A 72,089-nucleotide genomic window follows, 5' to 3' on the forward strand; every position below is an offset into this window, starting at 1 on the left:
ATTGCATTACACAATATTTTAGTCCTTTCCTTTCCAATAGTTTGCAATCTGCTGTAGTTAGGGACTCGGGCAGCAGACATGCCCTGCCAAACCACAAACCACGCTTGCCAAAATACCAGAAAGACTGATACAGACCTTATCTTCTCCCTCTGTTCCCCAGACACAATCTCCCAGTCTCATCCCTAGAACTGCAACAAAACAGAAAAAGACCATTTGCCATATATGTCTATACAGACCAGCAGAAACAAACACTTGGGAAGATTTACCAAATTTTATCCTGTTTGAAATGTTTTTACCATTAGGCCAACTTACTCTATTGCTACTTACTATACTATTACTAACAAAATTTATTCTCTATCAAATTATGGAATATGAAGCAAAAATGAACAAAATACATATCAGCCAAGGATAAATAATATAAAACTATTAACTAAGCAGGTACTTTTAACTGTTAATTCTCTTTTTTGTAAATGGGAAATAGTCTATCTATTGCTGGAGGATGTTTGTACATGTTAGTCAAATGTCAAGTGTTCTTTAGTGGAACATTTTCCAATTCCTTTTCCTGAAGCATATACAGAGATAATTTTATAGAGTAGACAGCAAATCTGTGCACATGTATGTAGGGCATATAAGCCAGTAGAAGATGGCCCTGAGGGAAATCAATTGGGTTAGTTCTGAATTGTTTACAAAAAAGATGATTGGTTGCCTAGATCAAACCAGATGAAGTCACGGCATGAACAGCTGGTGTCCACTAGGTAAGCCATAGGGCGTCTCTAGGCCTGTGATAGGTTGACCTTTAATACCATTGGCTGACTGTTTTCCCACTGTGTGGTTATTTTGCTTTAAAAATGCTTCCTGTGGGGCAATAAATGAGTTCCTGCTTGACTAGACTCCTTGCTGCACCTGAGTGTCTCCAGGATTCTGGGAAGCTGGGAAACAGGCCAGCAGCAAACTTATCCTTCCTCAGACCCAGATGAGCCTTCTTTGGTTGTGCTAAGACCCTGCACATGTGTATGTGTCACTTTAGCATGAGCAACAGTAGAAAACAAGCACTCCAACAATTCTGAAAATCAATAAGCATTCTTTGAATGATGCCAATACTCAAGAATGGATGAGATGAAGCACTGAGGATCACGAAGGCCCACCATAAGACAAGACTATGATACCCATTACAGGTCTCTCTAAATGTCTACATTTATCATCCTTATGCTGAGAACCTACAACAACAATATTTATTGTACATTATTTGTTGAAAATAATTAATTCACAACTGTAAAATAATAAAACAAAAAGTAAAAAAGTAAGAAAGCCAAGTAAGTACAAATATATGGTCTTCTGAACCATGTTATAAACAACATACAAACTCACTTTTAAGGCTTGAAATTTAAAAATAAACTACATAATTTATAAATGATTAGTTGTCTGTAGATGGTAGAGTAATGCCTATTTTTATTTTATTCATGTATTCTAAAACATTTTACATATTTAATTAATAACTAACCTCAAGTTTCTAATTGTTCCACAATAAGGAAAAACATATAACACAAACCATATACCTCATTTTATATATTAAGTGACAGATATTTCCAAAACTGATCATTATTTTATCTCTTTGATTATTAAACATTGACATGTAACACAAAAATATTATGAAACAAACTCTTCCCCTAACCCAAATCTTTGTCTAAGGGCACAGAAAGACATGAGGGTGTAATTAGAAAATAACTCACAATCTTATTTTACATCAAAATTTCAGTCAGCAAAAATGATTTAAATGCAAATTAAAATATTGACATCATTCAAACTTGTGTATGACCTCCGTAAAGTAACACAAAGAAACTATTTCATCCATATCTAAATTTAAAAATTCAATGTTTTCAAAAGAAAAGAACTCACAGTACTTAAGAGAAGTACTGCAATAAAGGAGCTTGGTCCAAATACAATTTATCCACAATTACTGTAAATTTTATTATTTTTATTTGTGAAATATCTATTATATTTATTCTTTGTGTTGTTATGATAGATCATTATAAATGAAAAAAAGCCTTAATATGATAGCATCATGTCTCAGTATATGACTTACTCATTAGAAATACTCAGTAAATGCCAGTGCTTAAAACTTATGAAAACTGCATTAAACATTGGGAAAACAAAAGATGGGACCTAGCCACCAGTTCCCTGTGTCTGCTCTGCCTAAACTTTGCCAACAGGTAAAATGAGGCCAAAATCATGACAAGTGATTCACTGAATCAAGAAAATATCCACTGTCAGTATCCTTCTTAGAGATCTAGGCAGAAGAAGAGAAAGGCCCCGAGGGTACTTAGGTTGAAAAACTATGATCATAAAGGTTTGAAACAGGAACTGCTTGAACAGTCTTAGGTCAGGAAAGGTAAAGCCCACTGCAAGGCCCACAGTGAGTACAAACCTTTTAGGCTTCCTCCTTCCTCCTTTTAGAAGGAGAAGATCCAATCTCCAGGTCAAGTTCTTTCACACCCCACATTCTTCCTTGTTCTGCTCTCTTGTTTTCCTTTACAACTTCACAACTCTTTGTTCTCTTTCTTGGCACTGTGGATCAGCCATTTCAAACCTTTGCCGTGACCCCAACATTCTGAATCTAGGGCAAATTGAAGCCCTTTTTACTCATTTTCAAGGCGTCTATCACAATCTTTTCATGTTGAGAGTGACTCTTTCTTTTCCTGAACCCTGTAAATTCTTATATTCTGCAACAATTGACCTGTGTAAAGGGCTATGAGACCTGTTCCAATCCCTACTCAGGGTCCCAAAGGCGAAATGCTTCTTAGGAGCAAAGGAGGGGTAAAGGATTTCTATAGTAACTTCTCACTCAATCTAAGGGTCATGCTCTTTATTTCCTGTGCTTTTATTGTTCTGTTTCTACTCTAATAGTCCTGTCCTACATATAATATCTCTATGCTTCTTCTCTAGTCTAGTCATTCTTGTTCTCCTGTTGTTCTGCTGTGTTGTGAAAGTTTCCAACTAATGTACACTTACAACCAGCAACTCTCCAGCTCTAGCCAAGTGCAGTGCTGGAGTTCTTGGGGTTATAGAAACAGATGAAATTTTACACAAAGCAGTACCCATCAGTTTTTCTTTATGGCTCAAGTTTGGAGTGGTTAAGCCTCCAAAAACTTCTAAAGGAAAAAGAAAGCTTAATAAAGACAGAGATGAAGTCATTAAGGAAATCTAAGAGGAGAGTATGTATTCTTCTCTATTTTCTTAAATGTGACTAGGTTAATGAGCTAAAGGTTAATGTGAGATTTGTAGGGAAAAGGGACCAGTCAAAGAAACACACCCTGAGCAAAGCCAAAGAAACACACTTTGGCCCTGCAACCAGAACCAAAGAAATGTACCCTGACCCTGAAACCAGTGCCAAAGGAACACACTTTGTCCCTGGAATCTGAGTCAGTGCACGAAATGCACCCTGGCCCTAAAATTGGAGCCAAAAGGCTAAAAAGGAACAGAGAAAGAAACACACTTTGGCCCTGAAACCAGAGCCAAATCTGACCTTAATCCTGTGCAGAAAAGTAACCACTTCTCCAGCAGAGCTCTAGCCAATCTGAGCTCAGCACTGAAATAGGACCAATCTCTACCCTAGAAAAACTTCCCCGCTCCTAAGAATCCCTATATAAGCCCTGCATATGTTCCGCTTGCCTGGTCCAGCTGCCTTCCAATAAACCCCTTTGGATGAGCTTTGAGTGAAGATCTTTTGTGGCAGAGATGGAGCAGAGGCGACCCTGGGCAGAGCAGAGCAGAGCAGAGTGAGCAGGGCTGTAACACTTGCCCGGGAAACCTTCCCTTGGCACAGAGGAGTTGTTACACTGCGCTCCAGGCTCTCTGCTCTTTGCTCTCCAGGAGCAAAGCTGAACTATAGCTTCTTAGCCCTCCCAAGAAACCTCCTGCCGAGCAAAACTGCTACACTAGGCTAACATCCCCAGCTGGAAGACCCTGACACCAGAGAATCCTTTCTCTGAGGCTGGGCTGTAAGCTGCTAAGCTTACTGCAGCCTGTGGTGGTCCTTGGCTCCCGAGCTCCAGGATACCTTTCTATCTGAGCTGTGTAACACTCAGTATCCTTGGCTCCTGAGCTCCAGGATACCTTTCCGCCTGAGCTGTGTAACACTCAGTATTCTGTGACTCCCGAGTTTCAGAATACCTGATCCACTCCTGTTCCATCCTGTCCCGACCCATCCCGAAACGCTTACAAGACTCACTTGGGATAGCATTTTCTTATTTAGTGGCAGAGTGAATCCCTGAAATTCTTGGTCTCTACCTTTTTGAGAGCTAAGGCTCAACAACTTTAGACATGTCATAATTCTTGTCCTTGAGCATCTGTGAATGTTTCAATTGAGATATCTTTGCCTGGACACTTATACTGACCAACTGTCTGGCAAGGACAATAATTGCAAAAGGTCAGACTTCTAAGTTTATACAGAGATCTGGCTGAGAGAGCAAGGGTATTGACTTAGCTTGGGGGAGTCATCCAATATGCCAATACATGGGGGAAGTTGTGCACAGGGAATGATTAATACATTGTAATGCTGTGGGGAAAAATCTGTAAGCTATAATGTCAGAGAACAAGCTCTTCACACAAAAATCTACAATGAGGACAGCTGACACATTCAGAAGACAAATTACCTAATTGCCATGTTAAATAAGGTATTGCCATTATATGTACATCTCTTGTGGCAATATTCCTCATAGCCTTGCTAAATGAGACATGTCCTTCAAGAATAAAAACCTCCGATGGGTAGACCTCTAAAGTATACACTAAATTCATTGCATGTAATGTATTTCCCTCATTTCTAAACCTCTATTATATTTTCACTGTTTCCAAGATTTTCTAAAATGGAGGTAATTTCAAATCCCAGGCCTTCTCATTCAATATTGTGCTGTCCATATCCACTTGGAGATAAAACACTGAAATAACTTCTATTTGTTATCTTTTATTTGAATTTGTATATGACTTTAAAATTTTTGACAGTCCTAGATCTTTCATTCTGTAACTTTTAATCATAGCTGATGTTAAAATACTCTGCCTGCTACTTTCTTCCCCATTTTACTCCTGTGATGGTTTTCCTCTTGTGAAAATTCCACTTCCACAGTCAGTCTGAAACTCCCTTACCGAACCCATAAGAATTTTGAGAATTCTCATAACTTTTATTCCTCGCTTTTATGTCTAAGAAAGTAAATATGTACTTCAAATTTGAACTTTGTTAATGGATAGATATGAACAATTTAACAAATAAAAACACATACAAAATAATTGAGACAAATTTCAACCAAAGTCATACAGACTTACACAAATTGAACAAGGAGCAAGCAAACTATTTTGGTATATTATCATGAACAGTGTCAGCTCTAATGAAATTTCTGCAATACCAAATATAAACAAAGAAAAATTGATCCTTCCCTCTGGGAGTTATAAAGAGAGAAAGTGGAATTTGAGTTCATGAACTCTTAGAAGAGAAGATAAAGTAATTTTCTATGCCTGGTAGTAGTGGAGCATGCCTTTAATCCCAGCACTCAGAAAGCAGAGACAGGCAGATCTCTGTGAATGAGAGTCCAGCTTGGTCTACAGAACCAGTTCCAGGATAGCTATGGCTATTCTACAGAGAAACTCTGTCTCGAAAAACAAAACAAACTAAAAATTTGCTAAGCAGCTGATAGCCTTAATTCAGTGGTTTTCATCCTTCCTAACACTTCAACAATTAATACAGTTCTTCATGTCATGGTGAACCCCCAGTCATAAATTATCTTCATTGTTACTTCATAACTGTAATTTTGCTACTGTTATGAATTGTAAATATTTTTGGAGCTAGAGGTTTGCCAAAGGCTTTGTGAACCACAGATTGAGAATCATTGCCTGTGATTAACAGGGTAGGGTAACCAAAAAGTCTGGTCGTCCCTTTTCTTTGATGACTCATTACAACTGAGTTCATTTGAAAACCCTTCTCTAGAATGCTCTAGCCAATCTTAGCCACCACTGGAACTCAGAAGCCCTGGGCTAATTCCTACTTCTGGATTACTTATGCTCTATTAAGATTACTTGCTAATTTCCCACCTATTATAAGACAAGTGAATTTTAATCCAACTTTTATTCACAACAGTAACTTGTCCATTTCGGTTTCACCTCTATGAATAAACTCATGAACATAATAATGAAGCAAATGAGAACACAGAATTTCATATGGTGAAATTTGGAGTAGGAATAAAATAAATTAACCATCCCAGGTACTCACCTGGGAAAGAAAAAGAAGGGCACGACAGAATAGCAGATGACAGTAGTCCTGAAGCCCCTGCATGCATTATAATAAAAAGGGGACACTAGTGATTTGTTTGAATTGATGTTAAACAATCTAATAGGAAGACAGAGGAAGATGCCATCTTAAACATGCAACTTTTTATGCAAATCCACAACCTCTGCTTCTCCCCTGTGGAGACCCTAGAATGTCTTGGAACTCAGGAATAAGGCCTCTGTCATGTATCCATAAATAGGCTACGATTACTGTCTTAGATTTTATTGAAAACTTTCAAAGTCCTGCATTTAAAATTTTCTCCAGAGTTCAAAAAGAGGAACTACAAATAAGTGAGGGAACTAAAATCTGAGGGAAAAAAGAATTGACTCACACACAATTGCACCTCTGCATGCTTGCATGCTCTTTCATCTTCTTCTTCTTCTTCTTCTTCTTCTTCTTCTTCTTCTTCTTCTTCTTCTTCTTCTTCTTCTTCTTCTTCTTCTCCTCCTCCTCCTCCTCCTCCTCCTCCTCCTCCTCCTCCTCCTCCTCCTTCTCTTTCTGTCTCTTTCTCTCTGTCTCTCTGTCTCTGTCTCTGTCTGTCTGTCTGTCTGTCTGTCTGTCTGTCTCTCTCTCTCTCTCTCTCTCTCTCTCTCTCTCTCTCTCTCTTTCTCTCTTGTTTTACCTCAGTTCTTGGTGGTCCAGGTATACAGTTTGCAACAGTAATTCTTTTTACAATACAATATGAGGCTTGAGTTTCTCAAAGTCAGCAAGGCAGATAAGATTTACACACAGAGCAATAAACTAAAACTTCTAGGCAGAACTTTTAGCATCCATTACTTAGTGCCGTAGGTCAAAGAGAGGGACTAAGTTTAATTTGCACAAGAAACAAAACCTGGTGCCTTCCAGTGCTCTGGCCTCAGTGGTGGCACAGACCTTTAGGAAAGTTTACTTTTCCCTGAGGATGAGCAAATGAGCTGATTACTTTTGTCTTTCAGGGGAAACAGGAGGGAGCAGTAAATCTCTGAGCTAAAATCTTGAGTTAATAAAGGAGAATCTTTTAGTGCAGGGTTAGTTTAGGTTATTACTTCTCTATCTGCCAGTGAGGTAAAGTCAAGGGCATGCTTATATTTTCTATCCATCTAGGCAGCTATGAATCAACAACTTTGGACTTGTAGTAATTGTATGTCCTTGGATAATTAGGAATATCTTAGATGGGATGCTTTTGCCTAGGCTCTAAACACTGAACAAATAAATGCCTGCCAACAAAGGTAAATTGCAGGAAGGCAGACCTCTGCAATTACAATGGAGACCTGATAGTGGGAAACAGATCTCACACACAGCTGAGGTATATAATCAGTAAACTAGACCCTGTTAATTGAGAACAGGTATTTGCACATAGCTAGGGAGTGCAATCAGTAAAACCTCAAATGTATGAGAGAAATTTGTTTTAAGTAAATGATTAGATAGTACTAAACTGTGGGAAGTAAATCCCAACTTTGTTACAGAAAGGAATGGGCTAGAGGAAGAATCTACAGCAAGACACAGCCAATTCATTCACGATATTACAAGGCTAGGTACAGCTTTATGCTGGTTCATTCCTCAGAAGAATCGTTTATTCTTCTAAGTTATTAATGATGCAAAGTGTGTATAATTACTGCGTGGTTTTGTGGCTTGAAGCAAGTTTTAAATTTACTTAAAACATGTAACATGATTCTTCATAAAATAAAAAAATTAAATAAGATAAAATAAAAGGGACCATCACAATAATTATTTTAAATAGCCTAAATGTGACAATATTTTCTTCAGTATATAAAAATTCAAAATTGTGCAGTACTTAAAGTTAATTTTACAAATAGAATTGGAAATTGGAGAGAAAGGATTTTACCTTTCCTCTTCTTATATTGATTCTTACTTAAAATTAAATTAAGTCTAATCTTAATTCGAAAAGAAATGACAAATGTCTAAATAGATAAAAAGAAAGCGCAGAACAAAAATCTAGTAAGCAAAGCAATCACCAAAATTTATAGGACAGTTGTTTCTTCCTTAAAAAATATTCAGTACATACAGTATAAATGACATCATAAATTAAGTTACCAAAAAGGCAGCTGAAGACAAGTGACTTTTTAAAAGGTAGACTGAATGCTAGCATGTTAAAAATCATCAAATATTCTAAAGTTAAAAACATTTTGAGGACCTTATTTTCCCTCAAGTATTTCATTTAGACGAATGGGTTTCTCTAAAGATTTCCTGGGATTCCATATGCAGACAAGTCTTCTCAACTGTTCAATCAACACAAGGCCGTGTTCCAGTAGTAACGGTGAATCTATACCATTGATATTTTTAGTTTGAATAGCACCATCTTATTTCCTACATAATTTGCCATCATTACATGAATCACTTCTTTGTTGAAGACTTTTCTCAGAATTTCCCAACAGAGGAAGAGCTGAGAAGAAATTAATTTCCTATTTGAAAAAATTCTTAGAATTTATAAAAAAAACCTTTGTCTGAAACAAAACCACGAAATTAGCATTTCACTTATCAGTGAGTTTAAATAGCTCTGAAGCAAAGTCATCAGCCATCATCTTGACCATCTCCCAGCTTTCTTCTTCCCACTCTTGGGTTCAAGGTATTGTGTTCAATACAACGGCTGCTATGATTTCATAAAGTTAACTTTTAATACTCAATTAAATGCATTTGTAACATTTTCTATATGTTTATAAGATATTGATACTTTGTGACAGTGTTCTAAGAGCTTAAAACTGCATTTGTAAAGTTTCATGTCTTCTCAGAGATAAAGAAGAGATTATTATAGCTTTGTATAAATGAATTTACCTTTGATAACTGCAAATATTACATACTAAAATGATACATAGTTTTAATACTCTCTTAGGATAAGAAAATTCAAATCATTTTGTCCAATTGAATGTCAGTAGAAGTTGTCATGCAAGTATTTTCTGATTTCTATAAATATGATAGCAAAGGCCATTTTAACAGTGTTTCTCAGGACCATCTTTTATCAGTGTCATTTGGCTAATAAACATAAGAATATGCTAATGATACAGATTTATAAACAACTGCTTTGTGCAGATTTTTAAACTTATAACCTTGGAAAACCATCAGTAGATTCATACTAAATTGGACAGCATTTAAAAAGTGACTTCTTTACCAAAGCACTTTTAGATTCTTGATATATCAGTGATAGTTTTTTATCTAAGATGTAAAAGAATTACACGTACAATGCGATTTTACTTTGATTTGTTTTGTGTTTTACAAAACAGGGTTTCTCTGTGCAATCCTGGCTGTCCTGATACTCGCTCTGTAGACCAGGCTGGCCTCAAACTCAGAGATCCACCTGTTTATTCCTCTAAGTGCTAGGAATAAAGGCTATCACCACCACTCTCTGGTTATTATTTTCACCCTGTGTTCTTTTTCTTTCATCTATTTTTTCAATTTAAGTAAATGCTACTATCTGTAATTAAGAGCAATTTCCTGGAGCTCTAGAAGTGAAACACAAAAAGACATAGGAAACTAATAACATCCTTTTCAGTCATTGTCATCGAGCACTGTGGATAGCTTGATGAAGAAAGTTGTAATGTGAGAACCAATATTTACAAAATTAATTGCAGAAGGTTAGTAATATTAGCCAAGAGAATCTTCACAAAGAATTGAAGAATGGAATACTTTTAAGTTAATTTGCATAAAAGATACTTTTTCAAAGAATTTCAAGTGAAAATTCCCTTTGGGTTTTAGTTCTTTATGTTGCCCACTTCACACATGTGGTGATTCAAGAATTGCTCTTTGTAATTAATTCTAAGGACTGATGCTTCCACCCCTGCCCTTAAAGGTTATCATAATGAATATCAAATTATTCTTTAGACAGTAAATACAAATGCTAGGAAACTGGTATAAAAGAAGAACTAAGAAAGGGCAGGCAAGATGGCTCAGCATGTGTAGGCACTTGCCACAGAGCCAGCATTTGAGTTGCATCCCGAGGCTCCACATGGTAGCAGAAAAGAATGGACTTTGAATTTTGACCTCATGAGCTGTTCTATGACCTGCATGCATGCATGCAGTGTCAATACGTGGGTTCAGAGAGGAAGGATTGAAAGGAGAGAATATATAAATGAAAATTTAAAATTGGAAGAACTAAGATAACAAAAATGGTAAACATGTATCTTACTTGCATAACCAACCATCTTATGTTTTTAAAACTAATATGTCTAAAACCAATTTATTCTTATCATAATAAGTAGTTCTTTCTTGAAAGGTCAAGGAAAAAATATGAAGATAAGATCAACAAAGCTTTTCACTCTTTTCCTTAAATAGGCCTTGGCAACCATGAAACTTCTCATCCTCACCTGCCTCGTGGCAGCTGCTCTTGCCATGCCTGTGAGTACAGTGGATAGCAAATTCTATCATCTTGTTATAAATGATCCTCCAGTTGTTCACACCTGAGACTCCTACAGCAATAACCCTAAGCATTTGACAATTTCTAACAACTGTAATAAGAATTAGAAATGGGTTATGACTTCATATTCCTATCACATTATGTAATCCATCCAAATCCACAACTCCAGGTCACATGTCCTATTATAAAGTTAATAAACATACAATGAAAATCACATAAAAGTAAGAAAAATATTTCATGACCCTGAAATTGCATAACAGGATGTAATGTCTCATTTCCCCAGTACACCACAGAATAAGCATCCTTATAAGTATACCAAATATGCCAAAGAGCCTTCTATTCCAGAGGACTCTATGGAGTCAAATTCTCATTTTGGTTACCTTGTATCAGTATGACTTCTCAAGAAATAGAAAACTCATATACCAAAGAAAACAGTGTGGTGTCTGTATGTATATGTTACCATTCAAATAAATTAAATTGCTACCTTCACAGTCAAAATATGGATTTAAAATTATGTAATATAACTGGTGATAAAATGCAATCATGTCAAAATTTAGTGCATAGTCAGGATACTGCACACTTTGTTCCTTAATTAACATAATGTTTTAAAATTATTTTTAAAATTGTCATGGAATATAAATTGTCCAGAGAAATAAATTTTCATTTTGAACCAATTAAAAGTAACTGAGAGTTTTACTTTCCCAGCATTTTACATGGTTTTCTCAGTTCTCTGCCATAATGTAAAGAAAACAGATAAACTATTTTTTTCTTTGATAACTGTCAATAAAATATTTCTTTTTATTTTCAGAGCAACAGTTTCTAACAATTTTTATTACAATTGTTAAAGACTTTTCTTAAATGGCAGTTTTAAGTAAATGGTAATATATGTGCATTATTATAGTTATTTTGATTGATTTTAGCCTTTTTATGTCATTCAATTCCTCTGTTACTTTTCAGAGACTTCATTTAAAAAATGCAGTACACTTTCAAGTAAGTACTGTACTCTGCCCTTCTAGAACTTTCTCTAATCATGGGTCTTAATTGATGATGTACTGACAGCAAAAAGACCCAAACTAGGTCTGCCTGTCTTCCTTCCTTCCTCCCTTCCTTCCTTCCTCCCTTCCTTCCTTTCTTCCTTCTTTCCTTTCTTTTTCTTTGTGGAATAGCCCCTTTTACCTTTTCTGGGGGATATCTTTTCTGAAAAATTACCAACACATACAAGATTGGTTATTCTAACCAAACTTTTAAGTAAAAGAGCACATGGGGCATGCGAAATGGCTCAGCAGCTAAATGTTACTGCTGTGTAAGCCTGATGTCTTACATAAATTCCAGGATCTCAAACTGGAAGAAAAAAAAACAACTTTCAACCTTTAAGGTTGTCCTCTGGCCTCCATACATGTACCTTGGCATGAACATGCCCACTTAAACACACACAGACATACACACACACACACACGCACACACACATACACACACACACACATTACCATTTCATGTACTTATTCACAAGAAATAGCAAAACAATATGTTAATTCTGGTTTCTTTCTTTTCCATTAATCTTTGTGACTTTTAATTTGCTATAATTTTATATAATGAATCATGAATTATTTACCTCTGCCACACCACTATAATAGGCATTAATCCTCCAGTGTATGAACTAATGCCATACATCATTTATTCTTTGCAGAATCAACACCAGGACAGCAGTGAGGTAAGCTGAATGTGTAGAGAGCCAAGTCCACAGCCTCCTTGTGTCCTCCTCCATCCTTCAGTTAGTTACCATGAATGCCCAATACCTTCTACACACTGATTTATATCCATGTGTTAAAATACCTGGACTGCCCTCTCAATTCTGTTTTGATTTTATCTAAATGTAAAGTCTTTGTTGGGGATTTTGAAAATCTCTTAGATTTCTGATTTAGTACATAAATCTAAAGCTACAGATTTTTCTTCCACCTAAGAATCTGCTGATTTACTGAATTAAAAACACTTGCATTCCTGTGGGTAAAGAGTTCATTTTTGTGTGTTCACATTCATCTCAATATATGAATGAAATAATGTATTTCAACATACGTGTATACTCAGTATTATCATTTTATAATTTGAAATTTTAATTTCAACAGGAACAACAGAAATTTGTTGAGCTACCAACATATCTTGGGTTATATGAGGTAAGTGTTACCAACTTTAACATACAATTGCACTCATAGAGGAAAACTCATTATTTTTTTGCTAACATACAAGTAGTGGATTTCATTATGGAATTTCCATGCATGTGTCACTACTCTTTGTTCTCAGTAAATGGATTTAACAAAGCACAGTGTGCTTGTAAAAATGTTTGTACATTAGTTGACAGTCATTTTTATTCATTAAAAATTGGATTTTAATTTTAATTTATACTAAATTTTGCCTCTGACAAAAACACTTGTCCTTTCTTTCCATGACTTATTTAGCAGCTCAACATTCCATGCTCACAATGTATTCTGTGAGCATAGATGGTGCCTCAGATGTGCTACAGTTCCCTAAAATGTTGTTTGTTGAATATAAGAATATCAAATTCTAATGGAAGACTACTATTTATTTAAAAGACTTGATGGCTAACCCAACCCTATCTGAATGAATTTTATCATAAGCATTTTTAATTCTTTCCCTTATTTTTTATGATTATGTCATTTTCCCATTCTCTTTCCTTTCTCCAAACACGCCCAAGTAGCTGCCCCTGCTCTTCTTTCTTTCTTCATTAATTGGTACACATACACACACACACACACACACACACACACACACACACACACACACACGCATATATTTGGTTTTAGATAATCAATTGTTGTGCTCTTCCATGGGGAATACTATTTCTCATACTCTCAGCATTCGTTGATTACCCGTAGTTCTTTGTGTAGGGTTGAAGTCTCCTGGGCTTTCCATTGTCCATTTAGCATGTCCACTGTCAGAAGCTACCCCCATAAAGTCTCACTAGCATGACTGCCTAAACACGAGCTGACAAAGGGCAATATAACTTAAGACTAATTATCACACGTAAGCCAAGTCAAAATGAGTCTGTGGGATATAATGTAGAGTTAAAATATATACTCAAGTTAAAACCAATAGACTGCAGAACTGATTATTAACCAAAATGACTGGCAAAGACAACAAAATAAAGTAAAACAAATTTGAACATATTTTAAGAGCACATTTACTGATAGCATATACAAAGAAAGCACATCAAATAAACATTTAATTTTAGAATTGCTATGACAAGAAACACTCAGAAATTAATGGAAACTAGATTTATGTTTAAATGACATCAATTTAATTACAGACTTTCATTATTTATGTCCTTTTCACTAATATTGTTTTTCTTTCTTTGAAAACCATAAGAAACTCATCAGTGTCCTGAACAGAGTAAGAAACATTTTAAATTTAAACCACTATTAAAGTTAAATATTGTTAACTATTGAATACATGTGTAAATATTTGTTATACACATTACAATTTGCTTTTTCAACAGAGAGAGCTTCTGACAGGAGAACAGAGTGATGAAATTCAGGTATTAAAGTGTTCCCCAAAATACTGTGACAAATATATGCAGCTACATAGCACAAAATACTTTTATTTGTACTATCTATGTCATTTATTCTTTTCTTGAAACCCTAAATCACATATTCAAAATGACTAATGGATTCTATTGATAATTCAGAAGGTTTCTAACTTTATGGACTTACATGAATAATTATGATGGAGCAAGATATACTTATAACTCAATGACTAAACAAATAAATGTACTTATGATCTGGTCCATAGTTTGCATTTATGATGAAGACGAAAGGAATGCATTGTCAGAGATGATTAAAAATATTACAAGTGACCCAAGAACATTTTACAAAACACTTTTTAACTTGACTATTTGTTTAATTATTATTATATAAATTTAATACTGAAAGAGTATGTAGTTCTCAAAATTTGTAAGGCCAGTGACGTGTATCTTTTAAAATCTATTTGATGACTGGAATATTTTCCTACAGGCAACTATGGATGAATCAACTGAGGTAAATCTTATTGCTTAAAAATTTTCCACTGTGTATAGGTGGGTCATATTATAAGCACTCCATTTAGTTATCTTACCTAAATGATAGAATAATTCTTTTCATTCTATGATATATATACCTCTAATTCCTAGAAATAAAAGTTATTGCTTTCTGTTTGCTGGAATTAAGTAGATGTCACACAAACACTGATATTTTGAACTTTAGCCCTGGGGGTGATATCTTTCTACTGCTGTGATCCTAAAACTTGGGAACAGAATATTAAGTAGAAAAAAATTCATTTCCCAAATGAATTTATCCACCCTTGAATCACTCTACTCTGATACAATTTTATTTGTTGCATGCCTTTTACACAGTTGTTCTGCTCAATGTCCAGAAATGAACTTAAGAGAAAACAAAAAGTTACAGGGTCACAGATACATTAATAGGTTGACAGTCACTCGCAATGTGGAAGAACCCAAAAGATTTGAATTAATCTTGGAAATGCAAATTATGAAAATGAATACTTCAGTTTGACAAGTTTATTTTTTAATTTGCCTCAATTCTTAAATATTATACCAAATATCTATTTGTTTCTAGCAACTATTTGAGTTGGTAGTTACTAGTTTAATATTTGTCATGAAAAGATAAATTTTCTTTTCATTTCCTTTCCTTAGGAACAAGCAATGGGAATTGCTCAGGTGAGGTGCTGTTATTCTAAGGAACTATGAGATTATGCATCACATGAACTGCATGCAGTCTGCTCCATTTTAAGAACACTGCCTTAAGCTGAGCACACTGGGAAAATGAATTTAGAAGTATTTTCTTTCTTCGATTTCTCAGAGAATTGTGTCCCATTTTATGCATAAAGAATGCACAGGGTTTTCCAGTTAGAATTAGAATTAGAAGTAGAATTTAAGCCATTCAAATAATAGTCAGTAAAATAAAAAATATTTGCTTACTTCTTAGAATAGGACCCAAAAAGCAACAAAATATGCATCAATGTCAGACACTGCATCGAAACACATTTGGAACCAAGTACTTCCTTTGCTACTCCCAAGTGTGGTGTTGAAACAGAAGGTACTCACATCATACCAGCTTAGGATGGATGTACTGTGTTGCCAACTCTAAAGAATGTGAAGAAACTCCATGGACCTATTATGTATATAGTCATTCAAGTATCTCCAGAAACAAATAATCAGTGGAATATTAAAACCAATCTTGTAAAATGTATTACTGGAGATGAAACCGCATAGGCATATATTTGAATGAAGTAGAAGAAAGAGTAAATATTTCAAAGGGTATATGATTTTATGCCTAATCTAACTTTCTCCCCACATTAAGACTGTTATTTTTAAAATTTTCAGTTTATTCACATTAACAAGGCCCAAAACATGTGACACTACACATTGTCCCTAGGGTCTTTGATAACTTTGCTTAATAACTATTTCTTTAAATTTTCATTTTATCAAAAGAGGTGTCATAAATTTTGCATTAATACAATGATATAGTTAGTTGTCTTTGTTTTAGTAAATAAAAAGTATTATTTAAAGTTTTTCTTTTCACTTCCTTGCTAGTTAGTTATTAGGGTTCCTTCCACACAATTTTTCATGTAAAACCGGTAAGAAAATGCACCATAGTGGCCACAAGTCTTTTTACATAGTATGTTTGAACTCTAAAATGACCCTTTTGATGTCATGGGATTGTTTTCTTCAAATTCTAAACCTTTAAAGAGGTCATGAGACTCATTTTCTTCCTCTTAGCAGCAGGACGACTCCAGCAGCATCTCATCAAGCGAGGTAAAGGGTTTTCATTTTCACTCCTAGCTCCAGTTACCTGGTAGATATTTGTGAAAATCTGTAGTACAATAAAAGATCTCCTTGCTCTAGATTCTATATGTGTTGACATTATGTCAGTTTTAATATTTGTCATCCAAAAAGAAGAAGAAAGCAACTACTTATCAAACATGAATTTAAAGAGTCATTTTTGAGCAAATAACCTTATCTGGCCATGTATGGTTTCTTCCTGTCTGATTGTTCATCTTTACATTTAGTTTCCTTCTTCATCATCCTCAGATGTTTTTTTATAGAACTTGAGGTTATTAAATGATCTCTTCCAAGTGAATGACATGTGTGCTTTATGTTCTGTATAGAAGCCATTTGTATCTGGATCATTCTGGTTCTAGAATAATATTAGCAGGATTTGTTGCCTCTGGAAAAATCTAAAGAAAGAACAGTACATCAAAAAAGATGCTGAGGCCAAGGCATTGATTTTAACAGTGAAATTTCCAGTTATTAAAATAAAATGTAGGACAAGGAGAGTAGTTACGTAATTTTTACAGTAGTTTTTCTGCATCTACTGTAACATTCTAAGTTATGTCCTAGTAAAAACAGTAAGAAGAAAGGTGGTGTAAATATAATGTGCAACCCAAACATCAGCCCCATCTCATTGTCTGGGAGTTTGTGGCTTAAGATCAGTTTAGTGTAGTAATTTAGTAATGTGGCATGTTATTGTTTAGAATACATCAAATTAGAATATGTTATAACTATAAATCTGTGTTTTCCTCATTTTGTTAGGAATCCGAGAATGCTATTCCCAGTAACAGTGAGGTAAGGTATATTTGCTAAATTTAACATAAGCTAACAATATGCTATTATTAAGTTATGCAAACAAAGTATACCCACACAATCTTCATATCTGTAATATCTTTCTTTCATTCTTTCTTTCCTTCCATCCTTCTTTCCTTCTTTATTTTCTTTCTTTTTTTTTAGACTAAGCACATTTCAAGTGAAGACATACTCAACCAGTGCACCCTGGTAAGACTTCATTGAGTCTTTCCAAAGCAGAAATTCAGTGAGTCTCGTGAAGTCAGTGCAAACCTTATAATGATGCTGTATCTCCATCTTGAATGGGGAATTAATTGCAATATGTATTCTCATGAAATCTACATAACTAATTACCAACTTCTAAACTTAGTAACAGCGTTTATCCTGTGTTTATGATGCTTTCATTTCAACTAGGTATTTTATTTTATGTTTTCAATTTGCAAATCTGAATAACACACTACCTAAATGTTGGCACATTAATTTGTCAAATTTAAGCTTCAGTTGAAGCTGTGTTTTCAATCAATCTGATATATTCATTGTGTCTTGTGATAAAATAAATATTAAATTATTAATGTGCTAAAGATAGCACATCATAGTCTCTCAATAAACTTTAATTAGCATTGGAAACATTTTAACTTGGCTCATGAAGCATTATGAATTAGTTTGTAAAACCTAATTCATCTTCTGGCTTCCCAGCCTGAGGATACTGCAAATATGACTGCCTAATAGCCACACTTAAAGATAACTACAATATGATTTAAATTAAAAGTTTTTATAAAAAATTATTAATGATTATAACAGAGATAAATTCATTTGAAATAGAAAAGGTTCTGAAATAAGAGCAATAATTCCTCATCTTTTAGTCCTGAAAAAAGACATTGCAGTTTTACTATCTAAAACCACTGAATTGTGCACATGAAATTCAAAATATTTCTTCATTTTAAACAGGAACAGCTTAAGAGACAGATCAAATGCAGCCAACTATGTCAGGTAACCTTTTATTCATTATAATACTAATTCATATTCAATTATAGCGATAATATAACGAGTTTTATTCACATATATCTTCTTTTCTTTCTTTAAGTAAGCTATTTATTCTAACTTTGACATTAATAATAATTAACCCATTATTAATATGAATATCAACCTGCAATGTTTAGCACTTCTACTTTTCTGAAGCAGAACTCAAGTTTATTAACTCTTTCATGTAAACATGACATTAAGAGACAGGGGAGAGAAACAGGGAATATCATTATATACTGTACAGAGAATGTGGGCTTCTTAAGACTGAGCTAGTTAGACATCATGTACTTAATTGCTAACTAGGGAAAATTTACATTAGTGCAGTCAAATTGTACATTACTCTAGTACAAATTCTATGTTAATATACTAAAGGAAAAATTTTTTTCTTCCCTAGCAAGCTACCCTGGCCCAGGTGAGTTTTATTTCTAGCTAACTCTAAATTATTTTAATATTTTTAAAATACTATAACTATACAAATTCCATGTCAATCAATATACTGAAGACTTATTTTTTTTGTCTTTAGCAAGCTTGCCTGGCAGAGGTAAGAGTTTTAAATTATATCTAAATTATTTTAGTATTTCTCAGTAATTATACCAATACAAATTCCGTGTCAATCACTATGCTAATAGGAGAATTATTTTTCTTCTGTAGCAAGTTTCCCTGGCTAAGGTAAGATTTTTTTCTTTTATTGAATCTAAATTATTTTAATATTTCTCAATAATTACGCCTATAAAAATACTATGTCAATCAATATACTAATAAAAGAATTACTTTTCTTCTATAGCAAGCTTGCCTGGCCCAGGTAAGACTTTTAAATTAAATCTAAATTATTTTAATTTCTCAAATATGTCAATCAACATGCTAATTGGAGAATTATTTTTCTTCTGTAGCAAGCTTCCCTGGCTCAGGTGAGAGTTTTAAATTAAATCTAAATATTTTAATTTCTCAAATATGTCAATACAAATTCCATGTCAATCAATATACTAATAGGAGAAATATTTTTCTTATGTAGCAAGCTTCCCTGGCTGAGGTAAGAATTTTTCTTTTATTGAATCTAAATTATTTTAATATTTCTCAATAATTATGCCAATACAAATACTATGCCAATCAATATACTAATAGAAGAATTACTTTTCTTCTATAGCAAGCTTGCCTGGCCCAGGTAAGACTTTTAAATTAAATCTACATTATTTTAATTTCTCAAATATGTCGATCAACATGCTAATTGGGGAATTATTTTTCTTCTGTAGCAAGCTTCCCTGGCTGAGGTAATATTTTTTTCTTTAACTGAATCTAAATTATTTTAATATTTCTCAATAATTATGCCAATACAAATTCTATGTCAATCAATATACTAATAGAAGAATTATTTTTCTTCTATAGCAAGCTACCCTAGCTCAGGTGAGAGTTTTGAGTTTAATCTAAATATTTTAATTTCTCAAATATGCCAATACAAATTCCATGTCAATCAATATACTAATAGGAGAATTATTTTCCTTATGTAGCAAGCTTCCCTGGCTGAGGTAAGATTTTTTCTTTTATTGAATCTAAATTATTTTAATATTTCTCAATAATTACGCTTATACAAATACTATGTCAATCAATATACTAATAGGAGAATTACTTTTCTTCTATAGCAAGCTTGCCTGGCCCAGGTAAGACTTTTAAATTAAATCTAAATTATTTTAATTTCTCAAATATGTCAATCAACATGCTAATTGGAGAATTATTTTTCTTCTGTAGCAAGCTTCCCTGGCTCAGGTGAGAGTTTTAAATTAAATCTAAATTATTTTAATATCTCTTAAATATTATGCCAATAAATTCTATGCCAACCAATATGCTAATAAGAGAATTATTTTTCTTCCATAGCAAGCTTGCCTGGCCCAGGTAAGACTTTTAAATTAAATCTAAATTATTTTAATTTCTCAAATATGTCAATACAAATTCCATGTCAATCAATATGCTAATAGGAGTATTTTTCTTCTGTAGCAACCTTCCCTGGCTGAAGTAAGATTTTTTCCTTGAATAAATCTAAATTATTTCAATATTTCTCAATAATTATGCCAATACAAACTCTATATCAATCAATATGCTAATAGGAGAATTATTTTTCTTCCATGGCAAATTTCCCTAGTTAAGGTAACAGTTTTAAATTAAATCTAAATTATTTTAACTTCTCAAATATGTCAATCAACATGCTAATCGGAGAATTATTTTTCTTCTGTAGCAAGCTTCCCTGGCTGTAAGATTTTTCTTTTACTGAATCTAAATTATTTTAACATCTTTCAATAATTGTGCCAATACAAATTCTATGTCAATCAATATACTAATAGGAGAATTATTTTTCTTCCATAGCAAGTTTCCCTGGCCCAGGTAAGAGTTTTAAATTAAATCCAAATTATTTTAATATCTCTTAAATATTATGCCAATAAATTCTATGCCAACCAATATGCTAATAAGAGAATTATTTTTCTTCCATAGCAAGCTTCCCTGGCCCAGGTAAGATATTTTACTAAATCTAAATTATTTTAATATTTCTCAAATATTATGCCAATACAAATTCTATGTCTACCAATATACTAAAAGAAGATTTATCATTCTTCTTTAGCAAGCTGCCCTGGTACAGGTAAGAATACTTACTAAAATTTAAATTTTTTAAGTTTTTTTATTTTTTAAATTTTAATTAGAAACAAGGTTGCTTCGCATGTTAATCCCAGTTCCCTCTCCTTCCACTCCTCCCATATCCTCCCACTAATCCCCCCATTCCTCCTCCCCAAGTCCCCACTCCTTTCCCCAGGGAGGAGGCCCTCCATGGGGGCTGTCCAGAGTCTGTCATTTCATCCAGGGCAGGGCATAGGCCCTACCCCCAATAATCCAGGCTGAGAGAACATCTCTCATTGTGGGATGGGCACCCAAAGTCCATTTGTATGCCAGGGATAAATACTGATCTCCATAGATTGCCTAGGGCTCCTCACTGACACCCACATTCAGGGGGTTGTGATCAGTCTTTATCTGGATTCCCAGCCATCAGTCTGGGGTTCAAGAGCTCTCCCTTGTTCAGGCCAGCTGTTTCTGTGGGATAAACAAAACCAATCTTGACCCCGGTGCTCCTTCTCTGTCATTGGGTTCCTTGATTTAAGCTCAGTGATTAGCTGTGGGTGTCTGCCTCTGCTTCCATAAGTCATTGGTTGAAGGTTCTATCTCCCAGACACTCTGGCTGTGGGATTTTATGCTGGCACTCCCCTAATCCATACCTAAAATCTGTATATGAGTGAGTATATACCATGTTTGTCTTTTTGTGAGTGGGTTACCTCACTCAGGAAAGGAAGAAGTCAAACTTTCACTATTTGCAGATGATATGATAGTTTACATAAGTGATGCAAAAAACTCTGCTAGGGAACTCCTACAGCTGATAAATATTTTCAGCAAAGTGGCAGGATACAAGATCAACTCAAGAAAATCAGTAGCCCTACTTTACATAGGCAATAAAAGGGCTGAGAAAGAAATCAGAGAAACATCACCCTTTACAGTTGCCACAAACAACATAAAATATCTTGGAGTAATGCTAACCAAAGAAGTGAAAGTCCTGTTTCACAAGAACTTTGAGTCTTTAAAGAAAGAAATTAAAGAAAACACCAGAGAATGGAAAGATCTCCCATGCTCTTGGATAGGCAGGATCAACATAGTAAAAATGGCAGTCTTGCCAAAAGCAATCTACAGATTCAATGCAATCCCCATAAAAGTCCCAGAAAATTTTAAATTATTTTAATATTTCCACTATGTGCTATGGTGATAGTGAGATCCATATTATTGTTCTAGTTTTCATGTTGATTCCGTTTAAAACAAATGTATAAAAATTTAAACTTTTTGTTTCCCTGACAATTTCTCAGAAATTAGCTGATTGTCTTAGCTATGTATGCCAGGGTATGAAAGAAACTTACACATTTTTGAAGCACCCTAGGTTTGCATACGTTTCCCATAATATTTCATCATATATAATGCAGTTTTTAAAACAAGACAAGTACATGGTAAATGTTGACTATTCATAAATAAATAAAATCAATATACTAAAAGAAACAAAATGTTTTTTCTATTTAGTAATCTGTCTCTGCCCAGGTGTTATCATTTATTAAATTTTAAATATTTTAATATTTATATTCTGTGTTGCATTTTAAGAACATAAACTTTTTTAAAGAACAGAAACATCTTCCATGCTTGAGTCAGGTCTAATACTCAAACATGGTATTATTTTACTTGAAATTTACCAAAGAAAAATATTAATAGTGATTTCAAATGGGTATGAAAATAAATATAGTCTTGAAGAATGGATAGGCTATTATTTCTTCTAGAGAATAAAACTATTTACTATGAATTTTTTGCAAACTCCAGTAAATTTTTTAATTCACTCAGAATAAGAAAGTGTAGATTTTTTTCAGTAACCCTTGCATGGAATCTATATTGTACACTGTAATTTTTGTGGATTCTGACATAATCTCTACTCATTGTCATGAGAACCGCAGCGTGATGTCAGATGTCTGAGTAATCAATAATGTGTCTCTATACAGGAACAACCTTACAAAATGAGTGCATACAACCAGTTTCAAATGGTAATTTTTTTCTCTGTATTATGAAATAACAATATATTACGTTTTTGTTTTAAAATAGCTTCTCACTCTTGAAAAGCTTCCCTCCCGCCCCCATCTTTTCCTCTTTCTACCTTTTGTTAACTAATTTACAATGGTAACTACAAGCACACAGATGACTGGTCTCCATCCTTTGGGTGGGACCTGCTCCTGCTTCTCCTTGTGCATCTCTCATGTCCTGTGGGCAGGACAACTATAATCACAATAATTTTGAAGAGGCACTTTCTATAGCTACATTTTTTCATGTTAACATCTATTTTGTTGTCAGTAACTATACCTGTAAATTTCTGACTGTCAAACTGAATGTGGTTTAGGAATCTGCAGTTCAGTTTTAGTCATATTCCCTTAACTGGGTCATGCTGGAGACTGACTAATTGACACACTATTCTTTAAAGAGACCATCTAGACTCAGGGAGACTGTATCAAATCCTTCCACTTTCTATTTTTTCATCTACGAGGTGAATTTTTCGATAATAGAGAGTGGATACTGTCTGTTGTACTCTGTATGCCACTGGTTCCCTAGCGTCCCTGTCATTTAAGGTAAAAATTAGTTACTATGAAACAACTGTTGCCCAGCAATTCTGACTCAGGCAGATCACTAGACCAATAGCATACCATGGAGATTTCTGACAGGAACTCAGAATTTAGTGAATCAGCGATTGTTGAGGGTGCCTCTGTGTCTTAATGGAAAATATGTCAGTGAGTAATTAAACAGCAGTTGACAAGATTAGTGTCAGTTCTCAAATAATGAACAAGAAAAGTTTCGAATAGGTTGTTTCTGCTGCCCTTATAGTGTCAATACATCCTAAAAGGTAATTCCTATTTCCTTTTCTCTTTGCAGGGACAGCCTATGAGTGCAGTAGATCAGGTATAGCATCACTGGTGTACACATCTGTGTGGGTGCATGTATACTGTTGCCATAAATATTCTTTTATACATACTAGTCGGGTCAATAAGTAGCATTGTTCCAGTATTTCTTAGCTGCTGGCTATTCATGGGCTTTCCTGTGGTATTTCTGACTTTGCTGTAGAATTTCAGATTTAAGTTGACACAGAAAAATGAAAGACTAATTCTTAAGACATAACTGAATGAAAATACTTTCAGTCCAAACTTTAAATTAGAAAAAAATACCAATTTGATACTCTGTTGTCCAAATACATCTCTGCAACGGAAACAATTTAGATTCTCAATATGAATATATATTGTGTCTCACATTGGCGAAATTAATATGTCTGTCAATTTTTCATTGCCCCCAACCTCCATGTCTTAATGTTTCTAGTGTCTTTGTTTGTCTTTGTTTTTAAAAGCAGTCGCTATGTGTTCAAATTGTAGACTCTGGGTCACGTGGTTTCACTTATTTATTTTTCATAGAAAATTCTAATAGGAAAACGCAAGTGAAGAAAGTGATGGAATTTTCTTTCTATAAATATTATTACGGTTAAATTACTCCCAAAGATTTTAAATCTTGAAGCAATTAGTCGGTTTCATAATGGTTTGTCAGTGTGTCTTATTATCTTCTTTGCATTCTTGAATTCTCAAATCACTCTCACTTCTCAAAGCAAAAGCAAATAAGGGGCAATTAAAGTGCAATGGATATGTTGGTTTCAACCTTCCACATAACTCTTTTAGAAGACAATTTGAAAATTGTACATATAGATGTTCTTCTTTAAAAATTTGGTAAAATAATTTAGTCTCTATTGGTGCCCAGCTATATGTAACTTACATTGATATTTTTCCTCTCTCTCCACCAAGAAACTGGTCCAGTTGTTTGTTCAGGTCAGTTGTTTTATTATTTAATTTAATTTCATATATATGTATTAAAATAGAAATTTCATATATAGTATTTTTTATTATTTATGTAAGTTTTCATAGGAAAATTTGACAAGTTTTTAATTTTATTTCTGGGCCCATGAAATACAAATTCCATTTATATAGAGAGGTTTGTGTGTATTGCCATAGAAATTCCTTAATTTCTAACTAAAATTCTGTAAGATCAATAGAGGCAGCTGTTCCAATATTTCAGAAAGGAGCACACTTTTTTTTGTACTCCAAACTAGTTTCTTGGGAGGCCCTGAGCTAACATTTAGAGAATTACTATCTACATATCAGACATTCAGGGATCAGATATAACTGATCCTAGGGAAAGGACCCTTCTTTGGACATCAGAGTGCTTAAGCAAAGTTAAATAGGTTTAAATTAGCAAAACTACTTTTTGTATTTAAAATATCAATGAGTTCTAATTAACCACTAATGAGATTCATGTTCTCATTTTGTCCTGGGCTCTGGTAATTGGATCTGTATGGATAATGCTGGACCTTGATATTTAGTTTTGGACACTGACGTTAAAAAGTGAAACTTTCAATCCAGCTCTCCAGGGACTCAAACAGTTTAACTGCTCACACATTTTTTTGTCCTTCACTAAAGGCCTTTCCACAATTCTACCAGTATCCCCTTTGGGCTCATCTTCCACAAGAAGTGCAGCACTTTACCCCTGAATCTGTTCTTAACACCGTGGAGCCAATTGGCCCGAACAATGAGGAAGGAACCAAAGTGTGGTGGTAGGTATATGGAAATTACTGCATGCTAATGTTCCACCGAAGGAAACAAAGTGACTTAAAGAACATCCATAAGAAAATATTTAGTGTAAAAAGGACCAGTCAGATACTTCCTGGAATTTAAGACTCAAAATCACTTCTCCATAACAGGCAGAGCAGAATTCTCCATTCAGTAAATGCAACCCATTTTAATGATGGAAGCAGAAAGCTGCCAACCCACAGTAAACCTTATCCTTCTTCAAGTTTCACTAATCTCTAAGCACTTTCCTTCTGTGTATATGTATGATCAATGTGAAAATGGTATGTATATAAAAGACCTCATATTTAGGCATGCATTCATCTTGAATTTAACTTCTGGTCTTTTCCTCATTTGAAATACTATGGTAATGCGTTTTTCTTCTTAGCTTTAAGGTGATCAATTTCAGTAATCTTTGTCAAGCGTAGTCAACTAAGGACTTAATAAGTAACTACCATCTTTTCCTCATTAAAAATTTACTACTGAATAAATTCATCGACTGATATGAATGATTTTTGTTATTTCAGAGATATTAATTCAATTCTCAGGACCTCCACAATTATAGCGCTTGGTGAGTTTATAGGCTCTATGTCTAACACTCAGTGGTACTTTCATTTGAAATTTGAGTTTTCATAATTATGTATTTAAATAACATTAGAATTTAAAATGTATATAATAGCAAAAATGTTTCACTCATAATTGTTATAATAAGGTAAAACACTATGCAATTATGTGTGAATGTTACTACGTTTTCATGGAATAGTGCCTCTGAGTATGTAAAGACAAACAGCCAGACACTATGCCTTATGAGACTAAGGCAGGAATCAGTAGCAAGTCATACAGTAAAACTAAATGTGTGTTTTAATCATTTCAGCTACTCTAAGTGTATGTGTGTGTGGTGGTGAGATGTTCTTTACATCCCCCCAAATATGAAATTAATGAAATGGTAATCTTCTGATGTATGTGATAGCCTGGTAGCATCTTAGCATCATCAATAATAATGCAAAAAGTTACAGCTTAGTAAATAGTTACACACACCAAACCAAGAGTAGTGTGTGTGTGTGTGTGTGTGTGTGTGTGCGCGCTTGTGTGTTTGTATTAGTAATAGAGAAATAAAAATGACCGTACGGGCTAGTTTGATATAAAAAGAAAATGAGTAGTAAAGTCTATAAAATAATCACAATTTCTCTCCCCTCAAAATTATATCTATATCTAACCATGCATTTCCACCTCTACTTACAGATGTGACTGGAATCTCCGTCCTATTCATTTCTCTCCACTCATTGAATGGAACCATCATCTTACCCTAAGGCTTAACTGTTATTCTAGAATAGGAAAACACCATGTAGAGGGTAATTTATCTTGAGTCTTCTACTGCATATTATAGCTAACCTTTCCTAGATATATTCTATCTGAATTCCAGTCCCATCATGCCAGTAAGAAAAACACCCGAGCAGAGAGAATAGAAGTCTTTAACTAAGTTTCTATAATGGAAAATTAGTATTAAGTCTTTGAATTGACTCTTCTGTAAATACCATTATTTGGGGTAATTGTGAGCAGTAACTGAGATTTTCTTTCTTCTCTTTTCAATAAATTATAGTTTAAAGCACAAATCATGTTTTTTTGTCATTACTGAGTGTTTACATAACTTTGTGGATTGTTTGTGTATGTGCAAATCTGCGTTTGAGCTAACTTTATGTCATTTTAATGAATTTTCTGTTAGATATCTTTACTTCTACCTGATGCTGAAACTCATAAAAGATACTTGTAAGCTATACACAGCATCTTTAATTTTTATTTAAATTAAAAACAATTTTATTTTACATACCAATACCAGTTTCCTCTCCCTCCTATCCTCACATGGCCCCCAACAACTCCCCTCCCACCTCCTATCCACTCCTCAGAGCATTTGAGGCCTCCCATGGGGGATCATCGATGTCTGTCACATCATTAGGGGCAGGAACAAGACCCTCCCCCTCTGCATCTAGGCAGAGAGAGTATCCTTCCATGGAATACTCTCTCAGTTCATGCACTAAAGATAAATACTGATTCCACTGCCAGTGACCCCATATATTAACCAGACCTCCAAACTGACAACCTTGTTCAGCGAGTCTGGAACAGCCCTATTTTGGTTCCCCAGCTATCAGTCTGGGGTCCATGAGCAACCTCTTGTTCATGTCAGCTGTTTCTGACACCCACATTCAGGAAGCCTGGTTCAGTCTTATGAGGGCTCTTCAGCTATCAGTTTTGAGTCCATGAGCTCCCATTTGCTCAGGTCAGCTGTTTCTGTGGGTTTCCCCACCCTGGTCTTGACCCCTTTGCTCATCACTCCTCCCTCTCTAGAACTGGATTCCAGAAGTTTGGCTCAGTGATTAGCTGTGAATCTCTGCTTCTGTTTCCATTAGATACTGGATAAAGGAAGAGAGAAGGGGATGGGGGGCATCTTTAATTTAAAGTTGCTTTTTTATAGAATTTCTACCATCTTAGTAAACAGAATTATACATCAGTATTTGGGTGATGAGTTCTCTGGGTGTTTGAACCTGGTTATGCTTTACTTCTGATATTTGAATATATTTGAGGCAAATTCATGATCATATACAATAAACTAAAAATTAACACCACAAGACTAAACACATCAATTTCATCTAAGATTATTAGTAGAACAGAAAGTTGTGTTTTCTGTAATATAAACTAGGGCCAAACTAGGTTAAATCTGATCATAAGGCTCTTAAGTGGGTCTTCTTATTTGGAAGATAAAACAAATTGCTTCTGTTTCCTTACTTTTTAAATAAGCTTGAAGAAGATGCACTTACAAGATTGCTGTTGTGTAAGACAAATATAAAGAACTAAGATTGTCACAATAGAATATGCATCATCTGCAATAAGTAGTTATCATTGCGTTATTAAACTTTTCATGATCCTTCACCATTATCCTCCAGGAAATGTGGGGGAGTAGAGTCACATTCTTTTGACTCATTACTATTCCCCTTTTCAATCTTTAGCACTCACTAAAGATTACCCAGAAATGCAATACACTGTTAATTTACAACTTAAATACAGGAGACATGATTTCTAATGTGCCTTTTTCTACCTCTTCACTCTATACACCAGGGGGAATAAATCAGTTCTTTATAGCAATTCAAACTATACACTGCAACCTGGGCATCCTAGGAATTAACTAGGAATGGTTTCTATTCTTCCTAAAATTAGTGGAAGCAAAATCTCATGCAACACCATCTATTACTTGACTTTGAAAAATTAGTATTAAAACCATGGCTCTTCAGAGCATTCTCCACACTAATTAGTAGTGGGCAAAAGCATTATAGATCTGAGACTGAAAGATGTTGAAATATTCTTTTTTTATTATTATTATATTGTTTAAAATTAGAAACAAGCTTGCTTCACATGTCAATCCCAGCTCCCTCCCCTCCTCCTGAACTCCCCACCAGTCCCTCCAACCCCCCACACCATCCCCACTTCCTTCCCCATAGAGGATATCCAGAGTCTGTCATTTCATTCAAGGCAGGGCGTAGGTCCTCCCCTAAGTGTTCAGGCTGAAAGAGCACCCCTCTTTGTGGTATGGACACACAAAGTCCATTTGTATGGCAGGAATGAATACCGATCTACTGCCCAGGGCCCCATAGGTTGCCCAGGCCTCTTCCCTGACACCCACAATCAGGGGATCTGGATCAGTCCCATGCTGGCCTCCCAGCTGTCTGTCTGGGTTCCAAGAGCCCCCCCTTGTTCAAGTCAGCTGTTTCTCTTTGTTTCACCAGCCCATTCTTAACCCTTTTGCTCATAATTCCTCCCTGTCTGTCACTGGGTTGCAGGGGTTCAGTTCAGTGTTTAGCTATGGGTGTTTGCCTCTGCTTCCAACAGTCACTGGATGGAGGTTCTAGGATGGTATATAAGATAGTCATCAAACTCATTATCAGGGATGGGCCTAGTTTGCCAGTTGGTATCATCCTTGTACATCTGGTGCTAGATCTCTCCTCAAACCTATAATGACTCCCTCTATTATGGTGTTTCTCATCCTGTTCTCCCCTATTCTTCCCCCAACTTAAGCTTCTTGCTCCCCATGACTTCCTCTCTCCTCCTCTTCTTCCCTTCTCTTTTTCCCAGCTTCCACACCCCTCTCCCTGCTCAGAATCTGTTCAGGAGATCTTGCCTCATTTGCCTTCTCTGGGATACCACACATATCTCTCTTAGGTTTTTTCCTGTTTCCCAGACTCTCTGGCAATGGTATTGTAGGATGGCACTCCCCTGATGCATGTCCAAGATCCATATATGAGTGAGTACATGCCATGTTTGTCTTTTTGTGACTGGTTACCTCACTCAGGATGGTTTCTTCTAGAGCCATCCACTTGCCTGCAAATTTCAAGATTCCATTGTTTTTTCTGCTGAGTACTTCTCCACTGTGTAAATGAACCACATTTTCTCTATCCACTCTTCAGTTGAGGGGCATCTAGGTTGCTTCCAAGTTCTGGCAATTACAAATACTGCTGCTATGAGCATAGTGGAACAGGCATCCTTGTTGTATGAATGTGCATCTTTTGGATAAATGCCTAAGAGTGGAATCTCTGGGTCTTGTGGTAGACTGATTCCCGTTTTCCTGAGGAATCTCCATACTGATTTCCAAAGTGGTTGTACAAGTTGGCATACCTACCAGCAGCGGAGAAGTATTCCACTTCTGTTAGTTTGTCTTGTCCAACTTCAATATGATAGTTTTTGTTTTAACTTATTATATTTAATTTTTATGTTTACAAAGGAATGAAAACCTAGCCACTATGGTAAAGTTTAACAACAGAACTGTGACTTATACCTGCTGGGAAGAGAAAAATCAGTTTTCTCTACTAAAGTCACACTGGGTATATCAAACACTCCAGGAAAGACTTTATGTTCAGGAGCAGTTGAACAACATACAATGAACTTCACAGTGCTTTGCTTTTGTGTGTGTGTGTGTGTGTGTTTTCATTTGTTTTTACTTTAGTGCTTGTTTGTTTCTTCTTTTCTTTTGGGGGGGTGCTTTTATTTTTTTGTATTTGGGGAGATCTATTGTATTGAGTTTTTGTTTTTTGAGAAAACATTGAAATTATGTGGGTAGGGAAGAGAAGGGGATCTGGAAGGACTTGGAGGAGGGAAAAATATGATCAAAATACATTGGAATTGAAAAATTGTCATAAATGTACCACATTTTCTTTATCTGTTCCCCAGCTAAGGGACATATATGTTGTTTCAAATTTGGGGACATTATTAATAAAGCTACATGAACATAGTTGAGCAAGTGTCCTTGTGATAGAATGGAGCATCCTTTGCGTGTATGCCTAAGAGTGAAATTGCTGGGTCTTGAGTCAGATTGACTCCCAGTTTTCTGAGGAACCACCATATTAGGTTCCATAATGGCTGTACAAGTTTACACTCCCACCGGAAATGTGGAAAACATGTAGAAAGTGAGTCTAAATGGAGGTCTTCTTTGGATTTCCCCCCTCAGAGTTTGGGGAACCCCAAAGAAGATGGGGAGTAAAAATCATAGGAGTCAGAGGGTATGAAGAACACCAAGAGAAGGTGGTCCACTGAATCAACTAAGCAGGGCTCACATGGGCTCACAGATTCTGAAGCATCAACCATGGACCCTGCAGGGGTATGCACCAGGTCCTCTTCAAATTCTATGACTCTTATCTTGGTGTTTTTGTAAGACTCCTAAAAGTGAGTGTGGGTGTATCTCTGACTCTTTTGCCTACTTTTGTGACTCTTTTACTCCTATTAGATTTGCCTTTGTCTAACATCAATATGAAAACTTTTGCATTTATCTTATTGTATCTTGCTTGGTCATGCTTGGTTGTTGTCTTTTAGAGACCTGCTCTTCTCCTCCAAAGGAAAAAGAAACAGTGAAGGAGTGAATCAGGGGAAGAAGGGAAGGAGGGGTTAGCTGGGAGGAGTGGAGAGAGGCGAAACTGTGGTCAGAATTTGTTGTATGAGAGAAGAATCTTTTCAAAGGATATCCAGGCTACATTCCACAAACCCAGAGAAACTAGGCAAAAAGGGGGACTCTAAGAGGGACATACATGGTGGACCCCACGAAAGGAAAATATTTAAGATCTCCTGGGTAAACTGTGGTGCAGGTTGAATGGAGGGGATGAGGGATGGGAACATGAGACATTAAGACCTAATTGGGGAGAGATGAAGAGAGAGAGCAATGAAAGAGATATCTTGATAGATGGAGCCTTTAAGGTGTTAGGGAGAAAGTTGATGTTAAAGAAGCTCTCAGGAGTCCACAAAGATGACCCCAGCTAAGACTCCTAGCAATTGTGGCGAAAGTGTCTGAATATATCTTCTCCTTTAATCAAACTAGTGACTACCTTAATTGTCATCGTAGAGCCTACATCCAATAACTGATGGAAGCAAGGCAGCGACCCACAGCCAAGCACAAGGATGAACTCTGGAGTTCAGTTGAAGAGAGGGAGGAGGGATCATATGAACAAGAGGGTGTCAAGAGCATAATGGAGAAAACTAAAGAGATCAGAGCTAGGGGGAGCTCCAAGACTAAGGACTGACAGCTAGGGAACCTGCATGGGATCAACCTAGGCCTTCTCAATGTGGGTGACAGTTATGTGGCTTTATCTTTTGGGTGGTGAGAGTCCTAGCCGTGGGTCTAGGACCTATTCTGGTGCATTATCTGGCTTTTTGTAACCCATTTCCTATGTTGGAATGCTTTTCTAGCCTCGATACAGAGGTGAGGAGCTTGGTTCTGCCTCAACTTTGTATTCCAGACTTGGTTGATTTCTGAAGGAAGGCCTTAACCACACTGAGGAATGGATGGGGAGTTGGCAGGAGAATTGGAGAGAAGGGGAACTAGGGTTGGTATGTAAAATGAAAAATAATTTCTTAAATGAAAATGCTTTAAATAAGAAAAAGATAATTATTGTTCAAAGTTGGCTTTTTATGAATATGATAAATGTTCACAAGAAATTTATTCCTAAAATAAAGTAAAATGAATAGTACCTGAAGCTAGAGATCAGTATGGTAATAATTAATGTTTTCACTATATTGTGTCTTTCAAAGTATGAGCACAATATATCTGCCTAGTTACTTAAAGATATATGATTTAATCCATTAGCATTTCCATTATTGTATGTATCTTATCTTGCATCTGACTTTTTACATTTGTTATTTGTTTTATAGATTTGTTAGAGTTTTGCTATTATATTTATTGTTGATTTTGTAAAAACTTATTAAACTCACTTTTAAGATCAAGAATATTGATTAGATTCATTTTAATAGCCACATATTCTGCATATACATAATCTATCTACCTTATATTTCTATTTCTTGATTTCCCCAATAATTAGATTAGTACTCTAGTACTAGAAGTATGATGAGAACTGCCACTCCTATATCAATCTTTATCTTATAATCTTCTCTATTCCACCATTTGTTATAATGTATGAAACTTTCTATACATACATTTTTGTTGAAAATATTTTTCTCACATACTATATATCCCAATTACAATCTTCTCCCCTCTACTCCTTATAGTTTCTTACCTCCTCAACTCCCATTTCCTTCCTGTCTCTTAGTACAAAACTATCAGGCTTCTATCCTAAAAAAAAAGAAAAGAATATAATACAACTACTAACACTTTGGAATTGAACAAAATAAACAAACAGAAGGAAAATGGCCCAAGAGAAGGCACAAGAAACTGAGACCTATTCATTCACACATCAGAAATCCCATTAAAACACTAAACTAGAAGCCATAATGCAGACATAATGTACACATAGTTATGTATATATATTCTTACCCTATATTTGAAATAACCAGATAAGTTTTTTAAAATCAAAGAATAATCCTGACACAAAATTGTGAGACAAGGAACCTCCAAAGATGTCATTGAGTTCATGGAAGCTGCAGCTCTTAACTTTCAATGTTTGAGACAGCATGAGCAAGTCCTATGCAATCTCAAGTCAAATAAAATCTGAGGAACAAGAGGGGAGTAGAGCTGGAACCCACATCTCTGGCTAAGCAGATCTTACATCTGATAGCTGCTGAGAGGAGAATCATCTTTTTAAGTGTGCAGACCCTTATTGGTTGACCATCCTCCAGTGATGGCCCACAGATCCAAGAGTAGATGGGAAGCATAAATTGGACTTGATAGATTAAAATAAAATGATATAATGCATTTCAGTGGGTTGGCAAATAGAGGTAGATCTGAGAAGAGTATAGGGAGGACAGGGGTGAAAAATGAACAAAATATTTTGTACTGAATTCTAAAAGAACTAATAAAAAATCAGACAAATACATTCCCATAAAAAAACTAGTTATCCTATGGTGTTATGAACTTTGAAATGAAATGTCTTTGGGGAAATTTTAATTACAAATGCAATATCTTTACAACAGCTATAGTATATATGAGTAATGTAATAGGTATTTTAATCAGATTTTCAGTGGTTTATGACTAATAATTGACAGTTATACACCACACTTCTGTCAATCAGGATTTTATTAGTCTTTCATGTACTGATTTTTAAGTGAATACCACAACGTTAAAAATAAACTGATAATTACATTTTAAAGATTAGGCTACTAGGACAGAAAAATAAAATAATTCAGAAAAGTTATGTTTAAGTAAGCATGTGGTGCTCCCATTTAAACCTAGAAATCATACTTACATAGACTGTGTCCATACCCTCTACTCCTTTACATGCAACTTTGAGAAACAAAATTATTAAAACTAGAAGCTTAACTAAAAAATAAGATGCCAATGTGTCTTTGATCTCTTGACCAGATCTAAATGTAAGTATTCCAAATCTCTTTCTTAGCTTGTGATGTCAGCTGTATTTGTCTTTCTTTACTTGCAGCATCAATATCCTACTCCCCATCTCCATTGTAGTAGATGTTCTCTTTATGGTTATGACTTTTATTTTATTATCTCATAAGAATAGATGTTATTTTGAATTAACTGCCAAATCTATATGAACACGATGTCACTTGATCAGATTTCAAAATAAAGTTAAAATGTGATATTCTGGTAGGACACAGGTTTTCAATAACACTGCTATCTGGTATTAACAGTGAATAAAAGGGATTAGTTCATAATGATTGCTAAGTTTGCAGTTTGTGTAACAGAATAGACTGTAGGTCTTCTAATTATGTGGGAAGATTGAGGAACAAGATAATTGGGAAGGATTCCAGATGAAAATTTGTCCATGACAGCATAAGATACTTACTAAACACTGAAATGTTAAGTCAAGAATGTAGCTAAGGGACATAAGTTCGTGTCTACTGGAGTAAGTTTGAGATGGTAGGTGAAACTTTTCTCAGGTTTTAATAAGATTTGACAAGCTGATGGTGATCACTCAGGGTCAGACCCATGCATAGAGTACTGTGTGGTAGCAAAACTTAAACAAGGATGAATGAGAGTAGCAGGTGAGTTATGGTAAATCAAATGCTACTATGGTTGGATATTTCAAATGAAGAGAAGTATATTTAAATAATAAGGATATTCAACTTTACCAAATATCACAGAGAAACTAGATAATTTAAAGCAGGTGAGACAACAACTGTTGGAAGCCTTCAAAATATTTTGTGTGTGTGTGTGACAAGTAAAACTACCTGGCGTGGGTTTATAATTTAAAGGACTGTCTTGAGTGAAATAAAGAAATGGGAACAATTTATAAGTTCTACATGAAAGAGATCTTCCTTTTATGATACACATTTTCACATATATAAGGTTTTCACTACAATTATAGTATAATAACACAAGGGAAACACTGAAGTTAACAAGATTCCGGAGATGGAATGTATAATGAAAAATGTATAAATGAAATAAATATTGTATTAATGAAAAAAGTAGTCATAAAAAGAGAGAGAATTCATCACAATGGAACTGTCACTGTATGGCCATAGATAATTGTGATCAGTGCATTTCACTGGGCAATTGCAGCTATAAAGCTCTGGTTGTGGTAGACAACAGGTTTGCTAATGTAAAGACACTGGAAGTGCAGAGAAGCCATGGACTACCCCAGCGGCTATGGCAGTCGCTGTCATGAGGGGTCCTTGAAGACTAGGTGGGTAAGAATCTAGCAGTGACAAACAAAAACAAACATAGAGGCAGTTAGAATCTGAATATATTTTTCAGTTCTCAAACAAGACTTTTTATAGAGATATTTTCTCAGAAGATGTGTTTTGTTAAACAAACCCAAACATATGACATTATTGTTACTTGGCACAGTGATGCAGAAATCCAAAACATGACATCATCCAGAGTTAATCAAAATACAAAATTGTCCTTGGTTAACATAGATCATCTGAGGCTAAGCATATATTTCTGAAATCAAATTAATATATTTTATTGTCAGTTATTGTTTAATATCTCTTACATAATTCTTGTGAGTTTTTTGAAATATTGAGCTATTTTGACTCTTAGTAAAAGCTTTCTTTACCAGACACTTAAGCCCACTTTCGATGACACATATACAGCCATATGAAATTTTATTGTTGGGAAAGTTTTTACTATTTGTACTTATGTGAATGACATGAATGATTTGGAAAGTGCTGTTTTTTTCAGAGATGAGGTCATGGCTAGTGACCCCATCTCAGGGGATGGTTTCTTTTGTTTATAATGTCAGCATAGGCTTTTAGGAACATTTCGTTAATGTGAAAAAAAAAGAATAAAAGGACAAACAGAGATTGCCATGAGAATCACAGCCCAATATTTTTCTCCAGCTGAGAGTTTTCACAACTTTTCAAGGAGACTTCCTTCTGTTGAAGTTGTTGCCTCAGTCTGTGGAACTTGTCACACAGAATCTACTGGATTTGATGTGGCATAGAGGCACAGGGAAATTTTACTATACTCTGTGGTTCTTTAACAAGTCGCTAATGCCCTATAAAAACTTCAGTGAAATTCTTGGCAATACATCACAGATATGGAAATTTAAGTTTTGAGAGGATAAACATCTCACAGAGTATCACTTAGCTTCTGTGTGACACAGGTGTGACACAGGTTCCACATTTCTAATTACTTTCTACAGGGATTAAAAAGTTTACCACCCAGTATAGGATCTATTTCAGGGAAAGTCACAGTTACAATAATTACACAAGAATAAATGTATAAGCCAAGATTTCCAGTAACAAATGGGATACACATCAATCTAAATTTTCCTCGGAACCTTGATTCTTGTTTAGTTATCATTTTAAAACATTGTATTGGAAAAAAAACATTGTACTTGATTTCAGAATGTTCTTTCACATTTATCAGTGTTATATCTATTTTTTCCTCGTTTAGTTTTCTTTAAATTTATTTTTGATTTATTTTGTTTGCTTTTAGACAAGGTGCTACCTGAAAGTTCAAACCACCTAGAATTCATTATGTAGGCTAACTTAGCCTCAGACTCTTGGCTATCAAGCCTCAGCCTTCAGATTCAAGCAATACTAGTGTTCATCCCCTCATGAGTTAGTTATATGATAATTTTAATGTCCATAATAAGTTTATAATGAGTAATCCTTAGAAAGTTTAAAAAATTACAATAAAGACAATTTAAGTATGCCGAAAAGATTATTTATTGAAAAGACTGGAAAGGAAATAGGTTCTCAAAGAATTAATAGTAGGTCCAATTCTACAAACTATTTTGAATACATTATTGACATGCATTTTCAACTCAATATGGAGCTTTTATAATATTTGAAATACAATTGGAAAGCTTAAAGAGTTCATGAGTCAAATTCAAATGGAATGAATACCATATAATACATAGAATAAATAAAAGAATAAAATTTCTTTTGTCCATGTAGATTCATTCAAAAATATATCATTATTTTGTAGCATGATCCAAACATGAAAATGTTCTTGCATTTCCAGTCTCAGTCAATTCTGTGAAAGAAAGGATGTAGAATTAGTTTTGTTTTGTTAAATCAGTGGATCTCAACCTTCCTAATACTGTGACCCTTTAGTACAGTTCCTCATGTTGTGGTGAACCCAATGGTAAAATTATTTCATTGCTACTTCATGACTACGATGTTGCTGCTATTATAAATTGTAATGTAAATTTTCAATATGCAGGATATCTGAAATGTGATTCTTGTATAAGGGCCCTTCATTCACAATGAAGTCACGACCCACATGTTGAGAATCATGGATTTATATTAATTCACCTCTCACCATTTGTAGCAGAAAAAATAAATAAAGCACAATTGTTTTACAAAGGTACTATAGGTTCTTTTCCCTAGAGGCATATAACTCCTACTCAATGGCATACCAGCTCACAAGAAATAGTTACAAAATGTTTATCCTTTAATCAGCCCTAAATGGTTTTGTAATTTAGAATACCAAATCTATATTCTCTTTCTATTGTTCCTTTTTAGTACCTGGACTGAGTAATTTGCATGTGAATCATGAATTAAAAAATAATTTTATATGCAGTAATAATAAAATTTACAAAACATAAGGTAAGCATTGAAATGAAAATTGACCTATAGCAAAAGCTACAAAGCATTCACTTAAATGAAATATGAAAATATGTGAACTACAAAAATAGTCATTCTAATCTTCAATTTCCAGAAACTTACCAAAAATGAGGAAGGACTATTAATTAACCTGGAAATCCTCTTAGACCTTAAATGCAAACAAATAAAAGTAAATAACTATACATTTTCCCTCTTAGTGTAACACCTACCTAAAATGGGTTCTGTGTAACTAATGAAACAACTCAATCTTTTGATTCCATGTATATATGCTCAAAAGAAAAAATAAACTGTAATATGTGAATAATATATATGCACAAGGAGATTTTAGAACTCTGTGAAAGAAAATTTGGTATTCAAATCTGATAAACTGCCAAGTTTAAATGTGTTTTACTCAACCTTAGTATTCTTTAAGTCAGAATTCCAAGTTGATCAGTTAAATCACCTTTCTTGTAATTGTCTATTTCCAACAGGCCATTACTTTTGCCTTTCAATCATAACACTTATATCAAAATCTGTAAGGCACTAAGCACTGGAAATTATGTTGAAGTGAAGATCTTCAGGTGATTCTAGTTTATAGTTCATATTGAAGATCATCAGTTTATTAAAGAATCATATATCTTTTCTTCCATTCTAGAGCTCTCATTTCTTCTATTAATGTCATCATATGCACATTTCAAAGGGAATTTAAAAGGAAGTAAATTTAGACTTACAGTGATGGGATGAGGTTGTTCATTGGTAGAAACCTGGAGAGTGGGGTTAAGCAGAAGGTCTAGGAACTGCAGGAGAGTTTGGGAAGACATATCTCTTTGAAGGAAGGGTGCTACTTGCTGGAGAAGGTACAGAACTTTGGACTGAGGAAGAGACAGCTGGGTGTGAGAAGAAGCCACAGAAGTCTGGGGGAAAGCCTGCAGGACTTGTGCCAGGAGCTGGACCTGAGACTGAGGGATGTGCTGATTTGCAAGAGTAGCAGAACTGAGGACTTGAGGGTTAAAGAGAGAGAGCAGAGTTTCAGAGTTAAGAGAGGGTATGGCTTTGTGCTTGGGAAGGATGGCAACTTTAGTTTTGAGGAAGGCTTCCACTTCAGGAGAAATGACAGGCCCAAGAGAAGGCACCACAGAGGCTTGAGCAATAGACTGGGCATTTTGTGCAAGGGGAGTGCAAGAGATGGGCTGTTGGTAAGGAAAGCCCTGAGGCTGCGACTGGATGAAGGAGTGAACTTTATTCTGGAGCACACCCTAGAAAGAAGAGAACCTTTCAGTCCACAGTTCAGCAACATTATCTTTTTCAATTTATTTAATAATCTTTTAGCTAATGATAATTGAACAAAGGAATGGATTTGCTTAAGGAATTACCATTTTTCGTTTGCTTAAAAGACTATCTTAGCCTAGCTGGGTATGGTGTCTAATGCCTATAAATCTGTCAGTTGGTATCTTGGGAAGGAGGATTGCTATAGACCAACGTAAGCTAAATGGTGCAATCTAGGCAAGCCTGGGGTACAGAATAAGAAGTGATACGAACGTATTCTTGAAACATACACAAAATAAGAAGACATTCTCTTGGGTCACATTAAGAAAATAAATAAAGTGTTATTAGAGATTTCACCCTAACCTAGTCTACTCATAGAAGAATTATGGTGCAAAATGCAATTGATGTTCAGAATTTTTTAGGATCTTTTAACATTTTCCCAAGCCATTTCTACATCTGTCATTATATATTCTTAGGTATGAAAGAGCGTCGATTTCTCAACTTTTGTAGATTGATAACAGAACTAACTGTTTGTGTACAGTTGAAGGCAAATTAATTTTAAAATGTTTAATGGGACAATGCTAAAGTTTAATTTATTTGATTTTAAGTAAAAATCAGCCTTAATATGTGCTAAATTCTGTGAGCCACTTAATATTTTGGTCAAGTTATAGAATGGCTTCCCTTGGTAGGAACAGTTTTCTTAACCTTTTCAAGAGGTATCAATTTTTAAAATTTTAATTTGACATGAAAAATGGGAGCAACAATCAATTTACTAAAGAAAATAAACTATCAAAATTAAACTTGATACTATTAAGAAAATTGATTTGAAGGCAACCTCTTTTTTTGTTGTTTTGTTTTTTCGAGACAGGGTTTCTCTTTATTGTTTTGGAGGCTGTCCTGGAACTCTTTCTGTAGACCAGGCTGGCCTCGAACTCCCAGAGATCTCCCTGCCTCTGCATCCCGAGTGCTGGGATTAAAGGTGTGTGCCACCAACGCCCGGCTAGAAGGCAACCTCTTATACTGTACAGCTTAAGCAGTGGCCCATTCAGTTGTTCTATATCTTGCTCCACTTATCTTTGAAGTAGAAATGCCCTTACGACTAGGTAAACATCAAGTACAAATGTTTTCATAAACCAAATGGGAATTAACTAAAGGCCAATTAACTACATTCATGGAAACAGTTTAAGAATGTGTTTAGTTTACAGGTGAAGAAAAAGTTAAGGATTCCTGCCACATTCTCAGTGTGTCCTTTCATCACAATATTCATTTAGAAAATAAAAGGAACATTGTTTCTACTGGGGAAATGATTGTGTTAATTATTAAGAACAGATAACACCACTAGTAACTGCAGTCATGATTTAGAAAATGCATTGACACCTGAGTGTGCTTTCATAGCAGTGGTGGTGTGTGCCCACTGATTGCTATGAACATACATGGTATAATTATTTTCTGTCATTACATGTCACAAAATCAAGACATAAATTACCTTTGCTTGCAGCTGTTCCATTTGTTCTACCATCTGAAGTTTCTGTTAGAAACAACGTGTACATTAAAAATCTCAAAGGTTTCATCTTCATGAAAAAGCATGGATAGTAAATATAATGGCATTTATTAATTAAATAAATTACCTCACTGATATTTTCAGTAGATTCCTACAGAAAAATACAAAACATTAATTTTTACTGAGTAAATAGTATTAAAATTAAGGTATTTGGTAGGCTATATTAATAGGTTACCGATAGGAAAATTGATGAAACTTTATATTTAAACTATTTAAAACATTTTGTATAAACCGATTGTATATGAGAAAGATGAATGCAGTCAAGAAATAAAAGTGAATTAGTCAGCACAGAATATATATAAAGAGATATCTAAACAGTGCTAATTCCCTTTACAACCATAATTCTTTCTCTGGTTACAAATGATCTTTAAATCCCATTTAATTCTTAAAACCAAACACACAAACAGAGTTGAAAATACAGTCTAATGACAGCTAAGAGTACCTACTGTAGTATATACTTGCTAATATGCCAGCCTCCAAATAAACTATGAGAAATAAATACTTCCTCTGAGGCATTTGTAGAATTCTGAAGAGAAATGTATATATTTGTATCCGCTAATAAACAAATGGCAACACATACAAATAAATAGTTCAAAGTAAAGACATCTATTTCTTTCAGGTACATTTAGGACTATATTGCATCTCACTTTTTTATTTATCTAATGACAACTTTAATAACCAAATGCAAGAAGGCCTACCCAGTATAGAACAAGTATCTATTTCTATTAGCGTCTGTCTTTAGTTTGAACTGTAGCTGCTAGCCATTGAACAGTCTATAAAAAGCACATGATAAATATTAAAAATTCATGTTAAATTAGGGAGAGCTCTTGGTGGAGAATATGATTGTGAGCTTCTCAAATAAAAAGGTGTAGAAGAGCCAGTGAAACATTTCAAATAAGAAACTAACTTGATAAATTCTAGAATATGCAGCTATCTAGGTATTTTTCTGCCCCTAATACAATGCACAGTATATTTACCAAAAAGACATATGCTATAGTATGGCCAACACAATGTAATTCAACAGAAAAGAAACACTTCACTGTTCTAAGTCTAGAAGTTGCCTCTGAGTGAGAATTGCCTTCCCTCACTGCTGGAAATGCTGTCAGTATGCAAAACCAATAATAATACAAATGTGTTAATTTACAGATCCAATTAGGACTTCCAGATCATTAAAATGTAGTTACTTTAGGGTTAGAAAATTTTCTCAATAAAACATCTTACCTCAGAGGATATGCTGAGTGATTCCTTTTGTAAAAAGAAATAAAACTCTTATTAGTGACTGTATCTACCTTGCTACTAAACATGCTTCCTATTTGACTTTTATGTCATTCACTTTTCAGAAACTTAAAAAGCAAAAAAAAGTTATGAGCCTTTTAGAATCTTGAAAACATATTTGCTATCTCTGATATTTTAGTAATTTCTTATTGGTACATTCCTACATTAAATGAATTTGGGCATGATTTTTGATGAGTGAGAAGATGGAAGCTATTTTAGTTTCTACTAAGCATTTTTTATTTATGCCTACAAGTCTGCCACAATTCTTGATTATGTCTCTTCCACTGAATTTCCCTTTGGACAAGCACAGTAAGACTTGACCTGGTCATCAAAGAGATGCATACACTTTATCACCAGAATGAGATACTCAAGCCACATGTGTGAGTCTACTTTTGTGGAGTCATATTTACTTGATGTATCTCTATTTCCTTGTTTAGGTTCTTGTCTGCTTTACTTTTCATTTGGAACTGGTGATACAATAGCACAATAAGCATTTGTTCCAGCTTTGAGAGCCTACAGGAACTTTGGGACAACACGTGAATCTCAAAGAAGCAGGAACTAAGTAAACAAATCTGAAGTTCTCCATTAATTATACACAGAGTTGTCACTCCTGTTACTGTCTACAAATGACCAGACCATTCACTACATCTTAATTACATAGGAAGTTTCTATACATACCTCACTTGCAAAAGCAAGTGCCACAAGGCAGGCAAGAATGAAGACCTTCATGGCTTTCTGGTCCTGTGAATTAAAAGATGAAGGAGTTGTAAGATATGAGTCAGTCAATTAAAGTCAAACTATACTCTGCCTCCTAAAACTCCTATTACTAACATCAAATTCAGACTTCAGCAGTCACCAGCAGTACTTTCTGCTCACTGCTCTCTTCCATTCTTCTTTGTTACCTGTCTATTGTTAACAAGAGTATGGACGCCTTACAAAACTATGAAAGAGTCATAACTATGGAATACTTTAACAATCAAACTATTTAGCATTAACACGTGGCCAGACAGTGAACAGATTGTGAAGACATCAGCAATAGGAAGCCTCACTTCTAGAGTGAATTGATAGACAATGTACATAAACTGTTGTGTTGATGGTGAGTGAACTCAGCATGAAAAATAAAAATTTAGATATGTTTACAAAGCATTCTTTCCAATACATGAATGTGGAAATTATTCTATTAGTAAAAAGCTGGTTTTGGCCTTTTGGATGTATGCTGTATAATTCCTTATGAACCTTTCCTTGTCTAAAGACTCCTCCATGGGCTACCATGTGATTTAATCATTCTAGTTTAAAAGAAGTTTGTACCCTTGTAGATTATGAATGTAAGGAGAATCCCATTGCAATTCTTATACTTTATTCTTACCATTTTATGTACCTATCTTTAAACTGAAACTTTAATGTTACCTGATACGCTATAAAACACTTTTCTTTCAGCTCATCTTATTTCCATAATCATGGTTTCGAAGTCATATCTGATCTTCCTAGAATTATTTTGCAAATGGAAGATTTTGTCTCTATTTTCACAATTACTAATATCTCACATGTGAAACATTATGAGCTAGATCAAGAATTCCAAGACTCTAGACAAGTTTTATGGTTGTAATCTTCTTGAGTACAAACATGTAATTTGCTGTTTGTAATTGTTGCCCAGTAAATATCCTTTTCCATAATATAATCTGAATGCATTTTATTACTAAAGAAAAGTAAATCAAATAAAAGAGTTTATTAAAGAAGTCAATTCTCAGTCTCCTCATTATATCATTCATTGGCCTTGTATTTATTATTATATTTTCTCATTTTTGTAAAGCCAATAGTCATTGTCATTTTTACCAAATGTTTTTAGACATTTCTGTATTTTAAGCCTAGTTTTTAAAATAATATCACTACTTTTGAAATATTTAATTTCAAAAGACTGTATATTAAGTAATTATATTATTTCCAGTATAGTTTAGTTTTAAATAAATTATGAAAATACTATGTCATAGTATGACTGAAATTCTTACCTTAGATGGAGGACAAGAGTGCAGGTGAAGCTGGGAGGATGATGGTCTATCTGCTTCTGCCACTGTATATATACTGTATTTGATGACATGCTAATTCTGTGGTTTGTAAAATATTCAACAAGTTCCTTCAATTCCAAGAAGTCCACGTGATGAGAAAATGGTTTCTTTCTATTATCTTTCCCAAGAAATTCTGGGGTACATTGAACAAGGCACCAATTCAGAAGCTAGAGTAGGAAACTCATCCAGGAAATGCAGTTGTCCAATATCTTAAATTAACTGGCTGGCCCTCCAGCCTAGAACACAGTTGCATTCTAATGGGGGCTTTAACCTCAGTTGTGGGCAATGATATGGAGACATTGGAGATCTACAGAGCTTTACAGAGGTCAGGACTTCATCCTAACGTGAGCATTAAGAACTCAATGATGATATGATAACCCTAGTCAAGTGCAGCAAAGTCTTTATCACTCATATTCACCCGATTTGGGAAAAATAAATACTTCAATATTTACCTCACAAAGGGATGTATTTTATACATCATTAGAACAAATCAGAGAAGGAATATGTAAAACTTGTATGGAAAATAAAACTACGAATCTGTAGCAAAAAGTTTGCACAAAGGTCTGAGGATAAGCCTAAGTATGCAAAGCCTCAGGTTTCTGCAGCTAACACCAGTAAACATGTTACCTTTTCTGCCTCCTTTCTCTCTCTCTCTCTCTCTCTCTCTCTCTCTCTCTCTCTCTCTCTCTCTCTCTCTCTCTCACTCCTTCTTTCTATTCTGCTTTTTTCTTAAAGATATTCATAGATATTTATTTATTTAATAATAAGTTATCTTTTTCTACTTCAGTTATAATAACCATAATAGTGGTTACAGACTATTTTTACTTAATAGTATGTGTATATCAACCACTAAATACATTATACTTTTCTGTTTAAAACAAAACAATTTGAAGTTGTTCTTTTCTCTCATTTAACAGTTAAGAATTGAACATAGCAGTGGTCAAGAAACTTATTAAGTCATGTTATATTTAATAGTAAAGTTATCATACTCACTCCACATCTATCTCAATAGTGATTTTATTTGGTCACATGTAAGTCCTACAACCCACACTTGAATTCTTCTGATATTTTGTTGTGAAAAAAGTCCCTCAGTTTTAAAGGAAGCATTTTTGTCTCAATGTACAGAATTTAATTTGTCTAATACAGAAATGGTACATATTTGCTGAATGCAGGATGCTGAGATTATGAGTTTACTACTTTAGCTAGGTCATTAAGAATAAGTAGAATTTTGAAATCTAGATCAGTAGTACAATATGACATCTCTAAGAACCCATAAAGTGTAGACAGTACTAGGTATTGTGGCAGGTGTTTGATAGGACCAGTTCACAAATGCTTGTGAATTTCAGATGTTTCATTGACATGATTCACTGGAAACATGAAATGTAATTGAAGATTTAAAATAAAGAAGTATTATAAAATAGTTTGGATTTTGAAACATTATGACAATATAAACCCAGTGATCAGTTAGAATATTATTAATTTAGTCTAAAACAGATATTTAATGACTCTAAGTAGGTAGATGGTGCTAATGGACTTGGATGATGGAAAGGAATATGTAATTTAAGTGAGAAGCAGATTAAAGAAAAAATAGGCTATGCCTGTATGGTGATTGAAATGTCAGCTGTTACAGATCAAGATATGAAAGGAAGCTGAAATTAGATAGGGAATGGTGAGTTAATTGTGAAATTGGAAGGGAGACAATTTGGGATAAGGGAGGGACAAGAAAGGGATATAGAAAGTCAATATGACTAAGATACATGGTATAATTGAATGCTAATGTCTCTAATGAATGCATACAGAAGCTAATTTTAATGAGCTTGGTATAATGAGAAAAGATCGATAAGATGGTTGCCATTTAGTCAGGATAACCAGAATCATAGCAAGGTGTTGGACAAAGGAAAGGATTATAGGTTAAAAGAAAGAGTCTTGTGCAGGGATCAGCTGTGGTGACACACCAAAGAGTGACAAAAAAATTCACGGGTTTCATTGGCTCAAAGTCACATTCAAAAGATTAAAACCTATGAAAAAACATATCAGCACTCCTAACAGAGGATTGAAAAAGGCGATTAAATAATACAATATATATATTAGGACATAAAGTCTAGAAGTTAAACTTGTGTGGCCATCTTTTCCTTACTGTTTGAATATGCCTGAGGTAACAAAAAATTTAAGAATTTCAACATTAAAGGAAAAACAATATCTGAATAATGACTAGACCCTAAATACAGTCATACATGAACACTGCATGTAGCAAAATAGTTGTCAATGGAAGGAGGGGTATTCTGGATTAAATGTGTTTTCCCAAGTAGTAGCCCATATGCAGCAATATAGAAATGCTAAGTAGGTCAAACAAAATCTTCATAGGAAAGCAGGCAGAAAAATCTACTTGTGCAGAATAATGAGCCTCTTAAAAAATCTGTGATACAGTGTGCAGTCAGAGAAGGGATAGTTAGTTAATTTCAGATGATGGTTAAGAAAGAGGAAAAGAAGATACACAGAGTAATGTGTTCTGGGCAAAGAAAAAAAGGAACTAAATATACAGGGATACAGGGTCTTTTCAGGACTTCCATAGCAGAAGCTGAAGGAGGCCTCAAAATACTTGTTTTGCAAAGGCTTACAAATGACAGGTCCCAAATTTATTTGTCTACTCAACGACGAATATTCATAAAAGCATTTAGCTGTTTGTATTTGATGCTGGTCATTTTTAAATATTTCTTTCTATTATTCTCTGTCTGTAAAATATAATTTCTCTTTTCAAGTAAAAATTTTACTATCATTTTTTTCTGAACAGATATAATTTTGATACCACACTAAATTTATGGGAGAGAGTGACACTTCTATTAGTCAAATCGGTGTTATAGTACTTGAAAAACCAAAGTCAATGACTATTATATTTTGTTGTTGTTGTTTTCAGTTGATATTCATGCTAAGTTTCTGAACATTTTAAGCCAAGGAGGTGCTAGGAAATCAAATATTGAAATTCTTCCAATGTCCTAAGCCATTTTAGGAAACACTTTGTCTGCCCAGTGCACCTTGTGCTAGCTCCCTCTATTGCCGACATCATAGGCAACACTGTATGATTTCCAGGAAAACTAATACACAGTAACCATGACTTACTCATGCAACATTTCCTTTTATTTTCTCAGCAAAGTGCTTCACATCTTGTGTGCAATAGCTACAGCATTTCCTTGGGACTCTCCCACCAACTTTAGCTGTTTTAATCAATATACTGACAGATTTGTCTGAGTCAGATAATTAAAATAATCATCAAGAAAAGCATGAATGACAACCTAAGCAAGAGAATTTTCCAGTGAAAAGTGGAAAGCGAGAGGCCTAACATAAAGCAGATGTTTGTAGTAAGGAAAGCTTTAGACAGCAACTGTGTAAGAAGCAGTGTGCAGAAACCCAGCCTTGCTACAGTTCACACACACACACACACACACACAAACACACACACACACACACACACACAGACTCACAAAGAATTATAGCCACTGAGATTTCTCAACCATGCAATATGTCTTAGAATTTGGGTGATGGGTCTGAAATATGCCAACATAAGATTTTAGTGACCCCTAAATGTAACAGGTGACATCATATAAATACCATAAGAGAGAAAACTGTAACTCAAAGAGTAAAATAATATGAACCACCATTCAAAAAGTAAAGATTAGCCGAGACTGTAGATACCATTCATAAAAATCTCTTAACATACCATATTGAAATGAGAAAACTTCAGATCGGAGAGATTATATTGTTTTTAAAAATGTATAGAAATGTAGACAGTACTAAATAACATTCAAAACTGTTCAATAAAAACAGGTGTAGGGAAGGAAAATAACCAGTGCAATCCATGTAATACTTCAAATGCAAATGTAATTTAATAAGTAATTACATGAAATGAATAGATAATAACATTTAATATGTAAATAGAATATTTTAATTCAATACATATGATTATTGAATATAATAAAAATGTATTAAACAAAATATTGGTTTTAAATTGATTCCTAAACATAAGCAAAATCATAGAATTACAAAATATTCTCTAAGCGAATATCCTGGAAGAATAACACTAAATAATAGCATATTTTTCATCAGACTCTAATTACTTTGCTTTACACAGAATCATGAAATTTCATACATCCAGGAGAGATTTATGAAGCATAGATAGACCTAATGTTATTTTCAGATGTCTTAATCTTGGCACAGTTTTCCATGGCCAAATATTTTTTTATCTCTCAATGCAATTTATCAGACTCTTACTCATTATCGTCAACAACTGCCACTTGCTATAATTCTTTCCTCTCTTCTCTTTCCCTCTTGTCCTGCCTGTTCTCAGACTATCTTACAATCTAACGCCATCTAAAAAGCAGGTTACAGCAGGGCAGTCTCCAATGATTACATTCTCCACTTTGCTTTCCTCTCTGTGCTTGCTTGTCTGCAGAAAGGTATCTAGCTTTGTGTTTGTATCCATTTTATCTGTCTGTCTCATGTTTATATACTTTTCTCAGTATTCTAAAGAAGTAGATGGTATAGACACACACATAATCTCTACACCCTACATTCAAGAAGATGGCTGAGAAAAGCAGCAGGACACACTACCACAGTAAAACAGTTGTCTAGCAAAGCTGCCCATGGTGTCTGGTAAAGCTGTTCAAACCTCAGGGTGATTGTAAAGGAAACCTGATAGAATGAATTAGACGTTGTGATGTGGATGCAAAAGGACGCTACAAGTTTCTCCTACAAAAATTTGGTTTTCCAGCCGGGCAGTGGTGGCGCACAACTTTAATCCCAGCACTCGGGAGGCAGAGGCAGGTGGATCTCTGTGAGTTCGAGGCCGGGCTGGACCGATAGCCTCCAAAACTATACAAAGAAACCCTGTCTCGTAAAAACAAAAAAAATTGGTTTTCCTCATTCATTGGGTACTTGGGGAAATTAAAAGTATTAGCCATTTTTCCAGACTAATTTAGCCTTCCATTCTTGCTCTCCTATTAAGGAACCTGTAGCTGATCAAATTTATAACTCTCCCTCTAGCCTAAGAAGCTACAACCCCAGCATATTGACTGAAGGTATTTTCCCATTATGCTTTACTTCTGATTTCATCCATCATTCATAGAGAATATTTTCATATATGTGTATTCTGATAAAGGTTGTATAATACAGAAGCTAATAGCAACTGTTTATTTGTAAAATTTCTATTTGAAATGTTATTTGTTCTCATTTTCCTTTAAGCCAGACCCAAATATCATAGTAACAGCATTTCACTTCACATTGAGAAATTATGTACATGAACTTCAGTAACTATCTAGTTCACTGAAATAATTACTTAAGATCTTAAAGCTTTATTTCTAGAGATTTATTCTGCTTGATTTGTATAATATTATTTGGGTCATTCAATTTTCCCTGGCATTTGAGGTTTTTGTGGGATGTGACTTGTGACTCTACCTAGGATTCATACATAATCACTTCTATTTGCAAGTCTTAATATAATCAATAATATCAAAAGCCGATGATTGCATCTCCAATATGAATTAATTAAAAACCCGCAATGAACTCCATATTTTTTTTGTAAATGGCTGTCCTTTACCTTGTTTTTCAAAGACGTTCTGTAATACTAAGAAGTCATATGATAGTATGACTTTGTCTTCATCTTTCATATAGTTTAGTGGGATATCATGTATTTTAGTTAGGTAAGCTGGTATTTGTATTTTTGTTGTACACGTGATTTGATTAAAAGAAAACAAGAGGAGAATAAAGGGAGCAATACTTGCCTAGCATTAGTGATCATTAATGTCATTTTGTGGGATTTATCCAAAGGCAACAATTTAGTAATTCACTGATGTTACACCTGTGACTATTATTAATGTTTGTTTTGCCATGACAACTGCAAAGAGCTCAGGGTTCAGTGGTAGTGTAGATATGCATATTCTTACTTAAGTAGAACTTTTAAGATATAGTATACTGGAAGTTGATGAGATAGTTTGATGGCAAACTGCTTGCACACAAGTATGAGGACTCGTGTAGGAACCTCAGTGCCCATTTAAATAGCGAGGAATAGTGATGAAGTACAGAGGTTGAACTGGTAGAGAAGAAAGAGAAAAAAATAGTTACAGGAGGAATGCCGGCGATAAACATTCATTTTGATGTTGCAACTTTAAGTGCAATAAAATAACACCCTGGCCAGATACCAATAGTCATTTATTGGTGCTTCCTTTGTAAATTAATGCCACACTTTTACCAAAGGCCACGGTGTTGGCTCTAGGTAATAAGTAAATATCAGCCGTATTCTGTTACATGAATCTTTAGAGCAATCCGCTACTCTTCCTCATCATGTGGCTATTACTATGACAGGAGGACACCACTGTGTTGATAGTATGCTATTCCATCAACATATTCCATCTCTTTGCACACCTGGAAATGTCCATACAAAATAATGAGTAAGATAATACTTTCATTATATTGTTCCTACATAAATGAATGAACTTTAAATTTAATTATAATTTTCAAATATTTCAATCACTGTGTGTTTCCTGAAGTATGTCATAGTATACAGCAGTGGTTCTCAACCTGTGGGTTGTGACTCCTTTGGGTGTTGAGCAATGGTTTCCCAGGGTTCACCTAGGATTATCAGAAAACACAGATATTTACTTTATGATTCATTACAGTAGAAATATTAGTTGTTAGGTAGCAGCAAAACAATTTTATGGTTGAAAGTCACTAAAAAATGAGGAACTGTATTGAAGGGTCGCACCATTAGGCAGGTTGAGAACCACTGGTGTAGAGCATTTGGAGTTCTGTTTTGCACAATCAGATCTGTTAAAACCAAGACTCCAAATTTTGTGTAAATGAAGTCATTATGATGAAATAATTAGGGAATAATGTAAGTAGAGAGTAAAAGAGAAAATGAAAAAAATTTACATAACAATTAAAAACAAATAAGAGTTTACCTTTAAAATCAGACTGTTGTTGGAATAAAAGGGCCAGCACAGTCTAAGCCAGATGGGTATCCCAGTACTAAGAGGGGAAGTAGACACATGTCTCCATCCCTAAACAGAAGCTATCTCCAATTGATAAACCCTCACAAAGGAAAACTTAGTTTTCTCCCATGGAGTCTCATTGAAGATACAAACCAGTCTTAAGAGCAGGCCCCATGCCCAGTTATAGATGAACAACACAAATGACCTCAGTGGCATTTTGGAAGACTATTTTGTTTTGTTTTGTGTTACAATGCTGTCTGGGCATTCCCCCGCATCTATTGCTGGTGTTTGGCTTATATACTATGCTTTCTGATATTTGTGTCTTTATGCAGCGTCTCTGTGTGTGAATGTGTGTGTCTTTGCATCTATATGTGTTTCTTGTGCATTTTCTTTGGCTCTTTCTTTGTTCATTTGCTTTGTTCTTTTCATGTTTTGTTTTTTTAATCATTATTTTGTTTTTTTTCTTTCTTTCCTTTTTTGATGCTGCTTGTTTTCTAATAAGAGAGACCAGAAAGAATATGAATTTGGATGGGTAGGGAAAGTGGGGAAACTCTGGCATGAGTTTGGGGAGGGGAAACAATAATCTCAGTATATTATATAAACAACTATTTCCAATTAAAAACAGACATATTTAAATAATTTCTATACCCTGTGTCATTGTAGAGTCTTGGGAAAGTTCTAGAGATGCAATGTCTATGGAAAATCAAAAGTGTCTACGATACTCAGAAATAAGAACAGTAGCCATAAAGTGGATTTTAAAGTTTCCTAGATATATAATGCACAGTGTTTTCCTTCTTTTACTCTATTGTGTAAACGTATGGCTTCGGTTCAGACTCCTGAGTGCATAAAAATTCAAAGGCAATGCTTTAAATTCTCAATTTCCAGAACACAATTGTTTCTGAGATACATAATACCAAGTTCTTAGAGTCATTTCATTTTAAAGAAGAATATAATTTTATTGCTTGAACTTGACAAAAGTATAATTAACTTGGGCAAATGTTTGCATCTAACCCATTCACAAAATATTCCAAAATATTGCGAAAGTACATGGAGATAGAAATGGATCTGTCTGCAGTCTTCTACATGCCAATATCCTGTTATGCCAGCACCATTTTTGAAGATGCTATCTTTTTTTCCATTGTATAATATTAGCTTCTTTGCCAAAAATCATGTGTTCATAGGTGTGTGGGTTAATATCAGGGTGTTCAGTTCCATTGGTCTACCTGTCTATTTTTGTGCCAATAACAAGCCATTTTCAGGACTACAGTTCTATAATAGAGCTTGAAGTCAATGATGGTGATGCCTCCAGACTTTGTATTGTTGTACAGGGTTGTCTTGGCTATCCTTGGTCTTTTATTTTTCCATATAAAGCTAAGAAGTGTTCTTTCAAGGTCTGAAGAATTGTGCTGGAATTTTGATTGTCATTGGATTGAGTCTGTAGATTGCTTTTGGCAGGATTGCCATTTTTACTAAATTGATCCTACCTATCCAAGATCATGGGAGATCTTTCCATTTTCTGGTGTCTTCTTTAATTTCTTTCTTTAATGACTCAATGTTCTTGTAATATATGTCTTTCACTTGTTTGATTAGCATTATCCCCAAGGTATTTTATGTTGTTTGTGGCAATTGTAAAGGATGATGTTTCTCTGATTTCTTTCTCAACCCTTTTATCATCTGTATATTGTAAGGCTACTGATCTTCTTGAGTTGACCTTGTACCCTGTCACTTTGCTGAAGGTGTTTATCAGCTATAAGACTTCCCTGGTAGAGTGTTTTGGGTCACTTATGTAAAGTATCACTGAACTGACCTTCTAGGACCCAGTGACAGAGAGGGAGGAGTGATGAGCCAAGGGGTAAAAACTGTGCTGGTGAAACCCACAGAGACAGTGGACTTGACAAAGGGAAGCTCTTGGACCCCAGACTGATGCCTGAGGTGTCAGCATGCGACTGATCTAGAACCCCCTGAAAGTGGTTTCAGTGAAGAAGCCTCGACAATCTCTGGGGCCTTGGGTAGTAGATGAATATTTACCATGGCATATGAATGAAATTTGGGAGCACATTCCATATGGATGAAACTTCTCTCAGCCTGGACACATGAGGGAGGGTCTAGGCCCTGCCCCAGATGAAGTGACAGACTCTGGAGATCCCCCATGAAGGACATCACCCTCCTTGGCAAATGGTGTGGGGATTGGGTGGGGGATTGGGGGGACTGGTGGAGGGGCAAGGGAGGAGGGGCAGGACAGGGAGCTGGGATTGACATGTGAAGCAAGCATGTTTCTAATTTAAATAAAAATATATTGAGAAAAATATTGCAAAAGTATAATTTGAATTGATTTCTGGGGAAAACACATTTGAAATAAACAATGGGCTTCAGTAAATAAACAATGGGCTTCAGTATAGTCATCTACCTCATTCTTTTTACTGAGTATAAATAAAAAAAATGCTAAGTTACCCAGTAAAAGTTTTGGAAAGATCTCCTTGATATGGAATTGTGTTTCCTGGGAAGAGAAAACAGAACTACGACTTTAATATCTCTGTTATTTCTGTGACTCTTTACTCCAGGGTGAACTTTCCTAATTTTTCACAAATACCCAGAAGGATTGTCATTGAAGGTCCCTTTCCTGTTTTTCACAAACTCCTATTGTAAAATCACCTTTTCAAGTTGATTACCAGTGTTTTTAGAGACAGATTTTGGGCATCATTTTCAGGTTCCTAAACATGACCTTATAATTGGCACTATTTGAATAGTAGGCTTGGTATTTTGGTATGTTTAAATGCCCAGCCTCTGAGAAGGCTGGTCATCTGGAGGCTGCAACCTTTGCTGTTCAGACACGTTCGGCTTGTCCTGGCTAAAGGTAAAATGTCTATGTGCCTTCTACTCTGCTATCCTGGCTAAATTTTTTATTTGTTAAAGCTGATCAAATGTAAACTATATAAACTAGAATAAAGCATATCACCTACTGTAAAGTATTATTCAGAAAGAATTTAAAATATGGTAGCCCTATATAACAGCTATATGAGTTCCTATTAGCAGCCGTCAGAAATCTTCCAGCAAGTGATGTAGAATTAGAAGTGGTGTTATTCCTTCTCCCCTGTTTCCTAGAAACCACTGTATCTTTATTTGTATTCTTCAGTAACCAATATTCACTTTCTCAATAAAGATTTTTACATTAATCTTAAGTGTTAACTTAAAATTCATAGGGAAACTGCACAAGTTCCACTGTGAAAATGTGTGTGTTTCTAAAAGTCCAAGACAGAAGTACATTGGGTGATGTGATGTTTCTCAGAGACATGAGAACAAGGGTCAGATTATTCAAGATAGTGCACTAACACAGATCACAGAGAAAGTGATAGAATCCCCCCTAGCCTCTTTGGTACTGAAATGAACCTACTAGGATTACATATAGGAACTTGTGTAGGGAGCACGGGAGGGCACAAGCACAGCTGTGCCGCTGTAAAACCATCTCAGTGTGGCTGAAGACTGCATTTCTGTAGCCCTCTACCCAACGTTAATGAACTTCCCCATGGGAGCAGTGCATCTTCTCGCACTTGCTTGCTGCTTATGTACACTCAGGGAGTTTCTGGTCCTTGTATCTTTCTGAGATTCCTGATTGGTAAGGTGTCTAAGCTTCCTGGATTATGCAAGAAAGGCTTCCTGATCCTTCAGGTAGATTGTTTTGAATTTCTATGGATTTGTTACACAAACAGTTTTACTAATTTATTTCATTTCAGCAATCAACTTTTTTCTTTGTTGTTGCTGTTTTACAAACTTTCCATAATATTTTTTAGCATGAACAACACATCTTTCATTCATTAGTACTTATGTTATTAATGTTGCACAGAATTTTCTCTGTCACCTATTCGTTCTCTTTAACTCATTCTCATTTACTTAATAACTTTTCAAAAAAGAAATGTTTTGATATTTCAAATATTATATTTGTGTATGATAAATATATTCTCAAGCAATGTATCAAATAATGTACTGTTGCTACTAACTTTTGTGTGTGTGTTTTTCTTTATGACAACTTGTCTGTCGGCCTTCTATCCTTATTATTGAAAGACTTCTTATTTTATTTTCACTCGATGCTCTTATTTCATAATTTGTATTTAAAATGGATAAAAGCAAAATTCTCAATGAAACTATGAATGTGTTTGCATTTTCTTCTCACTTCTTTTAAAGTTAACTTTTATTATAAGCTTTCATTAATATCAAATTTTTTTCTTTTTTTTTTTTTTTGGTTTTTCAGGACAAATTTTTTCTTAGTAACAGCCCTGGCTGTCCTGGAACTCACTGTAATTAACAAAAATTTGCCTGCCTCTGCCTCCTGAGTGATGGGATTAAAGGCATACACCACAACCACCCAGCTCACTAGTCAAGAAAGGATCCTCGAATCATTTTCATTAACTCTATTATAAGACTGTATCTAATATCTTCTATTTTAATTTCTAAATATTCAATTTTTGTCCCTCTCCCCCTTAACTCTATGCCATGTATAGGAATAGCTCTCAAACAAAATTGTAGTTACATGTGTTTACATTTTCCAAGTGTTCATCTGAGTCACTATTATTATCTCAAAAGGCTCCAAAGTCATAGAAGGTTTATGTGCCCATACCCATCTAAATATTCTTAAATAATTTATTATGCTGTCAATTACTGTGTTTACACTTAACTTTAGTGTTCTCTTATCAATTTATTTCTAATTGATCTTCTTCCCACTGAGTCATGGTGAACACAGACAGGATTAACTTAGACCAATCATCTAAGAGCACAGTGTGGTTACCAATGCCTTTGTGTGGAAGCTGCAGAGAAGATGCTTATTAAATGTTGCTTGTGCTCTTACAGGGCTCAGCAAGCATGAGGTTCTTTGTCTTTGCCTTGATCATGGCTCTTATGGTCTCCATGATTGTAAGTACCTCAAGAAAGTGTGAAGAATGAGTTTTTAGCAATTTTAGCCAAAAATTTATCTCTTGTTCCTGAAACTCTGAGCAATGTTTATTTACATTTTAAATCAGCTTTATTATTTTGAATGTTTCCATGTGTTCATTTTTCTTGAGTCAAGCTATGTAACTTTACACAGTATTTAGAAGCTCTTAGTAACTAGTCTCTAACATGGAAGTATGCTTTCATATAAAAAAATGGAAAAGTAACTAGAGCACAAATAACAGAGTAATTGAAAGTTCATTGAATTGTACCTGAAAAATAAAACATCCGGTACATATGAAGTAAGGAGACTGAGCACAGAAGGAGGTTACTAAAATAATGAACTCCAACAGGACACCTACATCTCAATGGGAATTTTCTCTTGCACCTTCTACAGTTCATTTATTTCTGTTAGCAAAGTTTACTGACTTGAAGTTATGAGCTCGTTTTATACCACCAGGAAAGTGTAGATTTGCCTGGTGTAGATGTCACACCTCGCAGCTTTACTTGCTGTTGTGTCAGTAATAGATCCTGCATCTCTCCTGCACTCCCTCCCATTGTCATTCTTCCATTGCCTTCTACTGATCATTTTCTTTTTATTACATCTAGAATATGAAAACTGTGAAGTAAAAATGAGATAATTTCCCTCCCAAAACAATGTTTTGATAATACATTGTTTATAAAATGACCATTTGTAATATTTTGCTACAAAATATACATAAAGAATTCAACTCTAACAAAACAGGAAAAAAAGAATAAGGATGGATTTAATAACAAATATTTCAATAGTAGGCAGTTTTTGAACTGTTTACTATTTATCTTTATAAAAGAAAACTTAAAAATTTTCTTTCCATTTTCATTCTTCTATCTGTATAAGCTAAATTTTACAACAGTGTATACTTTAACGATATGTGAATCAAAGTAAATAATTACTAAACAGGATAAATTATTCATAGAGAATTCTATTTTTAATCCTTTCAAATATTATTACATAAAATTGACAAATTTAGACTCAATATGAAAAACGTGGTGTGTTTTAATTAACTCCTATTTCTCTTTCTCCCCCTAGACTGCTGACCACTCTAAAAAAGGTAAGATAATCTCATTCACTGGAGAACTTCATAATCATACATGAACTGAATTTTGGGTTTTTTATGTGTGTGTGTTGATAGTGTTTCTGGCTACCCTGGAATTTGCGTTGTAGACCTGGCTGGGACTCAACTCACAGAGATCCATCTGGCTCTACCTCCTGAGTACTGGTATTAAAGGCATGTGCCAAGACTGCCTGGTCAGGAACTGAATTTTTAACATTCTTTTTCATTTTTGCAGAGACATTCTAATGGTGAGGGAAGATCAGTAAGTACTGTTTTGATCATGTTGTTCAATTTACATACGATTCTCAAGTATCCACTCCATAGAAAGTAGCAATAGCACTGTGTGGAGATGCATGTGTATCACCAATGAATAATGTCGCCAAACACTTCACTTGTTTTTGTATCACTATAAAAGTGCTTAACCTCCTGTGAAATAATTTAGGAAACAATTCTACGATATTACTCTAAGGAAGCCAATTAGCTGTTAAAAGTAAACGGACTTTTTCTTGAGTTGGACCAGTAAGTTGCTTCACAGTAAAAGATTCCAGGGATGAGAAAGAGAAGATAGAAGAGAGAGAAGATAAACCTGGGGTCAGGAGGTCTTACACAACCTGTATCTTGTGGCAAGCAAGTTTACAATGAAGTACAGCATCCTATATCTACAGAAGGGAATGTTGACGCTTAGCAGAGAGGCCATGACTCCAGCCTCAGACCATCCTTGCCAAGTGTTCTTCTGGAGTAGGACACAGAGTTAAAGTTCCCTTTGTCCTTTCATGGGGCCTCTAAGATGTTTGGGGTTTTCTGGCTCCAAACATTCACTTGTCAGTATTCGCCTTCACCTAAGTAGTTGCATTTTTAATTTAATTTTCCATTTATTGTTGATCTTAAGATAATAGAGAGGAAGCTGTGAATACTTTTCTTCATAGGGCTGTCATGTATCTCCATGATCTCAATTTGGCATTATCTAGTACTCTTGATGTTCCTTCCCAAATACTCCTTGAAGGACACGTCATTTTCCCTACTGGACATGTTATTTTGTCTTTTTTCACTTCTTTGCTTAGAGTGTCATATACCTGCTAAGACTAGTTTGACATTTTCTTGACACTGAATTAAGTTGTGTCATATCATTGTGATATCTCCAAAATTTCTTCTCTAACCACAATATACAAAACTTAAAATGATTCAAGATAGCTTTGACAGAAGAGAGACTACATTAGGTTCATTGGAATAATAAGAAGTATAGGTGACATAAGAGATCACCAGCTGATAGAAATCAGAAGCATTGCAGAGAAGCTAATATCATAAAGGAGACTTGAAGCCCAATTTCTGTGTTCACCTTTCACTAGTCATCTAATGTGTAAATTAAAAATTAATAAGCTGTAAATACATTGCTTTTATATTTTTCTCCTTTGTTTTAATTCATAGAAACACTTATTTACATATCCATCCCCTCATTCCCTTACCTTCCCATCCTCCCATGCTTCCCACCAACCCCCCAATCCACCCACCACCCATTCCCTAGAGATAGTGTGACCCTCCATGGGGGATCATGAAAGTCCATCACATCATTTGGGGGAGGGACCAGGCCCTCCTTTCCTTATCTGGGTTGCAATAGTATCCTTCCATAAGTTTAATCTTGTGTGTACAATTTAAAATTTAATAAAGATATAAGAAGAGTGTCACACAATTCACACACATCTATAGTGATTCCAGACAATGGAATTCGCTAATGACAGATACAGTAGTAAGTCATGAGCTCTTAAATATTTCTAACTTTCTTTCTGTTTTTGCAGAGACGTGATCGCCGATATGTGCCAACTGAAACACCAGTAGGCACTATTACTGACTTCCCGCAGTATGATGTTATATTACAACCCTCGTTTTGATTACTAACCACAGAAAATGTTTACAGGGGTAAGATGGAACTGAATATGTGTTTAGTTCCAAAATTTACTGGTAATGTCACAGTTGAGAAAGGAAGGAGAACAAACCCATCAGATCAAGTTGAAGTCCAATTTAATTCTTCCAGAAGTCTAATTACTTACTGAATTGCAAAAGAATCTGATTAGCCCCAATTAAGATGTGAGTCTGGGGAGAGTATATCAGTTTTGTCTCCTGGCCTGACAATCGTTATTCCTGAAACTCATATAATCTCAACTCCATTGTATCATATGTTATACACACAATATATTTAAGGTATCTACTCTATGCCTTAAACATTTTCCAGGGTGTCAGGGAGTCCAAAGCGTGAATGTTTATGACTGAAGTCTCCATGCGCACTAGAGCTGGCCAGAATCCTTCTTAAAGTTCTTCTTCCCAAAACATGATCTCACAGGAGCTGAGCACACCTCTGCTGAGGAAGTGGGGGAACTTCAGAGCAGAAAGTCAAGTGCAAACCTTGGTGTCTGGTGATGCTTTATAATAACATTCCAATGTGATCTGTAAGACTATGAGGTGGAGCTATCTGATCTCAACAAATTACAGATAAAAAATAAATTCAAACCAATATCATAATTGCAACACAAGGATGCATAAATATTAGCAAATTAAATTTTAGAGAGTAAAGTGTTTTAGGCACAACAATAAATATACATTTTTTGAAAATGTATGATATTTATTATATACTATACTATTATATACTATAAAATACTGGATTATCGTACAGGTAAAAGAGGACTTACCCTTGTATCAAATAAGAAACATGAGCTAATTTCACTGCTTCAAATACATTCGGGCATTTCATTAAAATTGATTAACTGGTTACTCTAGGGAAGTAAAAAGCTCAGGCAATCTAAAAAATTGATTAACTGGTTGCTTAGAGAAGTAAAAAGCTCAGGCAATCTACTTTAAGCATTGGAGTACAACTAAGATTCTATTTAATGTAACATATGTTGAAATATTATTTGAAAGCCACACATGAGAATGAAAAGACCAGCTAGGCTCAACAAATTAAATCATAGATGAATTTGAAAGAATTTTAAATTGTAGAAGCTAGATGTTATGTTTAATTTTTCTGTGGCTTATTCTTATTTCATTATCTATGCTGTCTGTGGTACTCACTCAAACACTTGGTCATATTCTTTCATAATATCTACATGAAGTTTTTCTTAACTAAACAAATACCTACATCATTTTAATATTTTGCATTTCTTTTTCAGGATTTTATCCAGTTTCTTCATTGACTCTCCCATCATTCATGATTGTTCATACTTCCTGGATGCTTTCATATAATGATAATAAATACTATGGCAAATCAGAAAAGATCTTCCAGTAAATATTTTGTGTACCTGGTGTTATGGCCATTTCTAATTTCTATGTGATGTTATACCTTCCATTTTGTGTTTTTTATTTAAACAAATTCATTTTTAATTTAAATAAAAACCTCAGTTTCTCCTCCTTCCCCTTTATATCCAGAAACTAATGGAAGCAGATGTGGTAACCCACAGCCAAACATTTCATACTTTAAACCTAAAGCACTACCAATTTTGTTATAAATGCATTTCATTTCTCAAGGGAATAAATACAAGTGCATCATCCTTTATATGGCCTTCCTTTTCTGTAATACAGATGAGGAATGCAAATTCACATAGTCAATCATCAGTCATGTCACCTTTTTCAACTGGACTAAGGAAAAGTTCTTAGCAGTTTCTGAAGCCAGTTAACTCCAATCTACTGTCATATTCAATGTAATCCATTATGCAGTGACTTTATCAGATAGAATTTGGGGTTATTTAATAAATCTTTCTGGTGCCCCAGTATTTCTTTCATTAGTACTGTGAAGAAGAACTCCTAGATAGGAGCTATGTCTACAGAGACTGATTAGAGTTTCAAAACAGTGCAAAGGTTGGAATGTTGCAGATCCAAGGTCTAGTTACTTTATCATGGACCTCTAGCTCCTAGAACCACCACTCATTACCTACCTCTGTGTCAGACCAATATCTCATGACTAATAGATTAAAAACATTTTAGGATCTATTAACTTAGCTCACTAGCTTCCACCAATCCAAAGTTCAGATAGCATCTTGGGGCCATTAAAAGCATTATTATCAGTGTAACTATCTTTCAAATGTACTCAGTAATATATTTCAAATTTTCCTTGATTTATGACTTTCTGTGTTCTATAAAACCATAAAACACATGAGACTATTTCCACAGTGAAATGTGGTATTTGGGATTACCAAACTGTGTTCTTTGGCTATGGTCACTCAAAGATATTCCACATTAAGATAAGCATTATTCTTTCATAGATAAACCTGCCTCTGCCTTCCAAGCCAGAAAACAGAAGCACATTGACTACTTTTTAGACTCAGTTGGTTATATGTATGTATTGATGTGTGCATGCATATATAATAAATTAAAATTGCCCATGAATGTGATACAGAATGAAGTGGAGGGATAAGGACTCTTCTTCCTTTCTGGTGGGCAAGTCTTCATGTAAGAGCTACTCCTCTGAAAGAAGTCAGATGACCAGAATATTGGTAGGTGTCCTATTCCACATTGATCCTTGAGTCTTGGGGTTAGGATGTTTGATATACTGATGCCTTACACTTAGGGCTGAGAATGCCAGAGATTCTGGGACACAGGGAGAACCCTAAGAGAGATATTCATGGTAGCCCAGATCAGGGTTATGGGAAAAGATCTAATTGGATTGGGGGGATATAGAAGGAGATGGGAGAAAGAGAGGAGAAAAGAGGAGGATAGAGATCATGGGAGAGCAGGAAGTTTGAGCTAGGGTAAGAATAGAGGAGAGAACGATGAGAGATACCTTAATAGAGGGAGCCTTTATAAGTTGGAGGAGCGATCTGGCACTAGTGAGATCTTCACAGACCTACAAGAAAGACAACAACTGGCATTAAGGTTACCTTAAATGGCCTCCCATGATAATGAGATAGATAAATAGCTTATATGCCATCCTAGAACCCTCATCCCATGGCTGACAGAAGCAGAGGCAGACACCCACAGCTAAAACCCGAACTGAACTCCTGGAACCCAGTTGCAAAGAGGAGTGATAAGCAAAGGAATCAAGATCAGGCTGGCAAAACCCACAGAGGCAGCTGACCTAAACAAGAGGGAATGCATGGACCCCAGACTGATGACTGAGAGGCCAGCATAGGACTGTTTCAGACACCCCCCACCACCACCACCACCTGGGTGTCAGAGAAGATGCCTCGGCAATCTGTGGGACCTTGGAGAGTAGAGCAGTATTTATTCCTGGCAAACAAAGACTCTGGGAGCTCATTCCACATGAAGGGATGCTCTCTATGTCTGGACACATGGGGGAGGACCTAGGCCCTGCACGGGATGGTATGACAGACTCTGAAAATCCCTCATGGAAGCCCTTACCCTCCCTGGAGAGCTGAGGGGGGATGGAATGGGGTAGGGGGTTGGCAGGACTGGAGTGAGAGAGAAACATGTAAACAGTTAAAAAAGAAAAAATACTATAAAGAACAACAAAAATATATTCAGTTTTATTATGAAGCCCCCAACTATTACATGTGATATAACATACAATGTTCCTAGAGTATCTAGGGTCACTTTACATTAAGAAACTTCTTACATAAAATGTTGCCTATTACTAAATTTTAAGGGGTTGGCATATAACCTATACTATAAGATGTTCTAAAGCCAATGAAAAAAGTTAAAATAAGATTTGCATGACATATTTGCTATGTTTGTGTAGCTTGGTATTCTTATGAGACTCCAAACAGTGGGAATGGAGGTTGTCTCTGATTCTGTTGCCTTCCCTTTCCCTCCTACTTGGTGGCCTTGTCCAGCCTTGCTATGAGGGCATGTGCCTAGTCTTATTGTAACTTCATATGCTTTGTTAATTGATATCCCTGGGAGGCTTGCTTTTTTTCTTGAAGGGAAGCAGAGGAGAAGGGAAGTGGTGGGGTAGGCTGGGAGGAGTTGAGGGAGGAGAAACTGTGGTTGGGATTTACTATATGACAAAAGAATAAATACAAAATCAGAATTACATGATAGCATCTAGAAAGTAGTCTTGATAATAACTGGGGCCAGGGAGAAGCTCAGTATATGAGGAATTTGCCCAAGCATGGGGACCAGAGTTTGGATCCCAGCAGCCACTCTAGTTGTGAATAGGGATGCCAGGCTTCCTGAGATTCCAATACACAGAAGTAGGGAACAGGAACGTACCTGAATATAATAAAAGCAATATACAGTAAACCAACAGCTAACATCAAACTAAATGAGAAAAACTCAAAGCAATTCCTCTAAAATCAGGAACAAGACAAGGCTGTCCACTCTCTCCATATCTCTTCAATATTGTACTTGAAGTTCTAGCTACAGCAATAAGACAACAAAAGGAGATAAAGGGGATACAAACAGGAAAAGAAGAAGTCAAACTTTCACTATTTGCAGATGATATGATAGTTTACATAAGTGACCCAAAAAACTCCGCAAGGTTACTCCTAGAGCTGATAAACACCTTCAGCAATGTGGCAGGATACAAGGTAAACTCAAAAAAAATCAGTGGCCCTGTTATATACAGAATATGAAGTGACTGAAAAAGAAATCAGAGAAACATCACCCTTTACAATAGCCAAAAGCAGCATCAAATATCTGGGGATAATGTTAACCAAGGAAGTGAAAGACCTGTATATCAAGAACTTTGTGTCCTTAAAGAAAGAAATCAAAGAAGATACCAGAAAATGGAAAGATCTCCCATGCTCTTGGATTGGTAGGATCAACATAATAAAAATGGCAATCTTGCCAAAAGCAGTCTACAGATTCAATGCAATCCCTATCAAAATTCCATCACAATTCTTCAAGGACCTGGAAAGAACATTAATCAACTTTATATGGAAAAACAAAGGGCCCAGGATAGCCAAAACATCCCTATACAATAAAGGAACTTCAGGAGGCATCACCATACCTGACTTCAAGCTGTATTATAGAGCTATAGTCCTGAAAACAGCTTAGTATTGGCACAAAAATAGGCAGGTAGACCAATGGAACCGAATCAAAAGCCCTAATTTTAACCCACACACCTATGAACACCTGATTTTTGACAAAGAAGCTAAAACTGTACAGTGGAAAAAAGAAAGCATCTTCAACAAATGGTGCTGGCATAACTGGGTACTGGTATGCAGAAGACTGCAGATAGATCCATGTTTATCACCTTGTACAAAACTTAAGTCCACATGGATCAAAGATCTCTACATAAGATTCCAGCCACACTGAAACTTTTAGAAGAGAAAGTGGGAGATACTCTTCAACGAGTTGGTACAGGAGACCACTTCCTAAACATAACACCAGTGGCACAGGCACTGAGATCGGCAATTAACAAATGGGACCTTCTGAAACTAAAAAGCTTCTGTAAGGCAAAGGACACAGTCAAAAAGACAAAAAGTCAGGCCACAGAATGGGAAAAGATATTCATTAACCCTACATCTGACAGAGGGCTAATCTCCAAAATTTACAAAGAACTCAAGAAACAAGTCTCCAAAACACCAAAGGATCCAATTAAAAGGTGGGGTACAGAACTAAATAGAGAATTCTCAGTAGAGGAGGCTAAAATGGCCAAGAGACACTTAAGAAAGTGCTCAACATCCTTAGCCATCAGGGAAATGCAAATCAAAACAACTCTTAGATACCATCTTACTCCTGTCAGAATGGCTAAAATCAAAAACACCGAAGACAATTTATGCTGGAGAGGATGTGGAGAGAGAGGAACACTCCTCCACTGCTGATAGGAGTGCCAACTCATACAGTCTCTTTGGAAATCAGTAGGGAGATTCCTCAGGAAAATGGGAATTAATATACCACTAGACCCAGCAATTCCACTCTTAGGCATATATCCAAATGAGGCAAGTTCATACAACAAGGGCATCTGCTCCACTGTGTTCATAGCAGCATTATTTGTAATAGCCAGAACCTGGAAGCAACCTAGATGCCCCTCAACTGAAGAGTAGATAGAGAAAATGTGGTACATTTACACAATGGAGTATTACTCAGCAGAAAAAATCAATGGAATCTTGAAATTCGCAGGGAAATGGATAGCACTGGAAGAAACCATCCTGAGTGAGGTAACCCAGTCGCAAAAAGACAAACATGGTATGTACTCACTCATATATGGATTTTAGACATGGATCAGGATAGTGCCAGTCTGCACTTCCACTGATAGAGAGTCTGGGAAACAGGAAAGAACCTAAAAGATATGCATATATGCATAGTACCCAAGAGAAGAGGATTGAGACAAGATCCTCTGAATGGATGGGGAACACGGCGAGGGGTGGGGGGAGTGGGACCTGGGAAGAAGAGAGGGGATGAAGAGGAAGAGAGTTGGTCATGGGGGTAGAATAGGGGGAAGAGGGAATCATAGGTTCGAATACAGATCAGGCACCAGAGTGACCTCGAGTGATCTAAAGGGATAACACCAATTGGCAAGCTAAGCAATAGTGGAGAGACCACCTCGAATGCCCATTCCTGATAATGAACTTGATGTCTATAACCATCCGGGAGCCTTCATCCTGTGACTGATGGAAGCAGAGGCAAACACACAATTAATCACTGAACTGAACCCAAGGAACCCAGTGACAGAGAGAGAGGAGTGATGAGCAAATTGGCAAAGAATGGGCTGGCAAAACCAGCAGAGACAGCTGATCTGAACAGGGGAGAGCTCTTGGACAGTGGGGAGGCCAGCATGGGACTGATCTGGACCCCCCAAATGTGAGTGTCAGCGAGAAGGCCTGGGCAACCTATGGGGCCCTGAGCTGTGGATCAGTGTCTATCCCTGGTATACAAACAGTCTTCGTGTGCCTATAGCACAAAGAGGGATGCTCTCTCAGCCTGGACTCTTAGGGGAGTGCCTGGACCCTACCCAGAGTAAAATGACAGACTCTAGATATCCCCTATGTGGAAGGATTTGGCAATAGGGTGGGAGGGTGAGGGGGAAGGGAATTGTGGGAGAAGGGGAGGGAGAGGGAACTGGGATTGACATGTAAAACAAGCTATTTAAAATTAAAATAAAAAATGATAAAAAATCAGAATTACATGATAGCATCTAGAAAGTAGTCTTGATAATAACTGGGGCCAGGGAGAAGCTCAGTATATGAGGAATTTGCCCAAGCATGGGGACCAGAGTTTGGATCCCAGCAGCCACTCTAGTTGTGAATAGGGACGCCAGGCTTCCTGAGATTCCAATACACAGAAGTAGGGAACAGGGATGCTCATTGTTTTAAAAACTGTAATGACTTTATGACAGACAATACCAATAATATAAGGAGAACAGGTGAGGTTTAGGTAACATCTTAGCATGATTCTTGAGTTACAAAATTTTGAATATGCCCTCATTGAGATACAAAAACTGGTATGACAAAAGCCTTCTTAAAATATTTAAATCATTTCTGACCTCAGTCTATTAGAGCATTTACTAGCTTATACTCAGTTTATTAGGGAATTAGTTTCTAGATTACATTTGCTAATAACTCATTGATTGATAAATATGTGTGCTGACTGTACATTTTGTCTATTCAGAACTATACTACAACATTGAAGTGTAGATGTAATCTTAGCATATTAATTTCAATTCATTTTTCTCTATTCTTTTCATTGAAAATATATTCTTCTTTCATACAATACCACAGTTCTCCCATCTCCTCCTAGCTCATCTTCTACCTCTTCTCTCTCACACATCAAATCCCCCTGTTTCCTCTTGAGATAAAAGGCAGGCATCAAAAGGATGACAATCAGACAAGACAAAAAAAGATGCAATAAACAAGGCAAAAGCCCTCATAACAATGCTGGAAAAGGCAGCTCGAAAGCAAGGAAAGAGTCCCAGGACAAGGCAAAAGGGTCAGAGAAGCACCTCCTACTTTTAGCAGTCTCACAAAAACATGAAGATAGCAGCCATACCACATACTAAGAGGACTTGATGCAGACCCATATAGGCTCCATGCTTGCCACTTCAGTCTGTGTGAGCCCATATGGACTTTGCTTAGCTGATTTGTTGGGTCATGTTCTCCTGCTGTCCTCCAGCCTCTCTGATTCCTACAGTCTATCCTCCCCCTCTTCCATGAGGATTCCTGATATGAGAGTGGAAAGACCCAGTGGAGATCTTCAATTTAGTCTTTCTCAGGATAATGTATGGCTTTGGGTCTCTGTAACAGGTCCCATCTGCTGCCAGAGGAAGCCCATGGGATTCATAGCAAAGTGTGTTATCAAACTCGTAGCTTAAGCAATGCCTGTGATAAATTTTGGTTGAAAAAAAAATCTGTTTGGACAAAAGCAACAGCATATTTCTAACATGAATATGTACAAACATATAAAATACTCTTAAGAATGTCAATTCATCTATTTCCAACATTCTAAAGCATTTCAAATTTTGAGAAATGGAAATATTCATGTAAAACAAAATCAGATAACAGACAACTGTCTTACAGTTCAAAGATGAAAGGCAAAATAATATAATTTGCTATAAATAAATCATCCATTTCTTTCCAGTTGATTCCAGGTTATGATTAATAAAGAAGAAGAATCAGAAAATGAACACTTAGCCATTAGGTTTACAATTAAGATGTTTTAAAATTGAACAATGAATCAGAATCTTATTTGCAAGCAACAAATATTAAGGTAATGGCTAAATTCTTTTATGGGAAAATGAAATGTGTTGAAGAGCTTAAAGAATTTTAAATTTTAGAACACAGATAACATTATAAATGCTTAAATTTTGTTTTCTGCTCCATGCAATCTTTAATTGGTGATAGGTTTCAGTAAATAACATTCCCTATATAGAGAGAATTTTGTTACTATAGTATGTTAAAATTATTATTATATAACATTTTCATTATGACCCACTATTTTCTCCTCCCATTCAGGTTTGATGCAACCCTGTTACTAATGTGTCTTTTCATCTCTACATTCACATATTATTGTCATTGTATTTAAATGGATTTGGAATGAGGAATCACCTCTGTTGGTGTATTCTCTGACTCACGATGTTTACTTTCCAATTCATGTTGGTTTAGACTTTTTCAACCTCAGACTTATAAAGCTCATTTGAGTAAAGATTCTACTTCCCTGAAATCCATTTCAAAAATAAACTAATGCATTTCAACAGCCCTTTTCGATGTGTGATATTTATTTCCATTTCGTATGCTTTCCCGCATGAAAAGATACATTGTGTCCTTTGGTTTGTTTCCAGTTGTTTTGTAACTGTTATTCATACGGTTACTGTTCATTACTTTGTGGGTAACTGCTTTGTCAGTGCCAAATGAACATGCAGGAGACTATATTAATTATAAAGCTGTTGGCTGTTTGCTACAGTTTCTCATTGGTTAGCTCTGACTTAATTTTTTATTTATTTTATTTTTTTATTTAGATTAGAAACAATCTTGTTTCACATGTCAATACCAGTTTCCTCGCCCTCCTCTCCTCCTCCTCCCTCTCCACCACGTCCCCCAATCTACAGCTCGATCCCCAGCAACCCATAACTACTAATTTGAGTATTTATATGTGGTCTTCTCTTACTGTAAAAAGGGTCCGGACCTCTTAGTTCTCTTGTGTCTCACATGGTGACTGATTGTGCCTCTGTTTCCCAGAATCCTACTCGACTCCTAGTCCTACCTATCTTGCTTCCCTACTGGCCATCAGTGCTTTATTCATCATACAATAAAACAATACATATACACAGAAGTACGTTCCTTACCATTGCTCTCTATATATAGTTCTATCAGTTTTATTTTGGCAATACTGTGTATACTTTTCCATATTTAAATCATGTCGTCTGCAAAGACAGATTATTTGCCATACCCACGTCATTAAAACTCTTCAGTGTGGCTGAGCTCTTTCCTTAGGTAAGAGGAAGAGTGGCAAAACCACTTAGCTTTCAAACTGGAGCTTAATGGGACATATGCTTCTCCCACATGTGGGGAAGAAGGATCTGGGTTGACTTCAAGGAGCAAGAGAGAAGCAGCTATGTTTCCACTTCTCTTTATCATGACTTCTTCATTCATCTCCCTGATTTCACATAGTTCTACCATGTTCCCAGTAAAGTTGATCCTCTGATTCAAACACTCCATTTGATAGGTGTTTCTTCTATTTCTTGTTTAGTTAGTTGTCATGAAATGAATTGTACCAGGCATAACTTGTTAGTCATTGTGACAACACACCTCAAAGTCTCATGCTATTTTATATGATATATTTTCTTTCTGACAAAAAATAAAAGCCTAAAATGGTACAACATAAACATTATTGAAGGAAAGGTAAAGGATATTTGATTAATAAAACATTAAAGAGAGTAGTAATTGTTACAGATAGTGAGCCTTTTGTTACTCATGAGTAATATAGAGAACTCCATTAAGACAGGGAGAAAAGCCCGACAGTAGTGGTGTGTGCTTTTAATCCCAGCACTCTGAAGACAGAAGCAGGAGGATTTCTCTGAGTTCAAGACAAGCCTGGTCTACAAGAACTAGTTCTAGAACAGCCTCCAAAGCTGAAACCCTGTCTCAAACCACTCCCCCCCAAAAAAAGATATGGAGAAAAAACAAGCTCTTCATAAGCAATGTGTGTTGTAGTTAGGGTTTCTATTATTGTGAAAAAACACCAACAGTAAAATTATCTTGTGGAGTAAAGAATTTGCTTCAGTTTACCATTCCACACTATAGGAATAGATTATCTGTTTTTACCCTATGAAATGAGCATGAGCCTTTAGAAGTCAGGGACACAATTCCATTGGTTAAGGTATATTTTGCTTTAAGTTACTAATGTATCACCATGTAATTTAGAATGTTATGATTGGCATATGAGACGCCTAGCTCAGTATTGATGCACATCTTGAGTTTGTTTGTGAGAGCATTTCTAGAAAGTTTTAACTGGATGCTTTACCTGAACGTAGACCTACCCTGAATGTCGGTGGCACTGTTTAATGTGCTCTTTGATAAGAGAGTAAGCATCTGATCTCTAGCTTTGTTGTCATCAGATACTCCAACAGCTCCGCTTTGTAATGGCAACATTCCACTCCTAAGCATAAAGTTACCTGCCATCATGATGCCTTCCCTGTCATGACAGATCGTACTCTCAAACTGTGAGGCAACAGAATTCCTTTATTCACTTAGTTCTTTTCATGTATTTGGTTCCATAGCTGAGAATAAAATAACTAATCCATGTGCTTCAAGTATATCCTTCTTTCTTTTCACGAAATAGTTGGTCTACTTCACGCTTGGAACATTTTTACCCAGGCAGGACAAAGAAACTATTCACATTTTTTAACAAAAAGAACTGGAAACTTCTTTTTACTCGAGTGTCTACGAGTAATGTTGGATTATGCCAGGCATTCATACCAGGAACATAATTTCACCTTTGTATTTTGAAGAACTTATTGAAATCACATGAAAGTGATTTCACATATGATGTGGAAAGTAGACAAATGTTGAGACAAATACTATTTTACATATCAGAAAGCATTATAATCTTAACATCACCACAGAATTATTTGTATGCAGTTAAAATTCACTCTTTTTGAATCCAAGATTTCATATATATCATTATGTACATACAAGAAATATATGAAAAAAATCAAAGGACCTCAAGATTTTAGTGATTCTAGAAATACATACATATTTTATTACCTCTACAAAAAATTAAAACTACATGAATAAATATTGTTTTTTTTCAAGACAGGGTTTTACTATGTAGCTCTAGCTACACTGGAATTCTTTATATAGGCCAACTGGCTACAGTCTCACAGGGTTTCACTTGCCTCTGACTCCCATGTAATTAAAGATATGCACTACTATTACTGGGTATTTTTATGATTTTAAAGGCAGAGCTAAAAATTATTTATCTCATCTTTTTCAGTTATTTTATCTTGCATATTTTTCAGTTAAATGCTAATTAGCTAGCTTCATGCATGATTAAATATATGAAATGTTTAATTCAACTACCTAACAGTCAATTCAAGATGAAATTAGTGAACCAATCAAAATAATGTGTTCAATTATAATAACAGTGCTAAATTTCCCAATCTCAACATTCTGTAAAACAGTCTGCCCAGCTTTGAGAGTTGATATATAGCACATGCTATCTGTAGACATTTTCTCTCTCACTGATGTCTTCTATTACTTATGGAGAATTGTTTCCATAATCATACTACTTTGAATTAAGTCTATGACGGCACCAAAATAATACTAACCATTTAGGTTTGCATCCTTGTTATCTGAAATATAACATACATTCTTGCACATAATGTATTAAAATTTTAAATTCCTGCCATTAAGGACCATCCAAAGTCAATGCAGCATTGATTTACAGACATCTAGCTTTCCCTCTTGAACTTTCATTTCTGTTGCTACTGCAATATTCACATATTCTTACAGTTCTCCTGTCTTCTCAGATTCTTCTCCATTATATTATGTCAGGGTTATCAATGAGATCTGTCTCCAGTTACTTTACTTGTGATTCCATGGAGGATTTCCTCCTTTCCTCTCATATTTGCATAGATTTAACTATACTCAATAAGATCATAAAGGCCCAAATTCAATCAAAAGTGTGAACATGCTGCTCCAAAATACAAATGTGTAATAGACTTTGTGATACCTTTAAACTGATTGTTGCAACAATGCATTTTTCATCAATTGTGTGATAACACACTAAACCCAAGAACAGAGTTTATCATCAAGTGTCCCCAGAACTATAGTAACTCTATAATATTTTAACACAGATATAATGCTATATGTTTGTGAGAATTTTCTACTTCATGCATTCTAACAGGAAAATAATTTGAATTTAGTAGGTATCAGGAGTTTTCAGTACATCCTGTTGAATGCTTCTATTCTCAGGATAAATAAAAGATATGGGGAAAAGGAAGAAGCAAATCTTGTGTAAATATGACTGAAATTATCAGTTCCTGTGCTGTAATCTGAAACTACCACCTTAATGTCACACACGTGTTACTCCTGTGACCTTTTATTGATGTTTCTCTAATAAAAGACAGTCTGCGTTTT

General features: G+C 35.3%; 2 protein-coding genes across 44 annotated transcripts; one reads left to right on the forward strand and one right to left on the reverse strand.

The window, feature by feature from the left end:
- The first annotated feature begins 8,794 nt into the window (after positions 1-8,794).
- Positions 8,795-27,142, forward strand: Csn1s1 (casein alpha s1). Of its 43 annotated transcripts, none has more exons than XM_040747307.1 (36): positions 8,795-8,879; positions 10,580-10,642; positions 11,619-11,651; positions 12,349-12,372; positions 12,785-12,832; positions 14,043-14,066; positions 14,173-14,211; positions 14,687-14,710; positions 15,364-15,387; positions 16,450-16,485; positions 17,263-17,295; positions 17,458-17,502; positions 18,241-18,282; positions 18,710-18,727; positions 18,839-18,856; positions 18,967-18,984; positions 19,100-19,117; positions 19,206-19,223; positions 19,328-19,345; positions 19,460-19,477; positions 19,566-19,583; positions 19,699-19,716; positions 19,821-19,838; positions 19,953-19,970; positions 20,059-20,076; positions 20,185-20,202; positions 20,305-20,322; positions 20,671-20,688; positions 20,797-20,814; positions 20,924-20,941; positions 22,881-22,922; positions 23,800-23,826; positions 24,711-24,734; positions 25,383-25,516; positions 26,057-26,100; positions 26,772-27,142. In XM_040747307.1, coding segments are annotated over exons 2-35 (957 nt in total). In that variant the 5' UTR covers positions 8,795-8,879; positions 10,580-10,591; the 3' UTR covers positions 26,058-26,100; positions 26,772-27,142. The 43 variants fall into 43 exon arrangements, with proteins under 43 accessions (XP_040603241.1, XP_040603242.1, XP_040603252.1 ...); XM_040747308.1 differs by having other exon boundaries at positions 16,453-16,485; XM_040747318.1 differs by lacking the exon at positions 22,881-22,922.
- Positions 27,143-37,078: 9,936 nt separating this feature from the next.
- On the reverse strand, positions 37,079-44,127 carry Csn2 (casein beta). The gene is made up of 8 exons (XM_021226018.2): positions 44,079-44,127; positions 42,751-42,813; positions 42,019-42,042; positions 40,865-40,888; positions 40,723-40,764; positions 38,702-39,226; positions 38,094-38,139; positions 37,079-37,398 (listed from the first exon to the last, which is right to left on the reverse strand). The coding sequence occupies exons 2-7, from the start codon at positions 42,799-42,801 to the stop codon at positions 38,134-38,136; spliced, it is 672 nt and encodes a 223-aa protein (XP_021081677.1). The 5' UTR covers positions 42,802-42,813; positions 44,079-44,127; the 3' UTR covers positions 37,079-37,398; positions 38,094-38,133.
- Between the last annotated feature and the right edge of the window lie 27,962 nt (positions 44,128-72,089).

This window comes from Mesocricetus auratus, unplaced genomic scaffold (genome assembly GCF_017639785.1).
Source record: "Mesocricetus auratus isolate SY011 unplaced genomic scaffold, BCM_Maur_2.0 Super-Scaffold_100006, whole genome shotgun sequence".
Taxonomy (NCBI): domain Eukaryota; kingdom Metazoa; phylum Chordata; class Mammalia; order Rodentia; family Cricetidae; genus Mesocricetus; species Mesocricetus auratus.

What these genes read in the sequence shown, in the direction of transcription:
- Csn2 (XM_021226018.2), bottom strand. Translation starts at nt 42,801, where the DNA reads ATGAAGGTCTTCATTCTTGCCTGCCTTGTGGCACTTGCTTTTGCAAGT. An exon ending in CACTTGCTTTTGCAAGTGAG is followed by an intron (nt 42,043 to 42,750) that starts GTATGTATAGAA and finishes TTTTTACAAAAG; the next exon opens with GAATCACTCAGCATATCCTC. An exon ending in CACTCAGCATATCCTCTGAG is followed by an intron (nt 40,889 to 42,018) that starts GTAAGATGTTTT and finishes ATTTTTCTGTAG; the next exon opens with GAATCTACTGAAAATATCAG.
- Csn1s1 (XM_040747307.1), top strand. Translation starts at nt 10,592, where the DNA reads ATGAAACTTCTCATCCTCACCTGCCTCGTGGCAGCTGCTCTTGCCATG. An exon ending in TACTCAACCAGTGCACCCTG is followed by an intron (nt 17,503 to 18,240) that starts GTAAGACTTCAT and finishes CATTTTAAACAG; the next exon opens with GAACAGCTTAAGAGACAGAT. An exon ending in TGGTCCAGTTGTTTGTTCAG is followed by an intron (nt 24,735 to 25,382) that starts GTCAGTTGTTTT and finishes CCTTCACTAAAG; the next exon opens with GCCTTTCCACAATTCTACCA.